This window comes from Prionailurus bengalensis, chromosome A1 (assembly GCF_016509475.1).
Source record: "Prionailurus bengalensis isolate Pbe53 chromosome A1, Fcat_Pben_1.1_paternal_pri, whole genome shotgun sequence".
NCBI lineage: Eukaryota > Metazoa > Chordata > Mammalia > Carnivora > Felidae > Prionailurus > Prionailurus bengalensis.
This window is the reverse complement of record NC_057343.1, coordinates 40,388-112,476: the sequence shown is the minus strand read 5'-3', so window position 1 is coordinate 112,476 and position 72,089 is coordinate 40,388. Positions and strand designations below refer to the sequence as shown.

At 44.2% G+C, this 72,089-nt stretch overlaps 1 protein-coding gene and 1 long non-coding RNA gene across 3 annotated transcripts; both read right to left on the bottom strand.

Moving 5' to 3' along the window:
- Positions 1 to 23,856: 23,856 nt before the first annotated feature.
- Positions 23,857 to 35,514, bottom strand: PGLYRP4 (peptidoglycan recognition protein 4). Its single transcript, XM_043574315.1, has 7 exons — positions 34,928 to 35,514; positions 33,921 to 34,135; positions 32,143 to 32,261; positions 30,747 to 30,899; positions 29,017 to 29,215; positions 25,694 to 25,812; positions 23,857 to 24,646 (listed from the first exon to the last, which is right to left on the bottom strand). The coding sequence occupies exons 1-7, from the start codon at positions 35,033 to 35,035 to the stop codon at positions 24,468 to 24,470; spliced, it is 1,092 nt and encodes a 363-aa protein (XP_043430250.1). The 5' UTR covers positions 35,036 to 35,514; the 3' UTR covers positions 23,857 to 24,467.
- Positions 35,515 to 41,675: 6,161 nt separating this feature from the next.
- LOC122480195 lies at positions 41,676 to 47,134 on the bottom strand. Of its 2 annotated transcripts, none has more exons than XR_006296524.1 (2): positions 46,410 to 47,134; positions 41,676 to 44,029 (listed from the first exon to the last, which is right to left on the bottom strand). It is a non-coding gene; the product is annotated as an uncharacterized LOC122480195 (long non-coding RNA). The 2 variants fall into 2 exon arrangements; XR_006296525.1 differs by lacking the exon at positions 46,410 to 47,134 and adding an exon at positions 45,844 to 46,218.
- Between the last annotated feature and the right edge of the window lie 24,955 nt (positions 47,135 to 72,089).

Genomic DNA, 72,089 nt, shown 5'->3' with positions numbered 1-72,089 from the left:
GATATCTCTGGGGTTAGGAAGATGGAATAACATATCAGAGTCCAGTTGGCCTCTAAGCATCGTTAGGCCAAATGAGAACATAGATAGAACACCCCAGGGGTTGAACATGGGTTGTATTCCTCTTTAAGGTTATATTTCTTCCATATAGAGAGGTACCATTCATACCTTCAGGGACCATACAGGTTAGATTGTCGGCATTTGTGAGATGGATCCCAGTGGCCAGGGATCCAATTAAGACAGAAGTGTTGGTTTTGAGAATTTCAGGAGATTCCCAGGTCAAAGGGAGAGGAGTGGCTAAGTAAGCCCTCCAGCTGAGGGGCAAGCACATCCAACAGGTTTGGGTGTGATTATCTATTTTATGGAGGACTTGTAGTGTTGACCCAACACTGGAGTGGGGAATTGGTAAGCATCTGATTTAGGGCTGAAAGGTTCAAACCCTGGTAGGCTGCTGGGGGAGTGGTCACCTTTATGGCTTGTATTACCTTGTCCTGGGTATGCTTAATAAGGAGTATGCCCTTTTGAAGGGCCCTGTCTTTCCTCCCTCCCCTGTCTGATATCCCTCGAGATCCCCCATTGAGGAAGGTAAGTGTAGAAAGCACTCTGGAAGCCCTTGTTGTGACATGGGTTCCTGACATTTTGGGTTATCTTTACAGTCCAATACTTAGTCCTTGGGGCACCAGGTGACTGACAGAGAGTGGCTGTTTTTCCCTTGTAGCACTCTTTGTGGAGGGAGGTGAAGGCACTGAATGCCCTTGACCCCCCTTATTGTCGTATAACAATCCTGGGGGCAAAGTGGGTAAGTGGCAGTTGTGAGGGTGAGAGAGGTTATAATATACAGGCAATACTTAATAATCCTCCCATCCAGAGGAGGTATGTGAGACCCGGCATGCATCTTTTGTCCCATGCCCAGCTTGTTGGTGCAGTCTCTATCAATCCAAAAGCAAGAAGATCAGGGCTATGACACCAGTAAGGGACAAGGGCTGGCAGAGTTGCATCCAAGCCCCTGGGCTCTGTCCATATGTTGATTCCTCAAGCTTCTGCCATGCGCAGGCCAGCCAGCTTCTGGGGTGTGACTGGAGCAGGGCTGGAGATCTCAGGAGCCAGTGTCTTTTTGAGGGTCAGTTTAAGCGGGTTGACTGGATCTGGACCACTTTGCCAGGTTGAGGGTTCCTCTGAGTTGGCCTTCTTAGCTCTGGAGTGATGGACCCATGGGGTGTTACCTGAAACTGAATCCTCTATTTGGTTGTATATCTGTAAAGTCCACTTCCAAGTCTTCGAAAGGGGCGGGTTTCTGGTAACTGTCAGATCAGGTTTAGGGAAGATATGGTTTGCATATTTAGAGATCCATCCTGTTTTCCAGTTGTTTAAATAATAATATGCTCATGGGGTCTTATTATTATCCCCATAGAATAACAAGCATAGAAGATTGCCTATACATGAAATACTGTGACAATTTTCTGAAGTTTACCTCAAGTTGTCTAGTTTAGGCAAACAACAAACATTTAAATGCAATCATAACTAGAATTTAACATCCATAATGGTGCATTGTTGAAACATAGTTGTTCTCTCTAAACACCCCCCCCCCCTTTCCAGAGATAGCCAAATTGGGACCAATGCATTTGTAGAGCAAATGCAGTCTTAACAAATCTGGCCTAATTATTTACATAAGCTCAGCAAGAATAGCGATTGATCATGAGGATCTCTTAAAGTTTACTTTGTTGGAACCTTTTATAAGGAATATCCAGGTTGAACTTTTAGTAGCCTCTCCAGGCCAGAAGCCACGCCAAATACTTCTCATCAGACAGGCCTGCAATACCTGTAGAATTGGGCGAATTCCTCTTCATGAGGTCCCCAAGATATCCTGAAGTTCCTGCACCTGCCAGGAAGTGACTTTCTTTACCTATCTGGTGAGGCTGCTGGGAACTCTGTAAGCAAGGCACCAGGCCCACATTTCCAAGGGGCTTTATGGCTCCATGTTTTATAAAGCCAACCCTAATTCCTTAAATCTGTCTGGTCATATCTGAGTCTATGAATGTCATCCTCAAATATGACATTCCAGTCAAAGCTTTGGTAAAATAACTAGTATTTCCAGTGGTGACCTGTTACAAGATGAACAGATTCTTACTGAACTTATATGCAAACAATTGTAACTGCCATGAAAGAAAGAATACTCATTGAGAGTTTTGAATTTCAGGGGAGTTATATAGAGAGAAAAGATAAATGCTTCAGTTTACAAATGCATACTTTATGACATTTTTGTATGTCATAGATATCTTAAGAGAAAGTTTTCTTAATCTGGAAGATGAAACATTAGAGAACCAGCAATATTTTCAACAAGAATCACAAAACTATAATCTTCCTCAGTTTATTTAATCCCATGTTCCTAATTCTTGTTCAATTTGAATGCAGCTTTTTAGTTCTGGAAATTTTTACCCATTTTAGTATTAATCTTAAAGATGTCAAATACCTGTATTTATCCCCAAAGTCCTTTTTATAAACACGATGTGTGAGAGAATAAGAACAATTATAAATGGCAAAATCTCGGAAATAGACATCATTAAAGATCTGAGAGTTCATTATGATGCAATTGACAAAGAAATTCGGTTATTTCTGTAGCACACAACATCTCAAGTAATCAGAATATTAATTGATGACCTCATATCAAAACATTAAAATTTTAGGAATTGCATATATTCGGGCAGTTACAGAATTTACCTGTGCGATCTAAGGTTTACTATTGTATGACAGCTTTTCTAAATAACTTAACATCCCAAATAAAAAGACCTAATTGGCCAAGAAGACTTCATTTACCATTTAAATCCTGAGAAGTTTGTTAAAGCCCCAGAAGTCATAAGTGCATCCTAAATAGGATTACAGATCATTACAAATCTTACCATTTTATATATTCAACCAAAGTGGCAATAAAAGATCCCAAAGGTGAATGTATAGCATTATACAGTTGTTATCAAAACCTAGCTCCTTTAACATTCAGAAGTTTTAACTAAGTAATCAAAGACCTGATAGAGATGAGACCTAAAACTTTGATTTTCCAGGAGGATAAATCTTTGTTTGCATTGTCTTAACAAGAGCAGATCAACAGGTCAAGAAAACTTTGTCATTTGAGCAGAGAGAAAAGCAGGATTTCAACCTTATACTAGTGTACTTTTAAAATTCCATTCATCTCAACCTTCTATAACTTTCTTTTGCTTCTAAATTTTGTCCCAAAGCTATTTCTTTCCAAATAACCAGTCCCATTTAGGACAAAATTACTTTCTTCTACCCTCAATGAAACTGTATTTCCATTCCTTATATTTTTCTTATATATGTCCTATTTTCCTACATACAGAGTTGCTTTATTTTCATCAGTCTTAAGTACATTTAGCAGAATTTTAACTCTTAGGAACCCTTAGTCTCCAATTGAGGACTTAGTAACCAGTTGAGAGGTGTTTACATCAGAATTTTTTTAGATGGTAAATTCATGAACCAATTAAGTACAAAGCATGTTTTCCAATAGGTCCAAACAGCCTTAATTTCTCAGCAATAAGAAGTTAAAAACGCAAACCTATGTTCAATAATCAAAGCTGTAGCATTCCATCCTATTTGGAAAGTTTCAGGTTACCAAGGACCTTGAAAATTATCTTAACAATTACCCATGAAAACTTTGAGACAAAATTAAGTATCATTAGCAAATTGCAACAGAGATAACATGAGCTTATTTGACCTTTGCTGATAACTTTAAAGACAGGTCCCATAAACTTAAATTAGTTTAAACATCGAATATGTTTCACCTGCATCCACCTAAAAGTCAATCAATTTTTCCCCATTGTCAATTTTCATTTGGGCACCAGTGGAGATATCTTAAATGGGTGGTCCAAGGGGGAGGTACACTTTGCTCCTTGACTTGGAGGGTGGGAGGAGGAACCAATGGTACCTGAGACACTGAGGATGGTACAGGACCACACCCAAGTTGGTGCAGAAACATGAGGGGGAGGGGAACCAGAAGCAGCAACTGCTTGGGAATATTCCTTAAAGTCCCTGTCCCAAGGTAGACTAACCACAGTTGGCTCCAATTATAGCTGTTAACCTGGGAAATGAGGGAGAATCCCTCACATCTATTTAGCAGAGGAACAGGGAGAGTCAGTGTCCCCTTTTAGTCTGGTTCTATCTCAGCTAGGCCAATAAGGTCCCCTTCTTGAGGTTCCTCCTGATCTCCGCTGGCTTTTTGGGATTTCCCCTGGTTGGGACATTTATTCTTTTTAATGTCCTTTCCCCTTGCAGCTGGGCATATTTATGGCCTTCTCAGCCACCTGCTCTGATCCTCCTGATAACCTCTTGATATCAGCGGATGTGGACCAGCATCTGGAGAGTGCCTGCGCCTGGCCTTGTGGGGGAGGGTCTTCTGGCCTGGAAGGGGAGGAGAAATGGGCAGCTGCCCTGGCAGCGCCCTGGCAGCAGCAGCGAGTCCACCGGGGGAGTATTTTCAAGCTCAGGGGAGAGGGGAGGGGTCCTAAAGAGTCATGAAGTGGGGAACATTAGGGGAGCTGTGAGTCGCTTCTTTGGCTCCCCCGGGTGAGTCTCTGGATAAAGCAGTTAAAACCTTTGCCTGGCTCTTGTGTCTCCATCCTGACCCCACAATGCTCCTGTGAGGCAGAGTCACAAAGACAGAGGGACAGGGGCGCCCCCTCCAGTGAGGAGACCAGCCAGATGCCCACCTGGCAGTGTCCTGAAGGAACCCAGGCGATGCTCAACTCCACAGGTCCCAGCCCTGCGACCCATGATCAGAAACATTCTGATATCGCCACAGACCTAGCTCCATCCATCATGGAATCGCAGATGGGCCCACTCAGACTCTGTAGCCCCCTGGGGACCCCAAGGGCGTCTGCCTGTGGAGCCACAGAATCGGACTTAGCAGGCAAGCCAAACCAAGTCTCATATTCACATTCACATACACACCAGAGGTTATTATATTTCCTACCATAGATTCCCTACCTGTGAGACTTCTGAAGTCTCAGGGAGTGATCAGATCCCCCTTCCACCCTTGGGAGTGGGCCTGACTAGATTGGGCCCCAGCCTTACCGGTTCCAACGTCAGGTCCAGGTCCTTATCTGCCAAGTCTCCTCAAGTCCAGCAGGAACAGCGGAGCAAGGCCGGCCTGAAGGGGACAGAGAAGGTGACTGCTGAAATTTAGGCAGGGTGCGTGCTCTCCCTTGTGATCCCTCATTCCATCACCACCTCGCTGTTCTCCCAAACCAGTGGCAACAATGGGCCAGCGCGGTTGGGTTTCCCAGTCAGGGAACCAAGTACGTTAGGGAACCAGGCTGGAATGCTGGTGGAAAAACCAAGCGGCACTCGGAGATCTTGGTGGATTGGAGATTTATTTTACACCGGCGGGCTCAGAGGAGACTGTTTCTCCAAAGGTCTGAGCCCTGAATGGGGAGGGTAATTTATAGCTGACAGCCTCCATATCTGTGGGGGTTTTCACGCACACAGCAAACAAAGGAAGAAGAACCCGGAGGAGGGGTCTCTAAGCTAGTGACCAGAGTTTGTTTTAGTCCAATCAGCCATCTTTGGTGTACTTTATCCACTTCTCCAACAATGTCAAAGGTCCCAGCTCCATTCCATTTTCACCTGAGGTGAACAACTTTGGTCCTCAGGGTGTTTTTTCAGATTTATTATTATTATTATCATTGCTATTGTTATTGTTATTAATAGTGTGAAGACCAGTTATATAATATGGGTTTGGGGAAGGTAAAGTCAAAAGGCAAGTTTACAAGAGGACTCTCATATGCTAAGGACTCACAGATTAGTGGAGGCCTAGCTATGTTGTCAAGCTAAGTTTGTTTTGTTTTTCCCTCTGGCAAAACATTAACATTAAGACAGCAGAGAGTTCCTGGAGAAGCATTTTACTCTGACAGCCTCAAGTATTTGTCAATGGGCTGCAGGTGACAAGGAAATTACATTTTAATTTTTTTAAATTTTTATTTCTTGAGAGAGAGGGGGAGAGAGTGAGAGAGAGAGAGAGAAAGAAAGGGAGAATATGCACCAGGAGAGCAGCAGCAGAGAGAGAGAGGTAGATTATGAAGCAGGCTCCAGACTCTGAGTTGTCAGTGAAGAGCCCCACATGGGGTTGGAACGCAAGAACTGTGAGATCATGACCTGAGCCAAAGTCGGAGGCTTAAGGGATTCAGCCACCCAGACACCCCAGGAAATTCAGTTTTATATGCCATTTCCTTCTTGCCTTTGTTCCTCCCATCACTATGGAGGACAGGGTGCTGTTGGGGCTGTAGAAAATTGAGTCTATAGGTTTCTGGATATTAGCCCTGCATTTTTCTTGTAATTTACTAAGATACTTGTAAATTAATGGAGGCTCTATCAGTTTACCCATTTGTTTTCTGCCCTTTCCTTTGTCCTTCCGCAGCCAGGAGTGCCTGAGGAATGTCACACATATCCCTCCTGGGGTTGGGGCAGGTAAGCTAGCTTGTGTTTGGTCCTCAGATTTCCTTCTGCTCCCTCATGAAGCAGATGGATGCTTCCCATTTACCCAGGCCACGTGTGTTTTTTCCTTCAGAAAACAGTGAGCTTGCCAGGAGATTGTGCTATTCTCTTTATTCCCAGAAGTAGCCCATTCTCACCTGATAAGATCTTTAGCTTTCTGTGTATTCATTCCCATCCCCTTGCTCTTTTTAAAAATAAGTCCCCATGGTGGGGAATTCAAGGACAGACCTAAGAGCAATGTCCCTTCATTTTAATTGGGGAGCTTGGCCAAGTCATCCTGACTCTGGCATAGATTGGACAAAAAGCCCCTTGTAACTTTCCTCTTAGAAATATTTTGACAATAAAAAGATGGCACTTGAAGCTTGCCAGACAAAATGTTGGTGTATAGGCAAAGCCAGAGAATTGGGAGGAAGCGTCCTTACTTACGGGGAGAAGAGCAGCAGAGCTAGTCACTTTCTTCTCAGTTTTGTCCCATTCTCTGGTGAAATGAAGGCCTTTGACCCATCATGTATCCATTTTGATCCCCTAGCTGTTTTTCTAAGGAGGACTTGAGTCACACTGAGACGTGATAGGGCTTTCACTCACATAGCGTATGCCCAGGAATTGGTGGGTAGCTCCCACTCCATTCATATGCTAGCCTAGAGCAATCAGTTTCTGATTTTGGGGATCCAAATAAAGATTAACTACCTGTTCCTGAGAATGTGGGGCTTGGCACTGATGGTTACCCAGTGTGCCTCCATCCCCTGGCTGCTTGAGAAAAGCAAAAGATTCCCAGATGGTCATTTAGCTCCCAGAACTGGCCAGTGCATTGCCTATTCCAGGAATACTTCCACAGAGCCTGATTCCAAACACATAGGTATCAAAACCCATTACATCAAAACCATTGGTGACTATCCAATGTAGAGCAGAATAAGAAATCCACTCAGTGTCAGAAGCTTCTCAACCCTTTCTGAAGTCTCAATGAACAATTCTTGCAAAACTGGTTGCCAGGGTAGCCAATGATGGTGTCCTTTGCCCCAGCCAAGAGGTTTTTCTTATTCTCAAGACCTCCAGCTTGCCAAAAGAATGTTCTGGTCACTTCATTCTCATATTTATCCCATTTGCATTTGATAAGGAGAACTTTGGCACTCCATGTATCCATTTCCATCATTTTGCCCTTTATCAAACCAGGTCTTCCCAGTGAAATGTTCACAGACAGCATCCACAAGATATCTCCTTGGCTTTTAACTGGAAGTCTCATTGAGATTACCTTACTCAGCCATAGGTTGAGCAACGGGGCCCCTTGAGACTTGCCTTTCCTAACTATGTTGACAAGGGGAGGCTTAAGGGTTTGGAAGGTGCCCATAGGCAGAATTTCTGCCCATAGGCCAAGTCCAGAGGAGCTGGGAGGGAGCTGGCCTCCCTTATGGGGCCAGAAGAATCTTACCTACTCATTTCATTCTCAGCTTTATGCTGTCCTCATCTGCAGTGAAGAACCTGGGCCATTGATGTCTCCATTCCTATCCCCTTGCATTTTTTCTACCTAGGCATTCACTGTGGGGATTTAGGGCCAGGATGTAAGAGCAATGTTCTCTCATGTCACGTAGGGAGTTGGGCCACATTCTCCCAACTTTAAGAAAAGTTGGACAACATGGGCCCACCCACAGGGCTTGTCTTTCAGCCTTACCGTTGGCCACAAAAGACATAAGGTATCTGAAGGAGCCCAGCACAGAATGTTTGCATGTAGGCAGGAACAGAGGGGTGGGATGGAGCTGGCCTCAGTTCTGCAGAAAGGGGAAATGAAGCTAGGCACACAAAGTTATATCCTATATCTCTCCAAAATAAAGAACTCTGGCCCTCCATATATTACCATCCTCTTGAAGATTTTCTAACAAGGTCTTGGGTCACACTTAGGAGAAATGGGGTTTTCACTCACATAAAAGCACTCAGGGATTAATGGAGACCTTCCCCTCACTGTCTGTGCTAGCCAAGAGCAATCAGTTTCTGACATCCAAAGAGAAAATTGCTCTCCTTTGACTGAAAGTGTGATGCTTGACAGGCTGCAGGTGGCACGGTAATGTTTACCCTGATTGTGTCCCTCACTTGGCTCACTGAGCTGCCTTCATTCTGAAAAGCAGAAGGCTCTCAGATGGGCAGTTTGCTCCCAGATATGAGTCAGTGCAGAAAGAGCACAGTCAAGGACTCCTGCACCAGAGACTGGTTCTAAACACTTGAAGGTCAGCAGGGAGACCATGAATCACTGAATGAATGTTGCATCTATAATTGATGGCAAGGGCAGGAGAAAAGGTAATGGCCAGAAGAATTCCTGGCTTACCAAATTTCTGCATGAACATTTTTTGCAGTAGGGGCATCATGTGTAGTCAATATACATTTCCCTAGGCCCAAACCATTGGTGTGTCTTACACTTGAGATTGTGCCAGTCACTTTTTTCTTTGCTTTATCCTATTCTCCTCTGTAAGAAAGAACTTTGGGCCTCTGTATATCTATGTCCATTTTGGATTTTTTTTTTAAAACTAGGTTTTCTCTGATAGGCATTTGGGGCCAGATTTTAGGAAGAATTCCCTCTCATTTAACTGAGGACTTGGGTCAAGTTCTCTGGACTCTGGAATACTTTGGGCTAAAACTTGTGTTTTAGAACTATGCATACATGAGGAAACCTAGGGCATTTGAAGGTGCCCAGCATGGAATGTTTGCATGTAGGCAGGCCCAGAGGAGTTGGGAGAAAGCCAGTCCTGCTTATGGAACAACGAAACACTGAGCCATACAGTACATTTTCAGTTGTATCCCATTCTCATTTGAATTTCAGATGGTTTCCTTTGGAATGGGCTTCCAGGTAAAACCAATAGTATTTTCTCTTCCCCCAGTGCAGAGGTGCTTCCTATTCTGAAGACAGCCAGCTTCAAATAGATTATACTAGTCACTTTATTCTCAGCTTGATCCCAGTCTCAAAGGAAGAACTTTGGCTCTCCATGTGTCCATTTACATTCCATCACTGGTTTTCTTTCTTTTTTTAACTTTTAAAAAAACATTCATTCTTTTCTTGAGTGAGAGAGAGAGAGAGAGAGAGTGAGCATGAGCTGGGTATGGGCAGAAAGAGGGAGGCAGAGGATCCGAAGCAGTTTCCACACTGTAAGCACAAAGCCTGATGCAGGGCTTGACTTCACAAGTGTGAGATCATGACCTGAGCAGAAATCAAGAGTTGGCTGCTTAACCAACTGAGCCACCCAGGTGCCTCATCCCTTGCTGTTTGTCTAATTATTTCTTGGTTCCCACCAGGCACAGTGGGCCTGTCAAGAATTCAGTGAAAAACCAGGGATTGGTGGAAAGCTCCCACGTTGCTCCCATGCTAACTGAGAGCATTCAGTTTCTGATACATAAAAGGATTCATTGACCCCCTGTCACTGATAAATTGATACTTGAAAGCCTGGAGTTGGCATTGTAACAGTTAGACAGCAGAACTCCAACCACTGGCTGCTATCGATGTCTTCATCTGAAGAGCAGACAGTTCACCCATTTGCAGTATTCTTCAGGACCTGCAGAATGTGCAGAAACAGCCCATTCAAGGATCAGTGCTCTAGAGCCACTTTCCAAATACCTGAGGGTCAGCCACAAGACAGAAACTGCTAACTATGTATTACGACTGCCTCAAAGAACAGGGCAACAGAAAAAAATCCAATGCCAGAAACTTTCCCCCTCCTTCTGAAGGAGCAATGCAGGAGGTTTCCCTTGGTCCTAACCCACACAGTGTTCTTATTCCTGAGACAACCATCTTGCCAGGAGATTGTGCTAGTCGCTTCATTTTTTTTGCTATATCCAATTCTCTTCTGTTAATAAAGCACTTTGGCCTTCTGTGTATTCTCCTCCATCCTGTTGCTGTTTTTAAAGCTAAGTTCTCCCTGTTGTCCATTCAGGCACAGTGTCCCAGAGCCATTTTCTCTACTTTTAACTAGAAAGTCTGGCCAAGTTCTTGTCGCTCAGAGGTATGCTGGTACACAGGGTCCCTCAAAAATTGCCTTTCAGTACTATGTTGACAAAGAAAAACCCAGGGAATTTCATGGTGCCCAGCAGGAATGCTCGTGTGTAGTCAGGGTCAGAGGTTTCAGGAAGGAACTATCCTCACTTCTGGGACAAGAGGAACATGGAGCTAGACAATTCATTCTCAGCTTTATCCCATTCTCAGCTGAAATGAAAACCTTTGGCCCTGTGTGTAGCCATTCCAATTCCCTGGCTGTATTGATAACTATGTCTTGGGTCCCAGGCAAGGCGAATGAGGCTGTCCCCCACATAGCGAGTGCCCAGCCATTCCTAATGAGCTCTGACTCTGGTCTGTCCTAACCAAGAGCAATCAGTTTCTGATACCCAAAGGAAAGATTGCCTTCCTGGGAGTACTTAGTGTTTGCATGGCTGATAAAAGAAATGATGGTTAGCCAACTTGCCTCCCTCTCTGGCTGTTAAAGATGCTTTCACTCTGAAGAGCAGTTTATTCACCCATGTGCAGTATTCTCGGTGACCTGTTTACACAGAAAGAAACCATTCAAGAACTATTGCACCACAGCCCAGTTCTTTTTTTTTTTTTTTTGACTTTTGATTTTACTTTTTTATTTCTGTTTTCATTCCTTTCTTAAAACTTTTTTTTCAGTTTTACTGAGACCACAGCCCAGTTCTAAACACTTGTGCACAAACCCACTACTCTTTTTTAAAAATATAATTTATTGTCATATTGGTTTCCATACAACACCCAGTGCTCATCCCAACAAGTATCGTCCTCAATGCCCACTACTCTTGAATCACTGCTGCCTCTATCCACTGATAGGATGGGAAGGGAAAACAATGAACTCCAAAAGCTTTCCCTCTCTTCTTTCTCAAGTAGGCATACAGGCATCATGCCATGAGGGCTCCCACTGTAAATGATGGCATTTTCCCTTTGCCCTAGCCCATATGTTTCTTATTCCTGAGACAGTTAGTTTAGCAGGAGATTTTACTAGTCATTTCATCCTCAGACTTATTCCCATTCTAATATCTCATAGGAACACTGTCCCTCTGGGTATCTTTCCATCCTTTTACTGTTTTTTAAAGTTTATTTTTATTTTTGAGAGATAGAAAGAGAGTGAGAGAAAGAGTGCAGGCAGCGGAGGGTAAGAGAGAGAGGGACAGATGACGCGAAGAAGGCTCCGTGCTGACGGCAGAGAACCTGATGTGGGTCTTGAGCTTGCAAATGAGATCATGACCTCAGCCATAATTGGATGCTTAACCGACTGAGCCACCCAGGAGCCCCTTCCTTTTTCTCTTTTTATTTTTTTCTTTTTTAAATATTTATTTAATTTTGAGAGAGAGAGAGAGACAGAGTGCGAGTGGGGGAATTGCTGAGAGAAAGGGAGACGCAGAATCCAAAGCAGGCTCTAGGCTCCGAGCTGTCCCCACAAAGCCTGAATTCCTCTACCACAAAAGTGTGAGCTATTAGATATTTGTAGGTTTGTTTCAAGGTGTGTGGATAATGCTGTCAGAGAAATGGATAACTAGCAGTCTACTAGGTCCCAGCATCTGTTCTATGCTCTGCTTCCTCCCTGCCTCTCCTCTCCCAGGATCCCACAGCCACATTTTCCACTTTCCTAAACAAAATCAGCATCTTTATGTGGCTGATATGAAGGCAGTGGCCCTTTAATGTTCCAGGATAAATCTCAGGAGCTACAGGCTCCAGGGCTGTGCAAGGGATCTCAGGCTTCTGCCATTTCCCTTTCTCTGTTCATCCCTGGTTCATTCTCTGGTTCATCCTCTTTACTCATGAGGCATCCTAATGTCAGTTGGGACAATGACCCTCTATTTCCAAATGAAGACCCTGTGGGTCCAACAAGGAGTGGCATTCTACTTGGACTCTAGACTCAGTGTACAGTGCTCTGACATGTCCTTCCCTATCCCAGGTCCTCACCAACCCAAGTCCCCAAGCTTCTAGGGTCTCAAAGATTTCTAGCAAGTATAAAGCATTTCTCTGGTATCTCAGAACACAGTGAGTCACTGATGGAGAACCAAGGCCAACTGACGTTTGTGATTATATGGAACTCTGGAGAAACCTACGTGTAACATAACACTCTATGGGAGAACACTGAGGCCTTTTCTTCTGTAGCTATTGTTTAACCTAATAGGAGTTACTCATCCTAATTCCAGGTGCCCAAAGAGTTGGACTGCAGGACCCTAGTCCTTTCCTCTGGGGGATGGACCAAGGATGGCCCTGAGTCCAGCAGAAACCTATGAACATTAGGAAATCCTTGCCCATCTTTGGGTCTTTGTGCATGCAGCTAAGAAAATGCATGCTGCTGTCCCATGGCAGAGCGTTCTCTAACTTCTTTCTTCTTTCTCTCTTGTCACTTCCCCTGTGTCTGCTCTTTCTTGAACACAACTTCAGTATGTGTGTGCCAGTGCACATGGGGATTTGGATAGTAAAATGACCCCAAACGGAGAGCAAGTGGGCACGATTCCTCCCTCCCAGAATATTAGAGTCTCTCATTTCTAAAGCAAAGTAGATGGTGTGGGGGAAGGGGGTTGAGCCAGGGCCTAAAAAAAGGCAGAGCCCAGCCTTATCCTCTGGACTCTTCCCACCTCTTGTGATCTGGGCCAGTCCTAGTCCCTTATCATTTCAGTCACCCCACTGATTCTAAGAGGGTGCACCTTTTACCAAAAGAATAGATTTGGACCACATGATGGCCACTGAAATATCCATCGAGGATCCCTGGAATTGACCATGAGATTTCTAAATCCTGAAAGGAATTTAAGAAGGGGATTTGGGGCCAAGTGCTAAGCATGGAACACATACTGGATTGTCCACTGCACCCCAATCCTATGTCTGTCCAGCACACTAACAGTGGCACCCAAATATGCCCTGCTGGGAGATCACTGGACTGGTGAAATTCACATGACCTAACTATAATCCTAGTCAATGCTCTTTCCTGATGGGGGTACAATTCCTTGGTCTGAGAGCAGAATGGTTTTGGGGCCCATAACTGGTGCAGGAATATTCATCATGGGATTTGGAAAATCACTATGCAATTTCCAAAGCAGAGAAGGAACTGCTAACAGGGGATCATGAGGTCAAGTCTAAACTCTGACACACACAATGCCAGACTTTGAACTGAAAGATTAAGCCTGACCTGCACCCTACCATGCACACTCAACTCAGCCCTCTGGGGAGGGTCTCAAATCAAGGACCTCTGTCTTAGAGGATGGAGGAAGGATAAATAGAAGATGTGATGTTTGTGCTGGGTTTTTTAGGGCCATCAGGTTATCAGGTAGAGGAGCAAGGGAAGGAACACCCAAGGAGTTGGAACAGCATGTTCAAAGGCAGACCTGAGAATGGGTCTGGTATATTCAGGGAACAGGTGTGTTGGCTTAGTCAAGAGAGAATCAAGGGGATGAGGAAGGAAGGGAGGGAGGTCTGAGAGCAGAGAATGAAATGCCTGGTATCCCAAGATAAGAAGTTTTCATATCATCCTATGGGTAACAAGAATCCAACAAGGGCCTGACAGGTCAGACTTTGTTTCTTGTTTGATTGCTTTCTTTGTTTTAAGAAAGGTTGCACCATCAGCACTATGAAAAATGAGGAGGTAATAACGTGCCTAATGAGGTACTCCTGTCTCAGGAGCTAGGGATACACTGGGGAGGTCCCTGGCCTTGTAAAACTAATGTCTAGTGAGGAAAACAGTATAAAATGAAGATCGCAGAATTAAAAATATAGTCCCAAATCATGCAGTGTTGGAAAGTAGCAAGTTCTGAAATAGTATGTGGTTAGTGGATGGTAGGGAGAGAGTTCCTCTCTGAAGACATGATGTTTAGACAAGGAACTAAAGAATGTATAGAAATTGGCCAGGCCAAAAAAAAAAAAAAAAAAAATGGAGGGGGGTGTGGGAGAACATTTCAGGCAGAGAAGGCCCAGAGAACCACAGCCCATGACGAGTAGGATCCTGTCTCAACTCATGTCATTTCCTTAGTGTATCCCCCGCTCCTCCTATCTCCAGATGGAAACCTCCGTAAGTGAGGTTACTCAAGTGTGAGAATATGTGTTTTATATTTCCACTTAGTTGTAACATTGCAAGTTCTTCCTCTTTTCTCTTTTAAATACCAACCCAGAGAATTTCATTACCTAAATTTGACAGAATATTTGTTTTTCAGGTGTGGACTTTGGTGAGTTCTTATAGATTTTGGATACTAGCCCTTTGTCTGATATGTCATTTGCAAATATCTTTTCCCATTCTGTTGGTTTACTTTTAGTTTTGTTTACTGTTTCTTTTGCAGTGCAGAACCTTTTTCTCTTCATGAGGTCCCAATAGTTCATTTTTGCTTTTAATTCCCTTGCCTTTGGGGATGTGTCAAGTAAGAAATTGCTGTGGCTGAGGTCAGAGGGTTTTTTCCTGCTTTCTCCTCTAGGGTTTTGATAGTTTCCTGTCTCACATTCAGGTTCTTTATCCATTTTGAGTTTATATTTATGGATGCTGTAAGAAAGTGGTCTAGTTTCATTCTTCTGCATGCTGCTGTCCAGTTCTCCCAGCACCATTTGTTAAAGAAACTGTCTTTTTTCCACTAGATATTCTTTCCTGCTTTGTCAAAGATTAGTTGGCCATACTTTTGTGGGTATAATTCTGGAATCCCTTTTCTATTCCATTGGTTTATGTGTCTGTTTTTGTGCCAATACCATGCTGTCTTGATGATTACAGCTTTGTAGTAGAGGCTAAAGTCTGGGATTGTGATGCCTCCCACTTTGGTCTTCTTCAATATTACTTTGGCTATTTGGGGTCTTTTGTGGTTCCATACAAATTCTTGGATTGCTTGTTCTAGCTTCGAGATGAATGCTGCTGCAATTTTGATTGGGATTGCATTCAATATGTAGATTGCTTTGGGTAGTATTGACATTTTAACAATATTTATTCTTCCAATCCATGAGCACAGAATGTTTTTCCATTTCCTTATATCTTCTTCAATTTCCTTCATAAGCTTTCTATAGTTTTCAGCATACAGATCTTTTACATCTTTGGTTAGGTTTATTCCTAGGTATTTTATGCTTCTTGGTGCAATTGTGAATGGGATCAGTTTCTTTATTTGTCTTTCTGTTGCTTCATTATTAGTGTATAAGAATGCAACTGATTTTTGTACATTTACTTTGTATCCTGCTACTTTGTTGAATTCATGTATCAGTTCTAGCAGACTTTTGGTGAAGTCTATCGGGTTTTCCATGTATAATATAATGTCATCTGCAAAAAGTGAAAGCTTGACTTCATCTTTGCCAATTTGGATGCCTTTTATTTCATTTTGTTGTCTGATTGCTGATGCTAGAACTTCTAACACTATGTTAAACAACAGCAGTGAGAGTGGACATCCCTGTCGTGCTCCTGATCTTAGGGGGAAAGCTCTTAGTTTTTCCCCACTGAGGATGATATTAGCTGTGGGCTTTTCATAAATGGCTTTTGTGATGTTTAAGTATGTTCCTTCTATCCTGACTTTCTCGAGGGTTTTTACTAAGAAAAGATGCTGAATTTTGTCAAATGCTTTTTCTGCATCAATTGACAGGAAATAATCCAGTGAAGAATGGACAGAAAACATGAATAGACACTTCTCTAAAGAAGACATCCAGATGGCCAACAGGCACATGAAAAGATGCTCAATGTCACTCCTCATCAGGGAAATACAAATGAAAATCACACTCAGATACCAGTCATGCCAGTCAGAGTGGCTAAAATGAACAAATCAGGAGACTATATATGCTGGCGAGGATGTGGAGAAACGGGAACCCTCTTGCACTGTTGGTGGGAATGCAAACTGGTGCAGCCGCTCTGGAAAACAGTGTGGAGGTTCCTCAAAAAATTAAAAATAGATCTACTCTATGACCCAGCGATAGCCCTGCTAGGAATTTACCCAAGGGATACAGGAGTGCTGATGCATAGAGACACTTGTACCCCAATGTTTATAGCAGTATTTTCAACAATAGCTAAATTATGGAAAGAGCCTAAATGTCCATGAACTGATGAATGGATAAGGAAATTGTGGTTTATGTACACAATGGAATACTACTTGGCAATGAGAAAGAATGAAATATGGCATTTTGTAGCAACGTGGATGGAACTGGAGAGAGTTACACTAAGTGAAATAAATCATACAGAGAAAGACAGATACCATATGTTTTCATTCTTATGTGGATTCTGAGAAACTTAACAGAAGACCATGGGGGAAGGGAAGGAAAAAAAAAGTTAGAGAGGGAGAGAGCCAAACCATAAGAGACTCTTCAAAACTGAGAATAAACTTAGGGTTGATGGGGGGGGGGGAGGGAGGAGTGGGTGGGTGATGGGCATTGAGGAGGGCACTTGTTGGGATGAGCACTGGGTCGTTGTATGGAACACAATCTGACAATAAATTTCATATAAAAATAAATATAAACAAACAAAACAAACAAACAAATAAATCTGACAGAATAACAAACTGAAAGAGTTCAACAAAGTATCCTTGGCTTCACTGGGCTAGAATCCAAACCAGGAGTCTCTGATTTTAAGTAGCAACATACCTTTAATTTCCTCAAACACCAGAAGTCTACAGATCATGAAGCTCTATCCACCCTCCACAAACCACACATCACTCAGAAAAGTCCTTGGACTTGTCATTTCTGGCTTACTATATACATACACTATTCCCTGTGTGCCTGGGTCAGTAACATGCTGGGGTACCCAAAGATAACTTGAAGAGTTAAGGGGCCACATCCAGATCCATGGCCACCAGACCAGAAGATGCACACCTAAAATGTGAATCTCATGACATGTATGTAAAAAGAATAAGAAGGGAGAATAGTTAAGAATGGAGTTTAATTTAGTAAAAAACAAGAATAAAAATTCCATATTGGGGTTCATAAGAATGCTGACATAAAATGAAATAATGTCTATGGGTGCTCCATAATGAAATGGACTAATTGATAGGAATGAACAATGACATTGTCACACCACACACAGACACACATACACACACACACCCCATACCACACACACCACACACATCTTCCACACACACGCTAGACATACCCACATATACCACATACTACACACACATATACACCACACATACACCACACACACATACCACACACACACGTATATACCACACACATACCACACACACACCCCCCCACACCCCATGAAGCACACACAGCACACCACACACACACACACACACACACACACACTTTAGCCACAATTTGTGTCTCCCTTTAGCATTTGCAGAATTATAGGGAATGAATGATCAATAGCACTTGCTATCTATCATATTTGTAGTTTCTGCAACAAACAGCAGAAATTTGTGGCTAGAAGATGACTGCTAGATGACTTAATCGTCTTTAAGGTAGATTTCTGGAAAAACTATACAAGGCAATGGTGGTGCAGGGGGAGGGGCCTCAATCTAGGTTCTTGACCACATCTCCTCACTTATTCATCTGGGAAATGGGAGCACAGTGTCCTCCTTGCACCTTTTTGCAAAGGTAAAATGGGGCAATGTATGTAGGAGTGCCTGGATCTGGTTGTACAATGCCTGTGGATGTCTGGGAGGTGACCATGAAGGATTTGAATAAAATGCTGAAGAAGAAGAAGGAGCTATGACTCATAGACAATGATGAAATAAAAATCCAAAAGACTTCAATAGATTTTAACTATGAGGAAATACTGCTATTATACTAAATCAGGACAAACTGGAGTCCCACATTTAGGTTGAAAAATGGGCCTGATGAGGGCATGAAGGGGTAAGAGGTGGGTTAGTAGCAGTTGTGATGGAAAGACCCACTGGGCCAGTGGAGCAGATGGTGTAACCAAAAGGCAGTCTTGGAATGCATTGCTAATATTATTTTTTTATTGAAGCATAATTGACATGCAATGCTATATTAGTTTCAGGTATACAGCATCGTGATTCAACAATTATGTACATTACTCAGGGCTCCCCACTTAACTGACTCCCCACTTAACTGACTATGTTAAGTATAGTCAGCATCTGTCACCACATGTTACTACAATATTAGTGACTATATTCCTTATGCTGTATTGGCATCTCTGTGACTTATTTACTTTAGAACAGGAAGATTGTACCTTTTAATCTCCTTTATATATTTCACCCATACCCCCCCACCAATCTCCCCTCTGCCAACTACCAGTTTGTTCTCTGTATAAGAGTCTGTTTGTTTCTTTGTTTGCTATTGCTATCACTATTACAACATGAATTCAATACTATACCACTTACACAGGATTTTTCAGGTATCACCTTATAAATTAAAGAATATTGTTGGATCAAGGGAAGTAATTGTTCCAATGAACTTTGTCTGAGTAAGGGACCCCTGGGTATTTTTTCCACCCATTGTAAAAGGAATGTGAGCAACCTAGAGAACAGCCTGGAGAACAGAGACTCACCTCAGTGCTGGCATGCACTAGCTATGTGACCTTAAGAAGGTGACATAATCTCTCCAAGCCCAGTCTCAATTTCCTCAGCTGTCAAAGAGCCCTATAGAGCTGTCTTGAAGATTAAATGAAATCATGTATATCATGTGGCCAACAGAGTCTGCATAAAGAAAAGACCACTGAGTATATTAGGCACTCAGCTACCTCAATTATCCACATATGGGTGTCCACTCTGTGGCTCTGCTGTGATCTGGTTTGACCCAGGTCAGTTTCCTTCTGATCCCCCCATCTTCACACCCTGGCTCCTTCTCCCTCTCCCATCCTCCATGTGATGAGCCAGTGGGAGAGACCCCATCCAGGACAGACCAGACAAACAAACTGCACTTGCCACTTGCTCCAAGACAAGTCATTAAACAATCACAGCACTTGTTCCCCCTTGGAATTCTCCATGTCTAAAATGTTTACCGAGCACCTACTATTCACCAGGAGGAGATAGAGACATGAATGGGGGAAACATGGTCCCCACTCTCATAACACTCAGAATCTAGTGGGTCAGACCATATAAAACATATATACACATGGGTACACACACAGATTTATAATTATGTAAAAAATAATTACAGATGAACAGAGTGCCAAAGAAGAACTGAATAGGAGAATCTTAATTCCGGGGCCTCAAGAGATGGATTCTGAGAAGAAGGAACTCACGAGCTGAGCCTGGAGGATGAGTTAAGAAATTTCCCAGCTTGCCGCACATGCAGACAGCTGCATCACTCTTGGGTACCAAAGTGCTCCCAGACACCCTGAGAAGGATCCTCCAGCTCCCTACCATGAAGAGGCACTTCTTACTCTAGCTTCTGCAGAAAGTCCCCCAGAAGTCCCTGCCACACCCCACAGGACCTCCCACCCCACCTACCACTCTTCCCAGATAATAACACCTTCCCTTCTCTCCCAGCCAGCATTTCTAATTAAGGCCTTGCCCTTAGTCAGACCTGCCAGGAAGAACCTGCTGGGCCAGAAACACCTGTCCCACCTCTGCTTCTATGTGGCTCTCAGCTCTGGAAAATGTGTGCATTCCCCAGAGCCACCTGGAAGCCCTGGGGCAATGTGGGGTGAAGTGGCAGGATCTACAGTCTCAGACCCCTTTTGGCTGTTTCTTTCATGCTGCCGTATTCTGCATGCTGGAGAAAGCAAAAGAGAAAGGGCAAAATCAGGGCAGACACAGAAGTAGAAGCGCAGCAAGAGACAGAAAATGAGAAGCACTGAGGAGAGAGGGGAGGCAGCATGAGAGAAGGAGAAAAAGAGAGACAGGCACTGGTGGGAGGAAGACATACAAAAGAGAGAGAGGAAAACACAGCCAAAGTGAGGAAGAAAGAAGCCAAAGAGAGGAAGACCCAGGGAGCACAGGTAGAGGTTAGGCAGGGGAGTGGTGCCCCCAACCCTGGCTGTGGCCTCCACAGTGAGAAGGGCACAAAAGCCTCCAAGAGTGGCAAGGGAACTTTGATGGTGAAGAATGTCTTTCCCCAACTCTCACTGATGGGGATGGGGCACTGGAAGGTGGGAGCAATGAATGGCCTGGAAAGAAGATGGAACCAGCCTGTGAGAAATCACAGGGCTGCACCAGTGGGTAGTTTCAGTCAGTGTGAAGACATGGGGATTTTCCAGTCTGAGAAATATCTCAAGCCCAGCTGAGGGAAGAGCAGCCGCCCTCCCAGGCTGGGAATGCTGTCTGTGTTCACTCAGCCCTGCCCTGGTGTGGCTCCTGCCCTTCCTTTCTTGCGCAGACAAAAAGGTGCCCTCAGTGTGCTCCTGGATATCCTGAGCCCTGACAGGTGAGGCACAGCCTGGAGAGTCAGGGTTGGGAGGGAGATTGCGGGGGGGGGGGGGGGGGGTGGGGTGGGGGGTGGGCGGAGCAGTGACGAGCCACCAAGAGGCCCAGGTAAAGTTCCTGGGCACTTGGGGGAGGAAAATGTGATTTCTGGTCTGAAGAAGCAAGAAGCCTTCTGGAAGAACTAGCCTGGATAAGTGTCTTAAAAGCTAGTGGAATTGCAGTAGTCAAGAGCAGGGAAGGGAAAGCGTGGGCAAAGGCTCCAAGATGGGCAAACCCAAGAAGCAAGCCCATACCTTGACCACTTGGGCTCATTCTATGGGAAAAGGTAACTTGGAGTGAGATTGTAGAAAGCCCTGGTTGCTGTGCTTGCTGAGTTGTTTACATTACCCTGTCAGAAAGGAGGGACCATACAATGATTTTGACCAGAGGTATGAAAGAAATGGTGCCATGCTCCTTCCTTTCTTTAACTCACAGAGTGAACTTGAACAGGTCATCTGGCCCTCTTGGGTTCAGTTTTTAATAACATGTGGGGCATTAGCCAGATTAGTATTTTGTTCTGGAATCAAAGAAAACTTCATTTGGCTTTTTTTCCCCCAAGTTTACAGTTGTTGAAAACAACCGACAAGATGACCTTTAGAGTCCCTCACAACCTGACAGCCAGGGACTGTGAAAAAGGTGTCCCTCCTTCATCATGGACTCCTTCAGACCTGCCAAGACCTGTGCTCAGCAAACTTCAGGCCAGCCTGCTCTCCTAGGGAGTGCCAGACTCCCAGGGGCTGCCTCAGCTGGTGCCTGCAAAGGCACATCCTTCCTGTTGCAAATAGGACTAATAGATACTGAAGGAAAGAGAAAGTTCTTCTCTACCCTGAAGGTCTTCGCTGGACGAGCAATTAAATTTACAGGACACAGATTAACAGTAGGAAAAAAACCAAAGTTTTATTAAATGTGCACAGAGGCCCAGGAATGAAATTAAGACCAAAGAAGTGACCAGACAGGCAGTTTTTATACTTTTCAGACAAATAGACAATAAGTCTGTGAGGTATTGACAGGACAAAGAAAACTTAACACTGGGAGGCTTCAATTCATAAGGGATTTTAAACAGATTTTGGGCTGGGGTAGTAAATTAGTAAAAAGTAACAAGGGTTGTTATACAGCCTCCTCTTTTCTAAATTTCCCACCTCTGGTGATAAGGGTGTGTCCCTCCTGCATCCCTTTTAACATGGGATATGTATTCCTTCTCTCAGGGGGGCGGAGGAGGGTTTGAGTGTCCTTCTTGCACAGACTGTCTCTGAAGTGACTTTTTTAATGTTTATTTATTTTTGAGAGAGAGAGAGAGAGAGAGCGAGCGCACAAGCAGGGGAAGGGCAGGTAAACAGGGAAACAGAGGATCCCAAGCAGGCTCCATGCTGACAGCAGAGAGCCCAATGCAGGACGTCAAACAGGCGAACCTGGAGATCATGACCTGAGCAGAAATCGGCCGCTTAAGGGACTAAGCCACCCAGGCACCCTGACGGGACTTTCAGTTAAAATAATCGGTATGCCCAAGAGGCACACTTTGGGGCAGCCTGCTCTTGACCCCTACACAAGCTATTGCCTGGTGCAAAATCACAGCAATAACAAGAATAACCATAGCTCCACAAACTTTAATGGAAACATTATCACATGCCAACCATGAGGTCTAAGACATTAACACATTTTAATTCACTTAATCCTCACAGCAATCTTCTGATGTGGCAAGGGGCACTATGAACCCCACTTTACATGATTGAGGGGAATTAGGAAGAATTTTTCTATACTGAGGACTCAGAAGTGCCAACTGCACAGAATGGGCTGCCTCAGAATTTGCCTTTAAAAAAGCATTTGACAGTTGAGTGCTCTGCCTTTACTCAGATTGTGTGGGTGAGGCCAATAAAAGTCAATAATATGGAGGAGACAGTAATCCAGACCACACAGTTTTGTTGATTTGAGGAGACCTTGATGAGTGCTGGGGGAGATGGGGAAGTCAACAGCCCTGTTCACAGCCTGCCTGGGGTAGGGTGTAGGGGAGGCCAATGAGACTCTGAGGCCTGGGGATCAGGTTTGAATCAAAGGCACAAGACCCTTCCTCAGTCAAAGGGAGGATTGTAAGAAAAGTCAAGAAATTTGAAGGATAATTTTTATTGTGAGACTATTTCTTAGCATCTTATATCCACCTTATTGGGTCCTCCCTGTGTGAAGGCTGGGAAACTCATCCTCAATGTTTTAAGAGATAGAGAAACATTATGTTCCTCTGGGAAGTTGTGCCCCCAAGGAAGGAGCCTCTAGAAGAGAGAGCCCAGGGGGTTCTCCTGGAGCTACCTCTGATGGCTGGGTAAGTCAGGAAGGGGCACTGGGCCTACTTGACACTTCAGATAAATAATTCCTTCCTCTGCTTACATGCCAGGTAGCCTGAGGACAAATGACAAAAGGACAGCAAATCCAGTAAGATCACAGACAGTCTCTGAAAAGAAAAAAGACTGTAAAAAATGAGAGGTTGTTAAAACCTGCCTTGTTGAAGAGATGTAAAACACTCTAAGGGCAAGGACACAGTACAAAGGTGAGGGGTGTGGAAGTCCCTATTTCTGGCTACTTCTATTTATCCCTCCCCTTCTTCTTCCTGTCCGCCCTCCCCCTCCCCCCCCCCCCCCCCGCCTTGTTTCCAGATCAGGAGAAACAAGATTCAGCTGATATACTTCCAGTGAACAGCAAAATACTGTCTCCCCCAACTGAAAGTATCTGGCTTTCCTCTGGACAGCAGGAGACCGGGCCAGAAGGGCTGCAGAGTGCCATGCTCTGGGTCCCCTTTGAGCCCCAAGGCCAGTGGGCACAGCTGGGCAAGGGAAGGCTGCAGGCACTGGTGGCTTGTGTGGACACAGCCCAGCTGGACCTGGAAGAGTACTGTCTCTGCCCTCAGGGAACTTGGGGAGGACAGGACACAGGAGCCTAGAAGCACATCAACCATTACAGACAAGTGACCAGAGCTGGCTCTGAGCCTCAGACTGGGAAGGGCAAGAACAGAGAGAAAATGGCAGGATGGGGGACAGTCCCAGAAGGTGTCCCCAAAGAGAGGGGGTGGTGGAACAGACTGGAAAGGGAAGCAGGGACTCAACCCACATATTTGTTTATTCATCCATATCTCCAACAAATATCTGTAGCACACACAAGACTCCAGCTTCTGCTGAGGAATCAAGGACATGGGGGCAAATAAACCTGGAAACCCTCACAATCCAGTGGAGAGAACAACCACACCTGTAAGCAATGAGCCCTGAAATAAGGGCTGCATCCACATGGGGACAAGTGGCTGTGTGAGCAGAGAGGGGTTTTGGGCCTTGACCTGGGTCCTGTGTGAGGCTTGGGGGCTGCTGGGCAGAAGGCAGGGGAAGTACATGGGGCAGAGGGGCAGCCAGAGAGGGAATGAGAAGTCAAACAAGAATCAGCCCATCTTCCCACCTGGCTTAGGAGCTGGGTGCCCAGGGGAGGGGAAGATGAGGAGTGAGGAAGGTGGGGCTCACTCAAAGGGCTGGTAATGCCCAGCTTCAGGGTTTGGGGCTGCTGGGGGGTGGTGCTAGCAGGAGAGAATCATCCTAACCTGAGAAAGGAGGGGCAGGATGGGGCTGACATGGAGGGGACACAAGGTGTTGAGTCAGGATGGAGGGTGAGAACAGGGGAGGCCCAGCAGCCAGGCGGGACAAGCAGTCTCAGAAGGAGCAGAGGTTCCTTCAGTGTTTGAAATGAGGCCAAGTCTTAATGATGTTGTACAAAGCTTCCCCAGGAGACAGGGTATTGACAATATCACTGTGTCCCACCAGCAGGTAGTTGGGAGTTAAATACCCCTTGTCCACTGCACACTGGATCAGGTTCTGGGCTGCCTCCAGGGCTGCAGCATTGGGTGGGGTACCTGCAAAACAGAGTTATCCATCTGTTCTAGGATTCCAGGGCACCCTGCCTAAGGAAGGACCCATTCCAGAATCACCCCTAACCCACCCCTACCAGCAAGCTAATATATTCCGCTATTGCCATCCTGTAGACAGAAAACCAAGTCAAGACTCAGATTTCTCAGCACCAAAGTTCTTCCCAAATGAAAATAGCAGAGTCTGGGATAAAACATACAATTATTTGGGGATGTAAAGAGCCTTTGTCTGCTGTAAATATGCCTGCCTGATAGTTCCCTACTGGGGGAATTTAGCCTCCCATAGGATATTTGGCACTGTGTAGAGACATTTTTTGGTTGTCACAGCTAGGCAAGGGGTGATACAAGCATCTGGTGGCAGAAGCCAGGGATGCTGCTAAACGTCCTACAATGTACAGGGCAGCCCCTATACAAAGAATTACCTGATCCAAGATGTCAATAGTGCTGAAGCTCAGAAACCTTGCTTTGGCCACAGATATGCTTCCTGCACCTTCATATGCTCAGCCCCATCTGCAGGTACCTTCCTGGGTTACCCCTCGCCCCACTCAATGTCCATTTTAGTATCAGCCTGAACCAGCCCCAAGTGTCAAAGTCTCCTCTTCCCAGAGGTTCAGCAAAAGGCCTCGGAGTCTAAACAAACCCTGGTCAAGAGCTGGGAGCAATGACAATTCTCAGTGTACACTTTGGATGCAGAGACAGGGGCTCATTCAGGGCTGTGGCAAATAAGGCAAGGGTCCCTACATTGGTGCTGTCATAAAAAACTTAGCAAAACATATGCACAAAGATATTTTCCTCTTGTCTTGTCAGAAGAGAGAGGCATTTGGTTGGATGTGTGTGGGCATTATGCCTGGGGGATGGGGGTCATTCCTGGTCACACTTAGCTTCGTCAAACATCAAATCAGAAGCTCAGTAAGTGCAAGATATGCAGGCTCTCAGTGATGCCTGAGTTTGATGCTGTTGTTGTCCACATGAGACACACTCTTTCAGACACCATACCATGAAAGGTCATTGTCACTGCCCAAAGCATCCACTTACCCAAGAAGGTCCCCATGAAGGCAATGCCCAGGGCAATGTCATTGTAGCCAGGAGCACGGGAGCCTTGGACATTCCAGCCCACTCCTTCATAAATGACACCATCCTGCCCCACAAGGAAGCTAAAGGACCATGACAGGAGAAGGAAATCAGCATGATAGGCACTCTGCAATTGTTTCATTTATTCATCCATTCACTCATTCATTCAATCACTCATGCCTTTACTTAGCAGACACTGATTAGTCATTAAATTCTAAGCACTGAGTTACAAAAAAGACAGTCTTTGCCAGAGGTGTGCTGGTAAACCAGCTGTCATCAGAAAAGGGGAAGGGCAGGAAGCCCTGGTTTATGCCCTTTATTGATTTCTGTGGTGTAAAACTCCCACCATGGCTGATTTCAATCCACCAGTGATTTAACAAAGGTTCACAAAATTCCTGGATCTCCCAGGGATCCCCTCTCATGAGCCCATCCAGGTCTAGCACACTGCTGCTTCCCCAAGGAGCTCACAGACTAGGGAGAAAAGAGTGACAGCTGCCATCCCTGCAACCTGGCTTTCCTCATACCTTGCCAGTGTTTCCCCGGTGATCTGTGGCCACCTTACCACTAAAGACAAAATACACTTCTCCAGCCCTACCTTGCTGATCCCTCTGTATCCTCAAACATTCTCTCCCCTTTACTTCCATCGCACCCCACTCTCCCAGTTGTCTCCTGTGGCTGTCCCTCATTCCTCTGCACTTTGTCTCCCTGTGTCCTTTCCTTAAATGTGGGGTACCTCAAGATGCTGTCCAGGACAAACCCATCTACCTCCTTGAAGATAACTTCAACTGCCATTGAGCAAAATTCATGTGTCCACACCTGTGCCACCTTCTTCCCCACCAGGTCCCCTTTCCAGGCTCCCCATCTTAGTGAAAGGCACCACCTCCTGTCCTTCCATTGGTCCCAGCCAGGAATATGAGTATGAGCCCACCGCTTCATCCCTCAGTAACCATGGATTGTCCACCGCATCTTGCAACCACTGTCCCTGATCAACCCTGGCATCCTCATCACCAACATTACACTAATCTCCACTGACCTCTTAGATCTGTCTGCTTCTCCCCATGACAGCCTCATCACCACCCTGGTCTTGCTTGAATTGATCTCACCACCTGCAGATTTGTCCTTTTCTGTTCCATTCCTGAAGCTGTGAATGATCTTCCTGATACAAATCTTATCTCAAACCTGCTTTTATGCCCTTGGCACACAGTGGGCACACACTCCCCAGCTTAAGTGAGAAGATCCCTCATAATATGCCCCCTTGTTTGCCTCCTTACCTTCCACCATCCCTCTCTTTGGCATCTGTTTTTATCATTATTATTATTTAAAAATTTTTAAATGTTTACTTATTTTTGAGAGAGTGAGAACGCAAGCTGGGGAGGGGCAGAGAAAGGGGGAAAGAGGATGGAAGTAGGCTGTGCACTGACAGCAGCAAGCCTGATGCAGGGCTCTAACTCACAAACTGCAAGATCGGGACCTGAGCCAAAGTTGGACACTCAACTGATTGAACCACCGAGGCATCCCAGCATCTATTTTTATTATGATAAACTTCCCTCAGCTTCTCAAAGACACCATTATCAGGCTGGCATCCAGGACTTTCCACAGAGGTCCTTTCTCTCTGCCCAAAACACTCTTCCCCCTCCTCCGATGAGCTCACTCATTTCTTAGATCCCAGTTGATATGTCATCTCTTGAGTAGTGCTTTCTTCACACCCAATTCCCCCGTAAGCTACCAAGAGGTAAAAATGTCTCCTGTTTACACTCTGCACCCTCTATAATAACACTTAATGTACTCTATTAGGCTTTATTCATTTAATTATCTTTCTCCTTCAGCAGTTTTAGCTACATCAAGGCAAGAACCATATCTGTGCTACATCTGCTAGTGTCCCCAGAGTGTAGCCTCATGCCACAAAGAGTAGGCACTCAGTGTTCTCAGTGAATTAATTTATAGCAAGTGGGTATTTACTCCTGACTACAGATCACCGGTGATCTTTCTCACCTCAGGGTGAGAAAATGGCAGGGTCATGAAAGTTATGGCACAAGGTATACAATAAAGGTCAAAGTCAAGGGACAGGAAACTGGCTACTGAAACCTGAATGGGAAAAGGGAAAGGTCCTCTCTCAGCACCCATCACTTTCCAGGTTAGGTTCAAAACATAGAGTCAATATTCAGGTATCTATTATGATCAAAGAGAACAACCCTGTGAATAATCCTGCATTGCAGGATCTATAAAAGCACTTGACAAGTCTTAACAGATGAAAGGTGTTGGAGGAAGCTTTCTCCTATTTTGAAAGGGTTGTAACTATAACAGGATGGAGAGAGGAGAGGCCGTCACCCCCAAATCACATACTAAGTAATGGTAAATCCAGCTAAGGAAGGGCCATTGCACACAGCTATGCTTCTTGCACCCTGCACAGAGTGCCTGGCTAGGAGGCAAGGAAGGACTAAAATCCAGCTCCACTAGCTAATCCATAAAGTCTCTAGAGGAAGGGCCTCCTTGATTAATGTGTACAAATATGCTATCTAGGCTAGTGCTATCTATGCTAGTCCATCCTGAGACTTCACATTCAGTGTGATTGTTTCTGATGGATATGAGATAGTATCTAACCTACCTGTGAACTTGGAAAGCACGCTGCAAGAAGTTTCTATTCTCCCATTAGGTCAGTGTGCTTTTTATTAAAGGATTACAGATCTTGGCATTAGAGCAATCAGAGGATATTATTTGGTGCCTCCCCCTGCCTTCAGACAGGAAGATATTCTCTATAGGCTTCACAATCTTGCATATGTATGACTTCTAATATCTTGCCAGCAGTCTTGACCTCCATCATATCTATATACAATCGTTAAAAATGACACATTTTGAGGGGCACCTGGGTGACTCAGTTGGTAAGGCATCTGACTTTATTTCAGCTCAGGTCATGATCTCATGGTTCGTGGGATACAGCCCCTTGACGGGCACTGCTGACAGTGGAAAGCCTGCATGGGATTCTCTCTCCCTCTCTCTCTGCCCTTCCTGCACTTGCACTCATGCTCTCTCACTCTCTCTAAAAACATATAAATAAACTTTAAAAAAATAGATACATTTTGAGAACATATTCAAGGAGAATGACCACCCCATTAGCTATATCCTAAGTAAGGTTCACCTAGGGTTGTGTGAAAAATCAACATGGTCATAGATGGAGCACCTTTCATATGGCAGGCACTCAGTAAACATTACTTTCCTTTGTCTCCCATTCGAAGGTTCAGAGTCTGCTCCGAGGTAAAAGAAGCCTATATATCCTCAGGTCCACTTACTTATACCCAATGTCACATGAATTCAATCTGTCTATGAAGAAGGACTGGATATCTTGGACCAGCAGGTGGCACTCATCAGACATGATGCAGGTTCTCCCAGCGGTGTGGAAAATGACAACATACTTAGCTGGGAGGTTCATCTTGGGACAGTGCGTCTTCCTGGCCTCCCATGCAGATCGAGGGACAATGTTGGAGCAAGCTGGGGAGGGGAGCCAGAAAACATCAACGTGTGGACTCGTGCCCACTCATGCCAACCACCTCAATACTGAACACCCCCATGCCATCTGGGCATCCTGACCTAACCCTGACTGTGGAACTCAGGAAAGCCCACCTGGTAGTGGGGTATATCTGCATGGTAGGATTGGATTCAAAAGGCAGGAATCATAGACATGGGATCTAACCTTAAAATAGAACCCAGAGGAGTGTGTGAATGTTGATCCTAAGGGTACATGGATACTCATTCCCAAGAGCAAAGGGTACTTATTTATCTGTATGATTGTCTTGTGTATATGTGGATGTACATGCATAACAGGGTCTTTTGGACAAATCAGTTGAATTTTCATCTGAAAGCATGTCTTTGAGACTCACTTGTAATCCCTAAAACTCTGTCAGTGTAAGCAATTATTAATATTAGCAGATGGCTAATCCAAAGACAGAGATCAGATTTACTCAGAGCTTTCACATAATAGAGCTAATTATCTTTAAAACTTTATTAAGTCCAGGAAAAGGCCAAAAGTGGTTATTAACTACACTGTCAGTTTTGGGTTTCTTTGAAAGAGAGAGTGAGAGAGAGAGGGCTAGAGCACACCCTTGCACAGCATGAGCAGGGAAGGGACAGAGGGAGGGAGACGGAGGGAGGGAAAGAGAATCTTAAGCAGGGTCCATGCCCAGCGCAGAGCCTGATGGGGACTCAATCTCATGACCATGAGATCATGACCTCAGCCTAAATCAAGAGTCAGATGCTTAACCAAATGAGCCACATAGATGCCCCTATTTTTTTTTTTTGAAGTAAACTCTACTACCAACATGGTGCTGGAACTCATGACCCCAAGATCCAGAGTCACGTGCTCTACCAGCCAGTTGCCCCTTAACTATACTGGTTTTGGTGTTGTAATTTGTTAAACCCCAAATATACCTTTTATCTAGTGTTTATTACCTGAATTACACTAACCCCTTCCTCTGAAGTCAGTATAGGTGGTGACTTAAGCACTTCAATCAATCAGTGTTGTTCAGGTTCTTATATTCAGAAAGATGCGCATTTGTGCTTTTGTGCTTGTCTGTGTTAGATGCCTATCCCTCTCCATGTTTTCTTCCTCCACAGTACTTTTCACTTTATAACATATCAAATATTTTACTTGCTTATTTGCTTATTGTCTTTTTCTACTCTCTAGGTTGAAACTTTATAAGGCTACTGCTTATGTGTTTTATTCCATGATATCTCTTCAGTGACTAATTGTTGACTGACTCAAGAAATTAGTACACATATATTATACCAGGCTAATGCCATAGCTCTATCATTCTTGGAGTCTGAGGTATAAAGGGGTGACCTGGAGAGTCCGTCTCAAATTGTACCAGCCCCAAAGTTTCAGAGTTGGATGACCAGTTGCCTATCAGAAGGGATCCAATGAGAGCTTGGCTAAAAAAGTCACTCTCAATGGCATTTGGAAGTTATAAGGGCATGGGGTGGGGAGTAGGTTTAAAGGGAGGCCCAGTAGGGTTGAAAGTCTTACCTTTCTTAGGACTTGCCTTCTGCAGAGGGGCCAGGCAGTTTTCACCTTTCACAAGAAGTGGCTGAACATACATGGAGGACAGGTGGCCCTTCTGGATTGCATAGGAGATCAGACCTTCCATGGCTGACAGGGCAGCAGGGTTAGGACTGTGGCCTGAAAGAGAGCTATCTGTGGTAACCTGGGTCTGGCCTGAGTTTCAGGGTATTGTGGGAGAAGGATGAGAGGCCCTGCCAGCCCCTACATAGCTGTTGGAGGGGAACTGGCTCATCCCCCAGGTTGGAAAGCCTAAAAGTCAAGGATCCACCTGGTCTAGGATGAAGACCTTTCCCAGTGACCTGATAAGACTTCATTTATTGCTCTTTCTCCGTGGAAGAGCTGGAAGGCAGCACTATGCTCTGGAGTGCTCAGCTGGCCGGGCCAGGGTTTCCCATTGGCAGGCACCCTTCCAGGCATGTGCCAACCTCTTTACCTGTATTAACTTCTTTGATCCTCACCACAAACCTCTGAAGTGGATGCTATTATTAGCCCCATATTTATAGAGAGGAACTTGAGGCTTCAAAATGTAATGTGCTCAAGACCCCAGAGGAAACAGGGTGACACCGAGATAGCAATGAGTGGTCACAAAAACAAACCAAGCTGAACACACAGTCCTCTGGCATGCTGGAAACCACCCTGAAATTAGAAAAGAAAAGTGTGGCCTTTGCCTTCTGATTCTTCTCCTTGGGTCACTTCCTCTCTGGAGCTCAGGCTGTACTCTGTATAACAGCAACCAGGAAACTTGTCTGGATTTTCTCACAGAGTATTGTGAGGGGACAGTGAGAAACTAGCTGAGCAAGAATTTTAATAGTAAGAGTGCACAAACTCAGTGGAATGGTCCTGGAGCATGTATGCTAGGACATGGGCTGGGGGAATGGGCAGCAGTAAGAATAAAAGAAAGTGGAAAGGACTCAAGGATTGGAGGCCTCAGAGTGGTTTTAAAAATTATACAGAAAATCTTGGGGTAAGAGAGATGGGAGGAGGAGGTTCCTGGCAAGAAATGGGAAACAGGGCCTGGCACTGAAGAAGGGTGAGAGCCAGAGAGGAAGATGTGAGTCACTGATAGAAGAGAGAAGAAGCCCACATTCCTCCATGATGAGTGCATAATGGTGACAAGGCTGCAGAGAGAACTCTGGACAGCACCTCCACTGTGAGACTGTCAGAGGGAAAGGAGCCAACTCAGAGACTGAGAAGGAAACCAGAGCAGGAGGAAGAGAACTAATACCATTCATTCATGGAAGCCAAAGGAGAGGGGAACTCCAGGAGAGTGGATCACTGGGGAAGTAGGAGGTCGAAGAGTCAGTTCGGAAACAAAGAAGTGGGTAACTCTTTGGAGAAGGGCAGCTGGAATGACCATTACCTTCCTTGGTGCCAAAGAAAGCAAAGCCCAGGGAGATGTGGTTGTAGCCCTGGGTGTGCATGCCTTGGATGTTCCAGCCAACACCTTCATATACCCTGCCATCGTCTCCAACCAGGAAGCTGTGAAGCAGGGAGATACAGGGTGAGTGGCTGGCACCGTGGTGTATCCCACAAGAGGAACCACTTACCAACCTCCAAAGGGAGAAGTGCTCAAGCTGTGCTCACTACAGGGAATTTGCATGGACTTGTCCCAGACAATGGATAGTCCCAGTCATTTATATTCCCTTAGAATTCAGAAGCTACCCCCACACTGCCTACCTTCTTTGCTCAAATGCCTAGGTTTTTTGTTTTTTGTTTTTTGTTTTTTTTTTTTTTTCAACGTTTATTTATTTTTGGGACAGAGAGAGACAGAGCATGAACGGGGGAGGGGCACAGAGAGAGGGAGACACAGAATTGGAAACAGGCTCCAGGCTCTGAGCCATCAGCCCACAGCCTGACGTGGGGCTCGAACTCACGGACCGCGAGATCGTGACCTGGCTGAAGTCGGACGCTTAACCGACTGCGCCACCCAGGCGCCCCAATCAAATGCCTAGGTTTTATGTAAATCATTCTACACACTCAGGAGGAGGAGAAGTCCTGGTGCTATCACAGTAACTAACACAGACTCAATTACACTGTGAGATTCTTCTCAGCCTCAAACATGGCTTTCCTTCCTCTAAAATGCATGCTACCTGTGTCATCTCCACGTAAGCTGCTCATGTGATTTCTCTTACATAGATCTATCTTACATAAATTTCTCAGGAAGTAGCTCCTCAGAAAAGCACATGGACACAGGCAGTTTATTTGATAAGGGGTCCCAGAAGCCAGAGTGAGGGAGCAAGGAGAGCAAGTCAGAAGCAAGAAACCCAACAAAGCATGTGCAATGCAATTGGGCTGGCTTCACAATGGCCACCTGGGGCTTAGAATCATTACCCACTCCCCACCACCCACCACTCACCACCAGACAGGGTGAACTTCCAAGGAACTGAGTACATGGACCTAAGATTGTCCCTGAGAAGGGCCAGGGGCTGAGGAAGTTATCTACAACCCCTGCCTGCCAGGGGGGTATTAACTCCCCTTCACCATCAGAGATGATGAAAGTCTGAAGTGGAAAAGCAGAGAGATGCAGAGGGTACTGGAAGTGAGAAGCCATTACCATGCATAGGGACTGTCCATAACTGGGTGAGGTCAGAGATAAGCCAAGGGCACGTGGTCCTGGACACTAAAAGGGTCCATTGGAGTGGCCACTAGGGTAAGAGATGTCTCACAAAGTGGGAGCCCCCTGAATGTGGTGAAGTGGGACATGCAGCAGGCAAAGAGCCAGTTTTGAGCCAGTCTGGGCTCCACAACTTTGCAGTTGTGTGACTCTGAGCAAATCAAACAACGTCCTTGCCTCAGTCCCCTCACCTGGACCATGGGGATAGTAATGCATGCCTGACCAACCTTGGTGGAGCAAATGAATTCATGCACACAGTAGTCATTTGTAACTGTCAATGTGTTATATGAACTAGGTTTGGGGGGGCATATATGTATAGTTATTACTTAACCTTCCTTGCTTTCTTTTAGATCTCACAGAAAATTCAAAAGGATTTGGAATTTTGTAGGGGTTTAATATTTTACTCATTATCAACCCAATATAACCTCAACCTGGTAAGTGGAGAGCAGAGATGAGTAAGGCCAAGAGAAGTGTCACAAGCAGTATCATTGATCACGTACTCTCACATATCCCTTGTCCCTTACTTGTAGGCCACATCACACCAGCTGTTGTTGTGCACATGATGGTCCCAGAGTTCCCACAGCCTCTGACTACATGCAGTCCGGTTGTGACACTCCAGTCCAGGGACATGGTGCGTGACAAAGAAATCCACAGGCCTGGTCAGTGGAGTGCTGCAGCCAACAGCTTCTGCCCCCCACTCCTTGTGAGAGACCACTGTGGAGACATCAGTGGGGTAACCACAAGGGTGAGGAAGTTATCACTCGGCGCATCCTTCTCCATCACTGCTTCACTAACCCCCTGGGCCATGGGTGCCATTCTGGGCTGAGTCTGCTTCTTGAGGGTAGAAGAGTCCTGGGAGGAGGCCTTCAGCAGGCAGGCACACCCTCTGCTTCTTACCTCCACATCCCTTCCGCTGTTCCCATTGCAGAGTATGCACCTGTCCAGAGAAGCCTGGATGCTCTGCTCCCTCATACGGGGCATCCCTACCTGGGACAGACTCCATCCTGCAGCTCCTGCCCTGCTCTGCTCTAGGACCCCTGCTTTCAGGAAGCAGCTCCTTCCCACTGCTTCCCCGGGGAAAGCCTGAGAGGCCCATCTGGGCAGCACTAATGCCCCCAGTGCACACTATGTTCACTGACAGTTTGCTCTGGGGCTCTGTGTCCTTTGTCCTGTTCTGAGTGCTTCCTGAAGGGACTATATCTCCTCCTCAGCCTAGGGACTCTCTCAAGGTATGGCCTGACTCTCCCTTTCAGTTGGACGACTCCCTGAGGGCAGGGTGTAGGTCTCCACCCTCAGGCGAGGGGGCCCTTAGTGAAGAGGATGAATCTCTCTGTCCTGGTTTCTGCCCTCTCCCAATAACACCTGGACCCCCAAGGCCTGTGGCATCCTAGCAGGTGGTTTGCTCTGTCCACTGTCTCAGCCCCATGCATTCTCATACCAGCCACAAGGGGCAGTGCAGACCTCAGAAGCACTGGTCACAGCAGATACCCAGCTATCCTTAAGCCTCCTCACCATTGAGACCAAGTCTTCCTTTATCAATAAGCTGAGAGATGTTGCCAAACAGGTCCTGAAGGCCCTCTGATATGCGTTTGGCTTGTGTTTCATTCCAGGAGAAAGCACCTGCAGAGAAACATTCCATTTTGCATCAGTCCTCAGAGAACCCCAGTACTAGCCATCTCAGTGACAGACTCAGGCCAGATCACTGAGGCCCTTCCAGGAGACCCCATTAGGCTGGCAGAAGGACTACCTCCAGTAGCAACATGTGTATGCTTTTCTCCAACACCAACTCCAGGGAATATCCCAGAACATAGTTAAATAGCCAAGAGCAGGAAGTTGGAAATATATCCGTTTCTCATGAGCTACATCTATACACACAATTGGGGGAAAAATGCAACCTGGAAATAAATGTGTCCAAGCATCTCAAAAGGACAAGGTCCTCTTTTGTATGGATTTTACTGAATAGAAACAATGGGAAGATGATATGGAGAAGGGATTAGAATTACTTGCACAAATCAAGTCTGTTCCTCCAGGGCTGATTTGGGGGCATGTGCTGTGCCCAAGCTCCTGTGTATGGAACTGACATCCCTATCTCCAAGGACTTTCTCTTATTGAAAAAAACATAAACCCCTGATTGACTCTGATTGACATAGAAATCATACAGACAGAACCATCGCTCCCGTTGTGCAAGTGCAAAGTCCTTCATGTGCATTATCTCATTTAATCCTCAAAAACTTTGGGAAATCATAACATTATCTCATTTTCAGCTGGGAAAATTAAGGTTTAAAGGACCGAGTAGTTTGCTTAAAATCATTGCTGGAGGCAGGTCAAGGATTTGAAATAGGTTTACAGAGTCCAAATTCTGTGTTCTAAATGCAAAGTTATTCTTTCTCCCTAAGGAGAAAGCACATTCTCTGCTGTGAGATTAGATGATCCTTCTTAGTTACCCACTGTTCCAGTAAAAGAAAACTCACTCCAGCTCCCAAGACCCAGCAAGACAGGAAGCCACAGTAGCATCCTCATGTGGTCCCAGGACACGGATGAGAAAGTGTGGACCTTGGCCCTGGGAGAGACACTGACAGTTAACCCAACTGTGCTTTACTCCTCAAACAGGGCACCCATCCCAATGCATGGAACCCCTGTCTGCTTCCCTGCCAAACTATGGGCTTCCTGTGGGCCAGTGCCTGAGTGGGACTCTCAGGGTCCCCGGCACATATCAGATGCTCCTTGGATGGGTAAACACCCTCATCCTGTTTTCCTGGGCAACTAGATTTCATTGAGTGGCTACTATGTACAAAGCCAGTATGGACACTCACACAAGCAACCTTATTTAATCCTTATACTAACTGTGCAATGTAGGATTGTTAACCCCCATTCTTATAGAAAAGAGTTGCAAGCTCCAGCAATAACAGAACTCAGAAATCCAAACACACATGGATGGGTCTTGTGCAGAGAATTCCTTCCCAGTTGGGAATGGTGTGAGGGTGAGGGAGGGCACAAGTGGGTACTGACAAGAGTCAGCAGGGGGTCCCCTGTTCTGGGGCAGAGGAGATATGGTCTTAACACTCCATGTGGTACAGTCCTCTTCCAAGGGAGAGGCTTCTCAACAAGAAACACACTCACACCCACACTCAGAAATACCTGTGGGTCCCGTGCTGTCCCAGTTCCACAGATCAGGGTGCAGGCAGTTCCCCTTTCATTGGCTGGCAGTTCCTTCCTTCAGACTGGCTTCTGGCCCTGCCCTCCTTCTCCAGCTGCCACCTCCCAGGCCTTTAGGATGCCTTTAACCAGAAGGCACTCCCTCCCTGGTAAGGGAGCACCTGGGCTCTGGCTCTCTGGAGAGAAGAAGAACACCTGGATTCCTAACAGAAAGTAGAGAGGAGGCAGAGTTCTGAGGCTCCCCACAGGTTCTGTCCACCCAGAGTAACTGGAAGAGACCAGACTCAGGCTGAAAGCAAGGCCTCACCCTGTGAATAAGCCCAGGTACCGCCTCCCTGGGAAAGGGCATGATTGCCCAAGTCTCCCTGAGCTGCTTCCTCATCCCCAGGCTTTGGGAAGCCCAGTCAACCCAATATCTGGGAATTCTTGGAATGCCCCAAATCCAGGGGTCAAACTTCGCCAACCCAAGATATGCCTCTTTGGCATATTGGCTATTCCGAGCTGGTTATTTTTTAAGGAAATACACAAGAACCACGAGAAGTTCTGAAAACCAAGAAGTCACCCTTTTGTAAGAGACACATGAATAGGGGAAATCTCCACTTGTAAGGGTGTCTCCTTCAGCACCAGGATGCAGGTATGACTGTCAATCTCCAGAAGCTGCTATCACTGGAGAAAGCAATAATTTATATATGCTTAACTTTGCCCTTGTTTGCTGTGCTTTTCCTGGGGACCTCCCACAACTGACTTCCTGTCCCCAACATCTTTTGTCTTTAGCTAATGATGGTATTTAAGGTGATGGCTTTGGCTATTTAAGGGAGTTACTCAGTTTTCCTGGGGCTCTGGGGCTCTGCCATATATCTATATCTATATCTATCTATCTATCTATCTATCTATATCTATATCTATATACATATCTATCTCTCTCTATATATATGAAGTATACAATTTCTTTCTTTTTTTTATGTTTATTCACTTTTTGAGAGACAGAGTGTGAGCAGGGCAGGGGGCAGAGAGAGAGGGAGACACAGAATCTGAAGCAGGCTCCAGGCTCTGAGCTGTCAGCACAGAGCCTGACGCAGGGGTTGAACTCACAGACTATGAGATCACGACCTGAGCTGAAGTCGGACACTCAACCGATTGAGCCACCCAGGCGCCCTGGAAGTATACAATTTCTTAAGATCTCCTTGATTTTCTCCTGTTAATCTGTCTCATGTCAATTTAATTTTTAGTCCATCTAAAGAACTTTGAAAGGCAGAAGAAAACTGTTTTCATCCCCAACAAGACAAGACCTGCTCCAGGAGTGTCAAGGCTGTGGATGGGGGCCACTGACCAATACCCCACCCTGCCCTACCCTCCTTCCACCAGGGCCACATGCGCAGATGGGATGGAGGCAGAGGAACAGAAAGGTACATTCCAGAAGGCAGCACATAATGCACTATCATCACTAGTACTTATTTTGGCTCGTGCACCCACTACCCCCACCAAGAACGCCTGGCCCCTAACCCACTCCAAGCTCACTTCCCACGAGGTGAGTATCTCCACAAAGACCTGCACAGCTCTCACCTCCCAAGGGGTAGCCTCCTGAGACTGCATAAAGGACCCTTCTGAGGGAATGCCCCAAATCCAGACAGGTGGCTCTTAGTGGGGCTGCAGTCTTACCCTCAGGCCTGTGGGATCCAGAAAAGCCCCCTCAAGGGGGGGGGCACAAATGAGCCACTTCCAAATTCTGTTCTCCTCATTTAACCAACAAGATCCAGGGCCGGGGAGAAAGTCCCCAGGAGCAGTGTGAAGGAGAGCAGGGGGCTGCTTTAGCTATAGGGACCCGATCAGTTTCCCAAACTTTGCTGACTTCTGTTTCTCCTTGCCTCTCCAATCCCCACCTTGACTAGTAATAAAGTTCTTGCAACAAGAAGCTCACCTCTGGCTCATCTAGTTTCACAGTTGAGGAGACTGGTCCCCTTCTACAGGTGGGCCCTGCGAACTTCAGGGATGGGATTGGAATCCTGGGTGGTGAAGGAGGGATGGGAATACTAGGCGGTGGCTGCCCAGAGGTAGCAAATAGCACTCAGGCAGCAAATTCTTAAGGCTAAGGGGCCCATTCTATATGATGGCATCAGGAGGGAGGAAGAATGTGGGCTGTCCCTCTCTGGTTCTGTGCACTTAGGACTAAATGCTAAGGTTCTGAATGACCCAGGTCCAGTCATCCTCCACAGCCACACTCACCTCTCTTGGCCAGAGCAGCTCCTTTTCCTGAATGTTCTCTCAACATGGTTGTCTCAGGGAAAAGTGCTTGTGTGACTGCATGGTGGGCTGAACGAGCCACACCACTTTTTTTCATGTAGCACCATTTCAAGTATATTAAAAGAACAATTAACAGCCAAACCATGGAGGAGTATCTCAAATGAAGAGTGTACCTTTTACTTCAAGGAAAACAACCAATGAGATTTGTTAGCAATAATGAAATTGGAGCTTTCAAACAAAATTAGAATTTTGGAAAATTTGTGTTGGCTACCATGAGCTTGAAAATCTCCTAATACTTTAAGACTTTTCTGATAAGATCAGTGATTACATTAATTTATCTGATTTATATATGTACATATTAAATATTGAAATGTGTCAGCATTTGGAAGGTGTGGATAACTCAGTGAATCAATATTTTTCAATGACCAATATTTGAACTTACAAAATGATGCCTTTTATTCAAAAGACCCATTCAAATTTCACAATAGACAATGGATTTTAATGTAACAGAATACAAAGGACTCATTGATAAGGTTTCAGATTCTACATTGCAACTAACCTTAAGAAACCTCTACTTGTTAAGTTTTGGTGTCTTATCAAAGAAGAATATCCGCACTGATTTTTAAAGACTATTAGTATATTCTTCCCTTCCTAAGTACTCATCTGTGTGAGGCTGGATTTTCTTCATATCTTCAACCAAAATAACGTAGAAAACACATCGAATGCAGAAATGGATATGAGAATCCAGGGGTCTTCTTTCACCTATGCATTAAAGAGGTATACAAAAATGTAAAAAATGATATCACCCATTTGTTTTAAAAAATAGTATTTTTCAGAGTCGCCTGGGTGGCTCAGTCGGTTAGGCATCCGACTTTGGCTCAGGTCATGACCTCACAGTCTGTGAGTTTGAGCCCTGTGTCCGGCTCTGTGCTGACAGCTTGGATCCTGGAGCCTGCTTCAGATTCTGTGTCTGCCTCTCTCTCTCTGACTCTACCCTGTTCAAGCTCTGTCTCTCTCTGTCTCAAAAATAAATAAACGTTAAAAAATTTTTTAAAAAATAGTATTTTTCATTTAAAAATGTGTTAATATGGGTTTATTACTACTTTAAGTGAATCAGTATTTTAACTTTAAAATTTCTAATATTATACATATTAATACACATAACCCGCATAAACAAAAGCTCTGTGGTGTCAATTTTTTTTTAGTGTAAAAGGGTCTTGAGAGCCAAAAGTATAAGAATTGGGATCCAAGGAATGTCATGGGCTGTCCTGTAGCTGGTAGGCCACAAGGGGGCAGCATGCTGCCCAGTAATAATCCACAGGGGTCTCTCCACATCCCTGTCCACTGCACCTCCCACTTTTCTTTCCTTCTCTTCACTCTCCTGGGAGGCACAACCTCTCAATTACAGGAAGTAATCTCCTAAGCGTGGGTTCCATCAAAAGCAAGGCAGGCACATGTAATTCTGCAAATGTTTATCAGATGTCTCAAATGTAAAGCTTATCATCCAGGACTGGGTAAACATGAGAACCCCTTCTCTGGAGGAGTTAATAATCTAGTGAGGGAGGCTGAGTCATAGGATCACTGCCTAGGGTGATAAGGGATACGCCTAATCTCAAGGGATAATCTGCATAAACAAGCATATCTTTCCGGAAGGCAAAGCTGGAAGATACTGGACTGTATTTCTAGAGCAGTACAGGTCAGCTAGGCAGTGATTTTTCCAATAAGAGTCTCTTGGTTCTCTAATTCAGAAGAGTACTTGACCTGATCAGGCAACAAATCCAAATAGCTGACTGTCATCAATTTGCAGCTGCTGCCTCAGGGTGATTTTTCAGGGAGTGACTTGGGGACTGTGAACTGAAATCCAGGGCCCAAGGCACTCCCTACCTTGCAAGCCCTCTGAGATGTCTTGCAAGCAGATGAGCTCCGGATGAAGCCCGTAGGCTGAGGCTGAAATCACACATTTCCCACTCTTGGTTGGCTTTCATCCATTTTTTGTTCACAGCAAGTCTCCCCCAGTTGGGGTGCATGGGCCCCCTAGTGGGAAGGAACTAACCAGCTGTGCCCCCACTGCAGCACCCTCAGGCCTCCAGTGGAGGCTTCATGGTGCGAGGACCTAGGGTTTGCTCATCATGTGGCCAGAGCAGGGCCTGTCACCAGGTAGGCACCCACAAATGCTCCATGAAGGATACAGTCTGCCATGGGGCCTGGGGTAGAGTACTAAGAGCTCTACTGCAGACTCTTAAGTCCTAAAGGAACCCTGGAATGGGGTCGGTGAAAAGTCTTTCAAATTGGCTGTTCTTAACAACTGTTCTAGCAGCTGTTTAGAACCAGGTAAAATTCTATGGATATCTAGAGGGCCTCACCTGGAAAGACAGTGGGTTTCCTACTCCACCCATGGCAGTGCAGCAGCCTCAGTCTGAGTGTGCTGGTGGCAAGGAGAGGAGTAAATGGGAAAGTTGAAAAGGAGAAAGAAGGTGAGGGTAGGCAACCATGAGTAGGAGGGAGAGGGAGAGAGCAAGGGAGGGAAAGAAAGGGACAGAGAAAAGGCAGAGTGAAGGAGGGAGGGAAGGAGGAGAGAAAGAGGGAGGAAGGAAGGTAGAGAGGGAGAGATTGGTTCAATTCCAGCTGCTACTAATCTCAAGTGCTGAGACTCAATTATAGCACTGAAGATCATGGAGGGATGCAGTGGTCATGGAAGAGCTGGTGTGGGGTTTGGAACTTTGGTAGCTTGGATTTGAATTCAAATTATAACAGAGAAAGAGCTCCCTATGCAAGTGTGTGTGGTGCTGCCTTTTGGGCTTGGTGGCTTCCCCTTCCTGCCTGAGGAGCAGGAGGGTGAGGTAGTATCATGAGCACACTAATAAGGCACACACAGAGAACTGTGTCTTTCCACAATGTCAGCTTTATTCAATCATAAAGCAAAGTTAATCACAATTATAAAGCACTTTCAGGGTTCCAAATTCAGTTTCACCATGTGATTAAACTTGGCTTCTTACCCAGCACACAGAGCAGAACATAAGACAAAGCACACAACAAACAAGGTAATAGAAGTTGTAGAAGTCAGTCTGTGGGCACGCAGTCCTTCTGGCCTTGGTCCGGTCCAGGACAGCTCGTGGCACTTACTGCTTATTATGTTCAAGCAGTGAAGGATCTCAGTTCTGTTTGAGGATCAATTGGGCAGAGCCTTTGGAGGCAGCTAGCTGCCTTTTAGAAGTGGTCCAACATAGAGAGGTCATGTCTGAAGAGTTTGACAGTTTGCTGCAAAAATCCACCCCTTTTTAAAGGGATTTAATCGGTCTTGGCCCCCTCCTAAGTATTGTCAGTTCTGAGGTGTCAGCTGATGCTAGTCCTGGCAGTACCTCCCAGCTGCATTATTTTTAACTGCTTGCTTTATTGCTTGACCCAGGCCCCTGCTTGAATGAGCTCTCTACAGGTGGAATGAGGCACAGCTTTCAGAGGCACCCATGGCCTGGAGTCAGCAGCCACCCCAGTCCCCTTCCCTTTTCTGACGTCTCACTTCTGGGCCATTCCCAGGTTGGGGGGAGGGCAGAAACCCTCCCTGTAGGGGCCTCAAGGGGTCTTTTGGTCCTTGCCTTTTGAGGTGGTTGCAAAGAACAAGGACTCCTGCTGGTCTCTAATTCCCTGGCCAGGCTCTGTGTGATTATCCAAGACCCCGGGCTGAGGTGACCCAAAATAGGCAACCTCCTGTCACTGTTCATCTCTGACCCAAAAATCCACGGGTGGCCTGTGGCAGGTGTAGGCTTCCACACCCAGCCCAAATATATTTTAGAATTGAAGTTGAGCAAAAGTAGTGTGGAAAGGAATAAATAAAATTATCTCTATTTGTGGAAGGCATCCTCCTATCTAGAGAAAAATCCCAAGTACTTCACAAACAAAAATACTAGAGTCAATAAACTAATTCTGTAAAGTTGCAGAGGACAAGATAGACAAAATTCAGTTGTGTTTTTCTACACTAACAAAGACCAATCTGAAAAGGAAATTAAGAAAACAACTGCACTTATAATAGCACCCAAAACAATAAAATATCTAGAAATGAACTGATTCAAGGAGGCAAAGACCTTTACAGTGAAAACTATAGAACACTGCTGTAAGAGATTAGAGAAAACTAAAGAAACAGTAAGACATCCTGTGTTTATGGATTAGATTTTACAGAGTGAGGGGGGCAGTACTAACCAAAGGGGTCTGCAGATTCAAAACAAGTCCTATGAAATGTTCTTCTTCTGCATTTTCTGTTGCTGTCAGCCCCTTGCAGTACATTTCTCTTCAGGCATTGTGGTTTTCATCACTTAACAGGAGATTGGGTCTTTTTCACATTTTCCATTTACCTGTTGAACATTCTGAACTGATGGAATGCAGTTATAAGAAACACCTTAATGTCTTCCTCTGGTGATTCTCCCATCTGTGTCAGCTTTGGGTCATTTTCAGATGACTGAACTGTCTCCTCATTAAGGGTCATTTCTCCTGCTGCTTTGCATACCTCAAAATCTTGGATGGAATGGCCAGTGTGAATATTACCTTGTTTGGTTGCTGGATATTTTTTTGTGTTTTCTTTAATTTTGAGCTTTGCTCAGGGATGCATTTATTTACTTGGAAAGTTTGATCATTTCTGGTATTGCTTTAATGATTTGTTCAGTGGTCCTGAGCAGTGCTCAGCAGAGGGCTAATTAGGAGTTCCCAACATTGTGGCAAGACCTCCTTGAGTTCCGCTTGCTGAATTAGGAGGGTTACTTTTTTCAGTCTATCTGTTGGCAACAGGCTGTATTTCCAGTGCTGAGGTACAGGCTCTGTTCCCTCTAACCCTTTCACAAGATTGCCCCCTGACTTGCTGGAGTTACCTCCCATGGAGGCACAGAGCAGGACTGTGCTGCATACTTAGGGCCCCCCAACAGCTTTTGCTAATTGATTTTCCACAGCTCTGCCCTCCCCATCACATTGTCCTGTGGACTCTCAGCTCAGTGTCCTCAACTCTACATAGTCCACTGGCCTCTTCAGTTTCCCCTCCCTGTACCTTGCTTGGAAACTGTCTCGAGGCAGCACATATGTTGTGTAGGGCTTGGCTCACCTGTGTGTTTCCAAGTGTGGAATTGCTGTCCTCTTTTGCCTGATGCCCAGTATCTTGGAAATCTGCATTTTGTATATCTTGTGTGGTTTTGTTTTATTGTTTCAGACAAGAGAGTAAATCCAGTTCCTGTGAGTCCATAATGGTGTGGCTCCCCTAAGTGAAAACCAAAGTTGGAAAACATCAATGTAAATTCTCAATAGAGACTTTTACAGAGTGAAAGCCAGAGCCCCGGTGAAAACAAAGCCAGAAAACCCTTAAAACATATATTTACAAATCAAGGCAGCATTGTAAGGACAGGTTTTGCTTAAGCCCTAGAGCAAGCACAGGGCCCACCACCTTCTGTCCCAGAGCTGATGGTGAAAACCCATCCTGTGTGCGCGTGGCCATGCCTCTTTAGAGGTGTGTCAATCTCATTGAATCGTATTCTCCTGAAAGTCTTTTAAGGAAGGCCCAACACGAATGCAGTGGCCTGATAGGAAGTCCGGGTTTTGTCTTGAGATTTTTGGGGGGATTGTTGTACAGGTAACACCGAACCCCAACTAACTTCTCTTCCCTGGGAAGAGGAAGACACACAACAACTTCACCAAAGTTACACTTTCTTTCCTCTTAAAGGTGGATCTGTTTTCTTTGCTGTCAAAAAATAATAAAGCACAAAACAAATTCAACAACTTTACAGCACAAAATTTGATCTCCAACTCTTTGACAACCAAAGAACAGCACAAACTCAGCACACTTCTGTCACAAAACACACAACCAAGTGAGGAAATAACTAGCACAACAAAACGCAATGGAAAAGCCCAGCCCTGGAAAAACTAACTACTACTTTCGGTCTTAATATTTTTCCTGACTGGCTAGCATAACCTTAATTTCCTCCCACCACCATAGCTTCACATGCCTGACACTGTGCACACACGGTCACTTGCGTCCCCGCACCCCAAAACCCACTCCTGTCTCAACCATCCTTACCCCACACACACGTCTTCCTAAAACAATCCATGCAACAGCTCTGGGACTTCCACTGCCCCGCCCAGAACCGCCTGATTTACATAAGGCCAGGCCCCTATCAGGACTCAACAGGCCTCTCCTCCTCCTCCCCGCCCCCCCCCCCCCCCCATCGTCCGTCTCCTATCTTTTTCCCCCCAAAACTAGCGCGGGATGATTCCGCGTGGAATTGGGAAGATCTCCAGGCCATTTCCAAAGCAGCGTCGTCGACTGCGCCAGGAGGAAAATGAGGCCCGACCTGTGCGTGACCCACACTCTAGATGGGCCCTTGAGCGTGGAGACAAAGCCTGACCAGCAACCTCCCATGCGTCCTGCACTCAGCACTCCGGGGAGACCACTGCACTGTGGGGATTCGGCGCCTGGAGCCCCCTGGGACCTAACCCTAACCCTGGCCAGGGCTCTGGCCCTAAGGGGGCCCACCATGGATGTCCGAAAGAAAGAACGGATGGGGGCCAATGATCAAGGAAGATCTCCCCGTGGAAGCCACATTTTTACCATGACATTTCCACCCCGGGATGGAGCTGTAGGAGGGGATCCTGAGACGTGCTTCAGCCTGCCCACCCGCCAAACGTTTGGCTCCTTTCTTTCAAACCTACAACTGACTCGCACATGCGCATGGGCCAGCCAACCAGCTAGCGCCCCCCTCCCCAGAAATAAATACGCAAAAACGCAAAATCTCCTTTACCAAGACCAGGGAAAAACTAACTCGAATCATTTAAATACACTCCAAACTCCATCAGGAACGTTACTCTAAGTTATCTTGCACATAAACCACAAGAAAAACTAAGAATGAACCACACACTACAAATAAAAGAGGAACAAGTAAACGAAATATACAAAATAAGGGCCATTTTGGTGATTATTCACAAGTATCTCTGAGATGCTGGGGCAAAACTCTTAAACTAAAAGGACAAGCAAAACAAAGATACAGCAAAACACCAAAACGCGTTTGATGTTTTAAACACCTCGAGAGAGCACAAGCGCAGCCGAACTGCGCATACTTGAGGAAAATCACAGAGGGTCAGTAGGTCCTCGGCGGAACACACATGCCTCACTCTGGAAGAAAGTACGTTCCCGACCATGATCTCTCTCGCCAGATTAGCGTGACTTGCTTTCACGCCGCCCCAATGCAGCCTCACACTGTACACACACGGTCACTTGCCTCCCCGCACCCCAGAACCCTCTGCACCCACTCCTGTCTCAACCATCCTAACCCGACACACACGTCTTCTTCAGGCAATCCAAGCAACAGCTCTGGAATTTCCACAGCCCGTGGAATTCTACCGCCGAGAACCGCGCCCACCGCTGCCTCATTTCAGAAGGCCTCCCGGGTTCATGCCGCAAACGGCCTCCTCTCACTCACCCCCGCCCCGCCACCCGCCCCGCACACCCGGTCTCCCTGCCCCCAGCTCCCCTCCCACCTCGGATTTCAGGTCTGATGCTTCTCCTCCTCTTCCCGCCTCCCCCCTCCGCTTCCTTCCTCTCCTTGCGGGTCTCCTCCGTCTTCTCCCCTCCACACTGATTTGCTTACCGCTCGTCTTCCCTCTCCCTCCGCCCGTCGGGGCGCCCACGCGGCGGTCAACACCCGGCCGGCTGCGCCCGCCTGAGAGTGACACGCAGGAGGACGTCCCCCAGCCGGAGAAGCGCCCACACATCTCTGTGTCTCTCTCTGCTCAGAGCCTGGTTTCAAGGAGACACAGTGCGATGGCTCCACCTGAGGGGCTCAGCCCCCAAGCCAGTCCCCTCACCCCCCGGGCCTGGACACCTGCGCTGGGGGACCGAAAGTCAGGAAGCTCTGCGCGCTCGAACCCACACCTGCCCGCTGGATCCCGCCGTCTGAGAACAGCCGCGTGCCTGCTTCTGCACAGGTGAGTTCGCAGGCGCGGCCGCGGCGCCCCCTCGTGGCCGCCTTGGAGGAGGCGCACCGGGATCCCCGGGTTGAGGCGAGGGCCTGTCCCATGGAAACCTTCCTTCTGCTCTCTTAGACCCTCCTCCCCCCGCCCCCAGAGTTCACAGCAGGGGTTAGCCAGGTCTCAGGCGCCCCACTCTGCCTCCGCCTTCCCTTCCTCCATCACTGCGCGCTTCCCCTTGGAGGAGATATCCGCCAGCAAAGTCTGGAAAAAGCCAGGTCTGGTAACAAAGCAGCACCTACTCGGAAGAGACTAGTCCTTGGGCAATTTTATGGCCCTGTCCCGCGAGCTCTGGTTTCTGATTTGCCTTTGTCTCGATTGTGCTTTCAGGTGTGTTTGACTTTTACTAAACGGCTGAAATTAGAAAAGGGCGCCTGGCTGGCTCAGTTAGTTAAGTGTTGGGCTCTTGTTTTCAGCTCAGGTCATGATCTCACGGTTTTGTGAGTTCGAGTCCTGCATATGGCTCTATACTGACAGTGTGGAGCCTGCTTGGGATTCTCTGTCTCCGTCTCTCTCTGCCCCTTCTCCACTCGTGCTGTCTCTGTTTCTCTCAAAAATAAATAAGAAATTTTAAACTTAAAATTAAAAACGAAAAGATTTGGGGGTAGGGGGCATCCAACATTAGTTGTCGCCTGAGTTGATAGTGTGGTGGTTGGCAGAATGATGCCCCTTGTCTAGGAGGTCCCCAGTCTAATCCCAGGACCTGTGAATATGTTACATCATACAGCAAAAGGGACTCGGCAGAGGTGCTTGTGTGAAGGACCTTGAGATAGGGAGATCATCCTGGATTATCTGGGCGGCCCCCTGGGGGGGGTGCTTAAAACTGGAGGAGGCAGTAAAGGAGGTCTCTACCTGCTGTTGCTACTGCTGAAAATGGAGGAAGGGGCCCCCAGCCAGGAATGTAAAGGGCCTGTAAAAGCTGGAAAAGGCAAAGACACAGATTGTCCCTTAGAAGCTCCAGAAGGGAGGCAGCCTGGTTGACACCTTGATTTTAGTCTCATAAAATTCTTGTTGGACTCCTACCCATAGAACTGTAAGATAATAAATGTGTGTTCTTTTTGTTTAATTTTAATTAGTTAACATTAGATAATACTAGAATCTGGCATACAGTATAGTGATTCAACACTTCCATGCAACACCTGATGCTCATTATGACAGGTGCACTCCTTCATCCCCATCACCTATTTAACACATCCCCCCACCAACCATCCCTCTGGTAACCATCAGTGTGTGCTCTATAGTTAACAGTCTGGCGTTTTTTTTTTTTCACTTTACTTATTTTGAGAAAGAGCAGGAGTGGGGAAGGGGCAGAGAGAGAGGGAGAGAGAGAATCCTAATCATGCTCTGCACTGTCAACACGGAGCCAGACTCGGGGCTTGATGCCAAGAACTGTGACATGACCTGAGTGGAAATCAAGAGTCAGACACTTAAGCAACTGAGCCACCCAGGCATCCCAAGAGTCTGTTTTTTTTTTTTTTTTGTTTGCCTGTTTGTTTGTTGGTTTCTTTTTTTTTTTTTTTTTTTACCATTTCCTCCCTTATTTTGTTTCTTAAATTCCACATATGAGCAAAATCATGTGGTATTTGTCTTTCTCTGACTCACTTATTTTGCACAGAATAATAACTCTAGTTCCATCTATCTATCTACCAAATTTTTTTTCCCTTCAGAACTAAGATTAGGGTTCAGATTAGGGCTAGAATAAGGGTTAGGATTAGTGATTAGTGGTTAGGGGTTGGGTTAGGATTAAATTTAGAGCTAGGAGTAGGGTTAGGGTGAGGGTATGTGCCTCCTATTCTTCAGTTAAGAGAACTCTCCAGAAGTTAGGTTTAGGGTTAGATTTAGGATTAGGGATAGAGTTTAGGAGTTACCAGTTAAGGGTAGATTTAGGCTTAGTGTCAGGGTTAAGTTTAAGGTTAGGATTAGGGTTAGGGTTTGCCCTTGTGCAGTTCAGAGACATCTACAGAGAATAAAACCTTAGACTTCCGTTGGAGTAAGAATACACATGACAATCATTCACTGATCTGAGGTAAAGGGGTTTTTATGCTCTAAAATCTATTTTAATTTAAATTTTATGTAACATACATTGCAGTATTTGTTTCAGGAGTAGAATTCAGTGATTCATCACTTACATAGAACTCCCAGTGTTCATCACAAGTACCCTCCCTTATATCTATCATCCCTCTATCCCATCTCCCACACACCTCCCTCCATCAACCCTGTTTGTTCTCTATTATTAAGAGTCTCTTGTGGCTTCTTTTTCTTCTCTTTCCTCACTTCCCATATGTTTCCCTGTTTTGTTTCTTAAAGTCTTTCTCTTATTGATTTATTTTACTTATTTCCATCCATGTTGTTATAATTGGCAAAATTTCATTCTTTTTGATGGCTGACTAATATTTCATTGTGTATATATATATGTGTGTGTGTGTGTGTGTGTGTATATATGTATGTGTATATATATATATATATATATATATATATATATGCCACATCTTCTTTAGCCATTCATCAGTTGATGGATATTTGGGCTCCTTCCATAGTTTGGCTATTGTTAATAATGCTGCCATAAACATTAGGGTGCATGTACCCCTTCAAATCTGTAATTTTGTATCCTTTGGGTAAATTCCTAAGAGTGCAATTGCTGGATCACAGGGTAGCTCTATTTTTAACTTTTTGAGGAACCTCCATACTGTTTTCCAGAGCAGCTGCACCAGTTTGTATTTCCACCAACAGTGCAAGAGGATTCCACTTTCTCCACATCCTCACCAACACCTGTTGTTTCTTGTGTTGTTAATTTTAGCCGTTCTGAATGGTGTGAAGTGATATCTCATTGTGGTTTTGATTTGTATTTCCCTGATGATGAGTGATGTTGAGCATGTTTCATGTGTCTGTTAGCCTTCTGGATGTTTTCTTTGGAAAAGTGTCTATTCATATGCATGTTTTGCTATGACTGGACCAAGTGCACCCTGGCTGATGGTGTTCCTTAACTGTAGGAGAGGCCCTCTGCCTTTTGCCCTCCTGCACCAGGCCACGCCTCTGACTCCTGGATCCTCCAGCAGGTGTGGAGGAGTGGGGCCCAGGTCTCCTCAGCGGGTGGGATCTACACAACAGGGGGGTCGGCCCATCCTTCCTGATGCTTGAGGGTCCTCTTGAGGCTCCTCCTCTTGAGTGACTCCTGGAAGGCAAGGGTCACAAGACTGGGGTGCCTGGCAGAGCCCTGAGGGACTTCACCTGGAGACAAAAATGCAATAAGGTGAGTCCATTGTTAGGCCCTGCTGGTGGCTCCCTGAGCTGCAGTGAGCGCTGGGTGGTCGCAGGGCCAGCGGGTCAGTGACAGCCCCTCAGGAGGATGAGCTGAGGGGAGGGGCTGCCATCCTGAGGAGCCTCTGGTGCCACTGGGTTAGAGGGAGAGCTTCCCCATCACCTTGGGTGATGATGGTCCTGCTCAGAGCCGCTGTCCAGATCCCACACTTCTGCTTTGGGAGCCAGTTCACTCCCCCGTTCACTTGGAGCAAAACAATGGCTTCTGTGACATCTCAGAAACAGAAGCACCGAGCATGAAACATGCACATGTAGAAACAGCCTGTTGTAGGACGGAGAGGTCACGGTGCAGGGAAGTCCCTGTGAAGTTCATGTCCAGCTCACTTAATGAGGAGAGGGAGGGGCAAGGCAGCTGGGAGCTCAGAGATCCCTTGAGTCTAGTGCCACCTCCTACAGATGAGGGGTGGTGGGCTCATAGAGACTGAGGGGCTAGCCAAAGCCACGGGGCCAGTTACTGACAAGCCTGGGATGAGCACTCAAGCCTTGGGCCCTTTTGCGTGGCCTGGGAGAAGACAGACATAGCCATGGACATCACTGGGGCTGCGAGATGACATTTTTTTTGTGACCACAGGGCTCAAACTTTGTATGTGAATGAGGCACAGACATAGGCCTGCTTGACCTGTGAAAGCCTTTTCTAACCTGGAAGCCCAGCATCTCTCACCTTAGCAGTGACTATTCGGATCAGGACTGGGTGGCTGGCTGGTATTTCCTTTAATAACTGACACCCGGGAGCCCGGGTACAGGGACACCTGGGACCAGATCAGGCTGCAGGTCCAAATGGGGACTGACTGTGGCCAATTTGCAGTTTTACTGCCTCAGAAAAATTTTGGGGAGGTGAGCTCCCACTACACCACTGTGCAGGTGTTTGGATTCAGGCCCTGGATGCACAGGAGTGGAGCACCTTATGTAACCAAGACCTCCTGAAGGAGTGTGAACAGAGCATGGTGGTTTATGCAGGTCTGGGTTGCCAGGGAGTTGGAACAGGGCAATAGTCTGCAGATTGCAGGTCATAGGAGATAGCTTTGGGGGAATAAGTGGTACGCCTATTCACAAGCCCTAGCATGGACAAATGTGCACATTTCCTCTGTAGGCAGAGCTGGAGGATAGTGGACTTCTTAATGTGAGGCAGGAGTCCTCTTATTGGTGAATCCTCCAGTAAGAGACACCTGGAACCTTAACAGGACTGACTGTCACCAATTTACAGCTGCTGCCTGAGTGATTTGGGTGGCTGGGCTTCCACCACCCTATAGACTATGCAGTCATTTGGGGCCAGGCATCAACTCCCCAGTGTCCAAGACCTGCTTAAGGAGTGTATACTGGGAATCAGGGATGGCAGGGATCTGGAACAGGCAAGGGTCTATAGATGCCAGGGCACAGGATCCAGCTCTTGCAAGGCCAGGAGTGTGCCTAACTGCAAGCTCTACTCTCCACACATGTGCATGTTACCCGTGAAGGCTGGGATAGAAGAAATTGTATTGCCTTGTCAGCATCAGCCCAGCCAGTTAGCTGGGTCATCCTTTATTAAGGCACACCAGGGAGACTTGATTACTGGTAAGCCCAGGACACCATCAGACAGCCAGTCCAAATGGGTACTGACAGTCTCCAGTTTAAAGCTGCCATCTCCGGAAGATTTTTGGGGAATGAGCACTGTCCACCCTGAATGATATGCAAGTTTTGGGGACCAGCCTCAGTCCAACAGACCTGGAGGGCCCCAAGAGCTAAAGGACAGCTGACAGAATACATGCTACACATGCATTGGTGGCACAGGTCAGGGGAGTCTGGGATCTGAACCAGGGCATCTGTAGGGAGAGGCTGGGTTCCGTTAGTGGGTTACTTGGGGGACCTGACCACTGCCTAATTCTAAGTGCTAATCTGAACAAATGTGCATATTCCCCCTGATGACACAACTGGAGGAATATGGGCTGCCTTCTCAGGTCAGGGCAGTGTGAGATGGATTGAGATACCTTCTGGTAACAGATACCTGACAACCTTGATTACTGGTAAGCCTGGGACCCCATCAGGCAGCCAGTCCAAGTTGGGGGTAACTGTGTCAGTTTAAAGCTGCCATTTCGGAAAGATTTTCAGGGAGTGGGCACTGCCCACTGTGGGGACTCTACAGGTTTGGGAGACTGGCCTGAGCCCAACAGGCCTGGAGGGCACAGCAGCCAAACTCTGCTGGCTGACACAGTGCAGACACTCTTGGAGCACACTACTTGTCTCTCCTGGTTTAGTGTCTGAGAGGGCTTACTGAACTCCTATATCTTCTCATATCTTTACTAGCTAGACCTAACTGGCCCCGTCTGCATGTCTCCATACTTACTATCTGTATCATTTCACATATGTTTCTTGGATTTAAGGGTCTTCTTTCTCACCTCCTTCTGCTTTTTCTGCCTCCTCACCTGCTTACTTGATTCTGTCCATTCATCATCTGCTCTCTGTCAGCCTGCCCACACCTGTCTACTCAGTGCTTGCTGTGTGCCAGTCAGTACGATGGGCAATAAGTATACTGAGGTCTTCAGGAACACTTATTTACCATTATTTTTTATTTTTATTGATTCATTTTTCTTTAGGTGAGTCACTTTGCACAGGAATAATCTTTTTTTTAAAAATTTATTTATTGTTTAATTTACATCCAAGTTAGCGTGTGGTGCAACAATGATTTCAGGAGTAGATTCCTTAATGCCCCTTACCCATTTAGACCATCCCCCCTCCCACGACCCCTCCAGCAACTGTCTGTTTGTTCTCTGTATTTAAGAGTCTCTTATGTTTTGTCACCCTCCCTGTTTTTATATTACTTTTGCTTCTCTTCCCTTATGTTCATCTGTTTTGTATCTTAAATTCCTCATATGAGTGAAGTCATATATTTGTCTTTCTCTGACTAATTTTGCTTAGAATAATACCCTCCAGTTCCAAGTCATATGATATTTGTCTTTTTCTAACTAATTTTGCTTAGAATAATACCCTCCAGTTCCAAGTCATATGATATTTGTCTTTTTCTAACTAATTTCCCTTAGCATAATGCCCTCCAATTCCATCCATGTAGTTGCAAATGGCAAGATTTCATTCTTTTTTTTTAAAATTTTTTTAACATTTATTTATTTTTGAGACAGGGAGAGACAGAGAATGAATGGGGGAGGGTCAGAGAGAGAGGGAGACACAGAATCTGAAACAGGCTCCAGGCTCTGAGCTGTCAGCACAGAGCCCGACGTGGGGCTGAAACTCACGGATGGTGAGATCATGACCTGAGCCGAAGTCGGACGCTTAACGACTGAGCCACCCAGCCACCCCAGATTTCGTTCTTTTTGATTGCCAAGTAATACTCCATTGTATATATATACCACATCTTCTTTATCCATTCACCCATCCATGGATATTTGGGCTCTTTCTGTACTTTGGCTATTGTTGCTAGCGCTGCTAGCGTAGGGTAGTTCTGTTTTTAATTTTTGAAGGAACATCCTTTCTGTTTTCCGGAGTGGCTGTACCAGTTTGCATTCCCACCAGCAGTGCAAAAGAGATTCTATTTTTCCGCATCTTCGCCAACATGTGTTGTTGCCTGAGGTGTTAATGTTAGCCATTCTGACGGGTGTGAGGTGGTATCTCATTGTGGTTTTGATTTGTATTTCCCTGATGATGAGTGATGTTGAGAATGTTTTCATGTGTCGGTTAGCCATCTTGTTTACCATTATTTTAAACAGCCAACTTGGGTGTCTAGGCTTTCTACTGGTAACTAATACTAGTTGAATGTAAAGTAGAAAATTACTAACAGTTTTGATTAGTTGAAATTAGTTATTTTGATTGAAGTGTGATTGAATCAATGGTGAAGATAGAATGATACTTTGATAGAACTTGTGTTGAGAGTATATCTATTTCTATTTTTGTCAACTGATTTAGTAACTGAGTTTCTAAATACAAATTTATTGGCAATAAAATAAGAGATAAAGGAAATAGAAAATCATACTTCTCTGTTCATCCCTACTTTTGCATTATAAGTAATAATCTAATGTGAATAAAATTTAGCATTAAGGGACCAGTAGGAAGAAACAAGTATTGCCTGTGACATGATAGCTATAGGATACAATTTTAGTGACTGAAGACATTCTAAGTCTTGGGGCATCTGGGTGGCTCAGTCAGTTAAGCGTCTGACTCTTGGTTTTGGCTCAGGTCATGATCTCTCAGTTCATGAGCTCGAGCCCAGTGTCAGGCTCTATGCTGACAGTGTGGACCCTGCTTGGGATTCGCTCTCTCTATCCTTCTCTCTCCACCTTTCCTGTGCTTTTTCTCTCTCAGAATAAGGAAACTTTAAAAATTGTTTAATAAAAATATCCTGTCTTTTTTATATTAAAAGTATAAATATGTGGCAAATATGACTTCTAATCATTTGAAATGTGTGAAAGGTGAAACAAAATGGAGTGATTTATGTCAAGGGATTTTAAAATGGAGCCAGGAATCCATTAAGGAGGTGGGCCTTATGAATGTCCTCAGTGGGTGGGCCATGAACCTTTGAACAGAACCAAACTATGACTACTCCAGGGATTCTTCAGGAACACCCGCAACTTGCAAAAGTAATGGACTTTTGCTCAGTGATGGTCTTAATTCTGTTTAGCTGAGATTAGTTTTCTGCCAGCAACACCAATCACAATTATTTGTAAACAATGTATACAAGCATTTCCTTTTGTCTTTGAGAGCCCTTAACTTTGTTCCCTAATGTGACACAATTTGGGTTGCTATTTGAATCTGTGCTTCGAATTGCAATCGTAAGACCCTAAATAAATGCTTCTGTTTTACTTCACTTCTGCCTCTTTTCTCAGTTGATAAATGGTAGTTAGTAAAGCAAGATATTATTACATCCAAATTATAAGAATAAATAATGATAGTTATTGGATACTGTAAGAGGATGCTGATCATGCTGGAGAATTGTTACCCTTCGACATCTCCACTATGGGTGGGGGCAAGGGAAAATGTATGTCTTCCCCCTTTCCAAGGGACACCATCATTGGAGGTGTTGATTAGATAGGAAAGTAGCTGCCATTCTTCTGTGATCCAGTCAGTGTCCACATACCCAGGACCCACTGGAAGTTTTATTATCTGTTATGCCAGAGCTGCATAAAAGTAGTCCTTTTATTTTTAGGAGGATGGAATATTTTTTTAAGAAAAGTAAACGTTTATTGTGTTTTTTTAAATTTTTTTAACGTTTATTTATTTTTATGACAGAGAGAGACAGAGCATGAACAGGGGAGGGGCAGAGAGAGAGGGAGACACAGAATCTGAAACAGGCTCCAGGCTCTGAGCTGTCAGCACAGAGCCCGACGCAGGGCTCGAACCCACGGACTATGAGATCATGACCTGAGCCGAAGTCATATGCTTAACCGACCGAGCCACCCAGGTGCCCCAACATTTATTGTGTTTTAAAGTTATGCTTAAAAATGCTTAAACACTTCTCAGGTGGGTCATATTTTATGCTTTAAGAGAAGGGTCCTTTATTGTAGTACACAGTGAGATAAGTGGGCATGTATGGAAAACAATTTTGTGTCTTTACAGAGAATTACATACACAAAGGGGAAAGAATGATGCTTATTAGTAAGTCTGTAGCAGTACTATGACAATAGTGTAGGCTGACAGTTCTTCAATCTGCCTCCCTTTTATTTATTATTATTTAATTTTTAAATGTTTATTTATTTATGTTGAGAGAGAGACAGCAGGGGTGGGGCAGAGAGATAGGGAGAGAGAGAACTCCAAGCAGGCTCTGCCCCAAAGAGGGGCTCAATCCCAGGACCCTGGGACCATGACCTGAGGTGAGATCCAGAGTCATGCTTAATCAACTGAGCCACCCAGGTGCCCTTAACCTTGATAGTTCTGATCAATGGTTAACTGATGCTAAAGGAGATTTGGATTGGTTGGCCTGCCATCACCTGATGTGAACACTAAGTGTGAACTTGTGTGTTTGAACACTAAGGTAGTGATTGTGTCTGGTGGGTAGTGACTGGGATTGTGAAAATATAGGAAAAGCAAAGCTGTGTTGTACAATGTGTGACCCAAAGATTAGAGTATATTGAGTCTTTCTAATGTTGGCACCAAATACTTCAAGCAAGTTGTGTTAGATTCATTATCTACTATATAAATTGTAGATATTGGATGGATTCTTGTATGGATTATAGGATTTGCATTTTTCCCTTCAGTTTAAACTCCACAATAAAAGTAGTACTATTCATATTCTTATTTTAATATACTTTATTGGTTATATTGGTTTTTGTTATTTTTTAAAAATTTTCCCTGCTAGTATATATGCTTAGTCACATAATTTTTATGAGTTGATGGTATTCCATTTAGAGGTTTGCATTGATGTTAAACATTTCTTAGGGACCAGAATGCTAAATGGTTTGGAGAACTAGTAGTTTTTGTTTGTTTGTTTGTTTTACTTTTTAATGTTTTATTGGCTTTAAAGAAGTGCAGCTTGTTTAAACCCATTAATAAGCAAATGGACTAAAATAGAATTGTTTCAGGACCCTAAATGAATGAATTTGAATACTCTGTGGAAAGTTTTGTAAGCAATGAGTCTCTTCATTATTTGAAGAAAAATTTTTAATGTTTATTTATTTTTGAGAGAGAGAGAAAGAGACAGAGTGAGAGTGGGGGAGGGTCAGAGAGAGAGAGAGGGAGACACAGAATCTGAAATAGGCTCCAGGCTCTGAGCTGTCAGCACAGAGCCTGACACAGGGCTCAAACCCATGGACCATGAGATCATGACCTAAGCCAAAGTCAGATGCTTAACTGACTGAACCACCCAGGTACCCCATGAGTCTCTTCATCATTAACAATAAGTCTCATCCTTTCAAAGAGTAATAGATGTAGGAGTTAAGATGGTGAAGCAGCTCAGGGACCCTGAGTTTGTCTTGTCACTGAAACACAGCTAGATCAGCATCAAACCATTTGATGCACCTAGGAAACTGATCTGAGGATTAATGAAACAAAATGCATAATTTGAGCCACAGAAGTTGGCAGGTATGTGGTGTGGAGAGGTGAATTGGGGGAGAGAAAAGCCACGGAGCTATGGAGGGAAAAGCAGTTTCCCCAAAAGTAGCTGGAGAAAAAGAGAGAGAAAGAGTGAAAACATTCGCAGGGGACTGGACAAGAAATCTGTTTCCCAAAACCACTGTGGGGGAGAAAGGAGAGGGTTTCAATACCATCAGTATATAAACAGTGGAGTGCAGAATCTGAAGGTTCAGAGCTCAGGTGCTTTGGTGAGGAAGTAGGGTGAAACCCCAGGAGCAGGCATCATGGTCTCAGGAGTCCATGTGCCACATTGGAATAAGTGGTTCCCCTGCTTGGAGTGCATTTGGTAGAGGCCATATGGCTTCCCTGTGGGCCAAGGTCTCAGTGGACCCTGGAGAGTAGCCATGTTTGCTGGTATTGGGACAAAGATGCAAGAGTCCAGTGAGACCTGGCACCAGGTATGTGTTGTGATCGCCATAAACTCTGAACCTTTGCCACTGCACAATTGTGCAAACATTTCTGGGGCAAGCTGGCACCTGGCCATTGCTCAGCAAGACTCTCCCCCAGGGAATCAGCACAGGACCAAGCTGTGGGGGTCTCAGAAGTGTGGGGTTTTGAAGACACCCCTGTCTGAGATAAAACTCTGGAGAGAGGCACCATCTGGCAGGTGGACAGCTTGGAGTGGATGGAGGCCTGAGACAGAGGAGAGGTGCTTGATCACAGGTCTATGATAGTGCAAAGTTCCTATGCCAGAGACTAGGGAGCTGGGTGAGGGCATTTTCATCCCTGCACACACCCTGCCTGCACATCCACTCACACTCAAACACATGAATCCACTCCAGTAAGCTAAGAGCACCACCAAGTGGAGAACAGAGCCAAAATTAAAAATGCTATAACTGAGAAGCAATCTCAAATCAATGCCTTGACAGCAAGGATGGATGAAGCAGAGCAGTGAATCAGTGAGATAGAAGATAAAATTATGGGGGCGCCTGGGTGGCGCAGTCGGTTAAGCGTCCGACTTCAGCCAGGTCACGATCTCGCGGTCCGTGAGTTCGAGCCCTGCATCGGGCTCTGGGCTGATGGCTCAGAGCCTGGAGCCTGTTTCCGATTCTGTGTCTCCCTCTCTCTCTGCCCCTCCCCCATTCATGCTCTGTCTCTCTCTGTCCCAAAAAAATAAATAAAACGTTGAAAAAAAAATTAAAAAAAAAAAAGAAGATAAAATTATGGAAAATAATGAAGCAGAAAAAAGATGGAAACAAAGGCAAAAGATCATGATACAAGACAGAGAACTCAGTGACTTATTAAAAAGGAATAACATTAGAATCATAGGATGATGCAGAAAGAGAAAATGGGGCAGAAGTTTTATGTGAGCAAATTATAGTAGAAAACTTTCCTAATCTAGGGAAGTACACAGATATCAAAATCCAAGAAGCATAGAGAAGACCTATTAAATTCAACAAAAACCTACCTCACCAAGACATATCATAGTCAAATTTACAAATTACACTGACAAGGAATGAATTAAGAAAGCAGCAAGGTTGGGGGGGGGAGTCCTTAACCTACAAGGGAAGCAATAAAGACTAGAAAGGACCAGAGGCCATCATCAGAAACACCAACTCTACAGATAACACAATTGCACTAAATTCATATCTTTAAATAATCACTCTGAATGTAAATAGACTAAATTCTCCAATCAAAAGACATGGGGTATCAGAATGGATAAGAAAACAAGATCCATCTATATGCTGCCTACAAGAGACTCATTTCAGACCTAAAGACACCTGCAGATGGAAAGTACGGGTATGGAGAACCACCTACCATGCTAATGGACACCAAAGAAAGCTAGAATACCCATACTTATATCAGACAAACTAGATTTTAACACAAAGACTGTAACAAGAGGTGAAGAAGGGCATTATAACTAAGGAGTCTATCCACCAAGAAGATCTAACTTGTAAATATTTATGCTCCCAACTTGAAAGCACCCAAATATATAAATCAATTAATGGCAAACATAGGGAAACTCATTGATAATAATACCATAATAGTAGGGGACTTCGACACCCCACTTACAACAATGGGCAGATCATCTAAGCAGAAAATCAACAAGGAAACAATGGCTTTAAATGACACACTGGACAGATACGTTCAGAATGTTTCATCCTAAAATAACAGACTACCCATTCTTCTCAAGTGCACATGGAACATTCACCAGAGTAGATCACAAACTGGGTCACAAGTCAGTCCTCAACAAGTACAAAAAGATTGAGACAATACCATGTATATTTTCAGACCATAACACTATGAAACTGTAAATAAACCACAAGAAAAAACTTGGAAAGACCATGAATACTTGGAGATTAAAGAACATCCTACTAGGGGCGCCTGGGTGGCTCAGTCGGTTAAGCGGCCGACTTCGGCTCAGGTCATGATCTCACGGTCCGTGAGTTCGAGCCCCGCGTTGGGCTCTGTGCTGACAGCTCAGAGCCTGGAGCCTGTTTCAGATTCTGTGTCTCCCTCTCTCTGACCCTCCCCCGTTCATGCTCTGTCTCTCTCTGTCTCAAAAATAAATAAACGTTAAAAAAAAAAAAGAACATCCTACTAAAGAATGAATGGATTAACCAAGAAATTAAAGAGGAAATTAAAATAACATGGAAGCAAATGAAAATGAAAACACAACAGTCCAAAACTTCTGGGATGCAGCAAAGATGGTCATTAGAGGGAAGTATATAGCAATCCAGGCCTTCCTAAAGAAGAAAGGTCTCAAATACACAACCTAACCTTTCACCTAAAGGGGCAAGGAAAAGAACAGCAAATAAAGCCAAAAATCAGCAGATGAAGGGAAATAATGAAGATTAGAACAGAAACCAATGATTAAAAAAAAAAAACAGATCTACAAAACCGGGAGCTGGCTCTTCGAAAGAATTAACAAAATTGATAAACTCCTAGCCAGATTTATCAAAAAGAAAAACAAAAGGACCCAAATAAAATAAAATCATGAATGAAAGAGGAGAGATCACAACCAACACCACAGAAATACAAACAATAAGAGAATATTATGAGCAATTATATATTCTACACACATACGCACCACTCATATACACACATATACCACACCTACACACCACCATACACAACACAAATACCACAGATATACACCACACCCACACCAATTTATACCACACGTACACCACCCACACACCCCACATCTGCCACACACACACAAATAGCACACACATTCCACACACACAATTCACATATACCACACAGAAAAATATTACATGCACAGGCCAAACACACACTACACATACACAGCATATAAATCTCACATAACCTCCCCCACACACAATGCACAGTACCAGTCACATATTAGAGATATACCTCCCACATCCCACAAATATATGACAGAAACACTACACATATACCACAAATACACTATATACACACCACACATACAAGATGTATATTACACAAACATGCATAACATACACAGAAGAGATACACAACACAGACACCACACACTAACCACACACACAACACAAATAACATACACAAACACACATACCACACATGTCACAAAACATGCACACATATACCACAAACACAAACCATGCATACACTACACACATGACACACAAACTAAACACAACACAAATAGCACACATACACTGGACAGCATACACATCACACACAATAACCAGACATAAAATACACACATACCACACAATCACCACATATAATGCATAGACATCTCACATACACCATACATATGACAAGTATATATTACATATACCACTCCCTCAATACACGCAAACACATAAGCTACACACTCACCTACACTACACATAATATATATACCACACATACACATCACACACACACACACTTCAATAAAACCACATATACACCACACAAAAAACACTTTCAACAAACACCAACCACACATACCAAACACATACCATACATATCACATACACACCACATATACCCCCAAAACACCACATATATACCACACACCAAAGATGCATCATATATACCACACACCAAAGATGCATCATATATACCACACACCAAAGATGCATCATAAACACACCACACAATACCAAACACACAATACACAAAGAACACACTTGTAACAGACTTATACCACACATACAACTCATGTATGTTACATACAACAAATGTACACCACACACACCTATGTATACACAATTTCACCACACTCACACATGTCACACACTGCACATAAATCACACCTACTCCACACATGCACAACACATATACTACACATCACACACATTAGCACACATATACCACACACACACACACAAACTTCACAGGCATCGAAAAAATCTACAGATACAGCACACGTTTTTCCCATAAACACCACAAACATACCAAACACAGATACTCCACATTCACACCACAAGCACACCATACATACACAACATTACACCACACGTTAACCATGCATATACCACACACACCACTTATACATCAAACACACATCATACATACCACATATAACACATACACCACACATACACTACAAAATGTGCACATATATGCCAAAAACACAAACCACACATATACATCAGAAGACACACAAACCAAACATGCTACTCACAGCACACATATGCCACATGCACAATTCATATGACACATACCACACAGGTACCACACACAAACTACAGAAAAAATGCACATACAACAATAAGCCACACGTGCATCATAATTACACCACGAACACACCACACATATATAAAACCACATGCCAAAATATACTACACATCCTACATATACAACACACTTCAACCACAATTAAACACACCACACACATCACACATATACCACACATATACCTCACACACACCACATACACACCACATATGTCACATACACAAACCACACAAACACAAACACCATAAACTAGAGATGCAGCACACATTTCACACATACACCACACACAAAGCAGACAGAAAAACACTCTACACATGCCATACACACACTACATATACACAACACCTATACTACATGAGACACACATATGCCACACATGTACAAAACACATCACACACACCTCATATACCATATAAGCCCACTACACATAAGCTATAAAACTTACAGATATATACCACCATCACATTCAGATACATGACACATATACCACACACACCACACAGATACCATAGACAGAAACTCCTCACACACATCATACACACTGTACACATACCACAACACACACCACACATACACTGCACACATCACAGACACACCACACACATACACACATATACATATACACAGAGAGATAACCCAAATTAACCATACACACAGAACATTTATACCACATAAAACACACTACCTGTATACCACTCATACCACAAAGACACTACACAACCCACACATACACAACTTAAAGACCATAAATATGCTGCACAACTCAACACACATATTATACACACATCACACATAAAACACAGAAACACAACATGCAGATCACACATATACAACACACACCGCACATACACTACACATACACCACATATACACAACATATATACTCTTACAGTGCATTTAAACCATATATGAATGTCACTTATACTACACAGACACTATATACATGCCAAACACACACAACACATTATACAAACCAAAAATACATCCCACACATACAACACACATGTACCACTCAAATCCTGCACATATAAAACACAAAACCCATACATGTATATCACTAACAGCACACATTCATGACACATACCACGCTCACTTCACACAACATAACACATACACCGTGCATATATTACCTACATATACACCACACAAACAAAACTCATCCGCCACATGGTAACCACACATTCACAACACACTACCAACATACTATGCACACCACACATGCACAAGCACTAACCACACGTATAACACATATGCATCAAACTCCACACCCACACATCACATAAACAACACACATACTTTACATACACCACACAGAAACACACATACACCTTACATACACACTGAACATACAGCACACACAAAAAACATACACAACACACACGTAATAAATATACCACCAAAACACACAACATGGATACCTTGCAGACACCACACATATAACACTTGTCCAAACACCACATGTATACCAAAGGAAAGCAACACACATACACACCATACATAAACCCTATACATCCCACACATACTGCACACACATACATACAAAACATTCAACACACACTGCACACATACAACACAGAGAAAACCCACAAACCCCACACAGGCAGCACACTCAGAGCACACATTCACCAGACATATCACACACTCACCATATACACACTATATGTAACAAACTATGCCACACAAATGCACACTAACCTCAGATATACCAACACAAACTAAACATACAACACATAGACATCAAACATACACTGTACACACACCACACATATGCCCAAACACAGCACAGATACAAAACACAAAACTACCACGCACAACATGCAACTACCACAAACACACACCACAGATAACACAAACTAACACAACTATCAAACATGCAGCACATACAACATACTCATCACACATTTAACACATGCACCCCACACACAACTCACACATCACAAGCCACAGTTGCCACACAAGTGCCACATACACACTCGTACCACACATACACCATATACATCATACATACATTACACACATACCACATATACGATACTCATTCACCTTGTTTATACCACAAAAATATCCAACATAGATCACACATGTACCACACACTCATACTTCCTCACACAAAATGACCACATACAACACATACAACACACATATACCAAAAAACCAACATATTCATACCACAGACACTCCACAAAAGTACCAGAGGCACCAAACATACACCACACATACAACACATATACACAATACACACACCAACATACTCTACAAACATGCCACACATATACCACACACAAACACATCACATACACCGTGCACACACATAGTACACACACTATACATATATACATGAACATCACACATATTTGCACCAAATCACCACACATATACCACACAGGACAGATACACCACACACACACCATACATCACACAAATACCACACCAACACAACACACACACCACATGCACCACATACACATTTATTATTATTATTATCATTATTCTGCACACACACATCACTTTTACACCACGTACACACCACACATTTATTCCACACACAAACAACACACATACAACACATGTATACTAACCATACACACCACACATATACAATACACATGCACTGAATATACATCATGTACACACAATACGTGTACCACACATACACTACATATGCAACAAACACAATGATAATTCACACATATACCACATACATACATGTCACACAAACACCACACATACACTGTTGCGACCAGCACAACAAACACCGAGATCAGGGTCCTGAGGGTAGGGGAATGTAAGAAAAAAAGAGAGAAGAGAAAGTTTGGGAACAGGAGGATCCCCTGGGCTGATGGCCCAAGTGACGACTTTATTGTTGCTGTACACAATCTTTTATAATATAAGACTCTTATGGATCAGATCATTCTAAGAATAAACAGGTTTCACATGATCACTGCCAGCCAAAACATTTAGTTCTGTGTACCTTGTGAACTTTCTGAATGGGTCACAAGACCTTGTTGATAGATTGCTAGCAAAACACAGTTCCCATGTTTGTTTCTATCTGACTCGGGGTAGAAAAAGGGAGGTAGCATTACTGCCAACACCTGCAGACCACAGGCTTCAGGAATTAACTTTCTCAGCCTTGACAAGGCTTTCGTATGCCCTTGAAAGTGGGGGAATGGGAGGGGGAACCACCGGGTTGGCTAAGTCAACAGGGAACGTTGCTCGACCAGGTCTCAGCCTGGCGCTGGGGACCGGCCTCCCACATGAATGGGAGGGGGAACCGCCGGGTTGGCTGAGTCAACAGGGAACATTTCTCGACCCGGTCTCAGCCTGGCACCGGGGCCTGGCCCCCCACAATACACCACACAACACATGCCACACAAATGCCACACAAATGCAGTATACAAGGAGCAGACACACACCACACACATACCACAAACAACACATACACTATACATACAGCATGTATATACATGCTGTATACATACAACATAACAACCTATATATATATACTTATGCCACACAATAATCACACAATACACAATAATTATACCACATACACACCATTTACACCACATAGACATCACACATATACTTCACACACCAAACACATCGCATATGCATCACATAGAAAACACATACATTATTACATGCATACACACTCCACATACACTCAAAGACCACACATATACCAAACATACATGCTGCTCATACACTACACATACATCACATACACGACACACATCATACACTCACCACATGTATCCATGCATATGCCACACATACATTTCACACACCCTAAATACAGCACACTTATACACCATACACATATATACCACAAACACACACCACACATATACCACACAATAACCACATATTTATAATATTCATACCCACAACACATGTAACATACTCATGCACATCACATCTACGTCACACACACAGACAAACCACAAATACACCACAAACATGACAAACCTACTCCACACACTCCACAGATATACCACACACTCAACATACCTACAATACACACCCCATACATATACCACACATACACACATACCACACATACCACATATACCACACACACATCATATATATATAAATACATATATATATATATATATATATATATGGGTGTATACATCCATATCCATATATATATATATCACAGATTACCACTCATTCCAAACACAAACTCACACGCCACATACACATTAAACACAGACCACACATATATTACAAACACTCCAAACATACACCATGCTTCACAAACATATACCACAAACACACACCCACCCCACACAAGAACCATACATATACCACAACACACAAATACACAACATACATACAACATACATACAACACACAAAATCGTACATACCACACACCCAGGAGATAAGTACACCACACGTTCCATACATATACCACACATACCTACCACACACAACATAAGCAGACAACACATACATTTCACCCACACAACTCATACACCATCCAAACCAAACATATAACATTCATAGACTACACATATACTACACACACACAGCACGTATCTATGACACATACACCACACAACCACCACACATGTAATAGCAACCCACAGCACACATCACAACCCATACTCAAGACACACACCACACACACACATCATAAACACAACACATACACCACATACACCACAGAGAATCCACACACACAGAACAAAAATATCACATACAAACACACATATCACAGATACAGGAAACATCATCACACATACACCATGCTCATGTACACAAGCCCTACACACAATATACATACACTAAACATAGATCATAGGTATACCACACACAACAGATATATACCACACACTACACATACACTTCACAATAACCACACATATACACACACACACAAACTACACATATACTACAAAACAGACTGCCATAAAAATAGCCCCCCCCCCCCACACATATGTGGGGAATAAGCTTAGGAATTCCCTGAACTGATGGGTTAACAAGGCATAAAGAAATAAAAAGCCATAGGATGTACACACCCAAGTTTGGATAGACAAGATTAGGTAAATAAGATTGGGTAAATGAGGCAAAGGCTCCCAGAATAGGTAAAGTGGGGCAAAGGTCCTAGTATAAGACAAAGGTATAGGAATAGGGAATCTCAGGATGAAAACATCCAAGATGAGGTAAACAAGATTAGATATTCAGGTTGGAAATACCCCCCAACTTAGTACAATAGCAGAAAGCTGCTTTCACAGGAAGGAAGCACCAAATTAGGTAAACCAGTAAGTAGGGCTATAGACCGCTATAGGACGTCCCAGAGCAGAGCTAATTAGCAAAAGAAAGGTGTCTTATTGTGAGAGGTAGCATGCTCTGTCTTTCTTGTCCCCTAGACCAGTTTAGGTAAACAGGGTTGGTGCCTCACATCTGCTGTAAACAGCCTTCTGCCCAGCGCCAGGATTTTGTTTTGCATTGATCCAAACCCCTAACAACGCATATCTTTAAAACCCCCTTTCCCTCACACCCTGAGTTATGTTCACAATTTCATTGTCTCTTTGTGCATGCCCATCACCACATTTGTGAGCCTTCTGATCCTAATAAAAATGGAACAAGGACCCTTACTCAGGGCTCTTGTCTTCTCCTGGACCTTAGCCTCTCTTGCGTTTTTAATCCTGCATCCTGCTTTCTTTCTGAACAAGAGAGAGCTCCAGACCCAGAGTCTACTATATGCATGCACGCATGCGTGCACACACACACACACACACACACACTACCTATTTCACAGACACATACACCACAGAAACCACTCAAACACTACACATATACCACATTCACACACATGATACATTTACCAAATACACTACTCATACATGACACATGCAACACACACACACTGCATATGTACCACACACACATGCCATAAACAAAATACATATAACATGCACACCCAAGCAAACTATACACCACACACAAACCATATACAAACACACTTTCACCACACAGACACCATACAACATCACACATAAAATACATATTTCAGACACACACCACATACACAAAGGCATGAAACACATACACCATACATACCACATGTACTACAATGTCACTAAACACACATTACACATATACCACACACATAACTCAAAGTCACCAATCCTTACCACGCATTTATGACACACTACATATAACTTGTACACACCACACGTATGCCATACACAGAACATACAAACCACACATAGCACACATATACCACACAAACATAGACACACTTTCACCACACACAAACTACACATATACCAAATACCATACATACATCACATATATACCACATATGTTACTAACATGCACCACACACAACACACAAAAAATACATAAACCACACACTCACCACACACCATACATGCAAGACACACAAGACTTAAAAAACACACAAACATCACACATGCATCACACACACAACATATATACCTTACACAAAACACACATATCACTTCCAAAGAGTTAAGCATATAGCAATTTTTATTTTCTTCTACACACAGGTTTGCAAATACATATAACTTTTTAAAATAGAAGTGAAACATTTATCGAGTACATATTTATTTGGCATCAGCAATTCAAGTTCTCAAGAAAAGGATGAATTGTACTCTCACAAAACAGAATAAAATGATTTTCCATTTCCAGGTCTCCAAACACTTGTAACTTAATGAAAACTTATGTCTATTAAAGGATGCATTATACATAGTGTAGTTTCAAAGATTAAGTATATGGACTTTCCCATATGCTTCTCAACATTACTAACACTTACAACTTAATGAAAGGAATGGTACTTGAACAATGGTTTATACACAGTGTAGTGTCAATGAGTGAAGCATATGTTTGCAAACATTTATGACTTAATAAAAGATGTTACATGAAAGAAGGTATATACACAGTGTAGTTTCAGAGACTTAAGCATAGATTTATTCCCATATAATTCTACACATACATTTACAAACGCTTGTATCTTAATGAAAGGATATGTTACTTTAAGGATGGTTACAGAGTCTAGTTTCAATGAGTGAAGGATATGACTATTCCCAAATGCTTCTATATATAATGTTACAAACACGTAATTCAATAAAAGTAAATATTACTTGAAGGAAGTATTATATGCAGTGTAGTTTCAATGAATTAAGCATACAGCTATTCCCATATACTTGTACCCATATATTGCTTATATCTTAATTAAAGAAGATGTTACCTGGAAAACTGTTCATACACCATTTAGTTTCAACGAGTTAAGAATGCAGCTTTTGGGATGCCTGGGTAGCTCAGTCGGTTGAGCATCTGACTTTGGCCCAGGTCATGATCCTGGGCTTTGTGGGGTCAAGCCCCATGTTGGACTCTGGGCTGACAGAGCCTGGAGCTTACTTCAGATTCTGTGTCTCCCTCTCTCTTTGCCCCTCCTCCACTCTGTCTCGCTGTTTCCCAAAAATAAATAAACATTAAAAAAAAATGCAGCTTTTGCCATAGGCTGCTACACATAAGTTTCCAAACACTTGTCTCTTAAGGAAAGATGTTAATTTTAAGAAGGTTAATGCATAGTGTATATTCAGTGAGTTAAGCATACAGTTAATTCCATTTGGTTTACACAGAAGTTTACAAACACTTTTAATAAAAGTGGGTATTACTTGAAAGATGGACTATACAAATATAATTTCAATGAGATAAACACAGGGCTATTCCCAAATAGCCTTTTCAAACATACCTTTGCAAACACAAATATCTTAATGAAAGAAAATGTTACTTGAAGGAAGGTTATAAACAGTGTAGGTTTAATAAGTTAAGCATACAGCTAGTCATATATACTTCCACACATTCTTTCACAAATACATATATTAATGAAATAACATGTTACTTAAAATAAGGATTATACACCATGTTCTCTCAATGAGTTAAGCATCAGGCTATTTTCATTTGCCTTTACACACAAGTTTACATATGCTTATATCATAAGGAAAGAAGATGTTACTTTTAAGAAAGTTTATACACAGTGTAAGTTCAAATGAGTTAAGCAGAGTACTATACCTAAATGCTTTTATACATACATACCTTAAACACTTATATCTTAAAAATTTTTTTTAATGTTTATTTATTTTTGAGAGTGAGAGAGAGACTGAGTGTGAGAGAGGGAGGGGCAGAGATAGGGGAGACACAGAATCCAAAGCAGACTCCAGGTTCTGAGCTGTCAGCACAGGGCCCAACACGAGGCTTGAATTCACGGACTGTGAGATCATGACCTGAGTTGAAGTCAGATGCTTAACTGACACTGAGCCACCCAGGCACCCCCATTTGTATCTTAATGAAAGAAAATTTTCTTGAACAACAGTTTACACACAGTGTAGTATAATTGAGCTAAGCATGTGGCTGTTCCCACATGCCCCTACACATATGTTTAAAAACATAATTTAATGGAAGATTTTAGTTGAAGGGCATATTATACACATTGCAATTTCAATGAGGCGAACATATGGGTATGCCCATAGCTTCTACCTATAGGTTTCCAGACACCTGTATCTTTATGAAAGCAGATGCTAGTTGAAGGATGAAATATATACAGTGTAGTTTTAAAAAGCATATGGCTATTCCCATACGCTTCTACATATGTTTGCAAACACTTCTAACAAAAAGATACTACTTGAATGGAGGTTTATACACAGTGTAGTTTCACTGAGATAAGCACAGGGCTACTCCCATATGCTTCTGCATATACATTTATAAACATTTGTATCTTAATAAATGGAGAAGTCAGTTGAAAGATGGTTTACATACAATGCAGTTTCAAAGAGTTAATCATAGAGCCAATCCCATATGCTTCTACACATACATACAAGCACATATATCTTTTATTTTAATATGAAATTTATTGTCAAATTGGTTTCCATAAAACACCCAGTGCTCATCCCAACAGGTGCCCTCCTCAATACCCATCACCCACCCTCCCCTCCCTCCCACCCCCCATCAACCCTCATTGTTCTCAGTTTTTAAGAGTCTTTATTGTTTGGCTCCCTCCCTCTCTAACCTCTTTTTTTTTTTCCTTCCCCTCCCCATGCTCTTCTGTTAAGTTTCTCAGGATCCACATAAGAGTGAAAACATACAGTATCTGCCTTTCTCTGTATGACTTATTTCGCTTAGCATAACACTCTCCAGTTCCATACACGTTGCTACATATTTCCTTCTTTCTCATTGCCAAGTAGTATTCCATTGTGTATATAAACCACAATTTCTTTATCCATTCACCAGTTGATTGACATTTAGGCTCTTTCCAGAATTTGGCTATTGTTGAAAGTGCTGCTATAAACATTGGGGTACAAGTGCCCCTATGTATCAGCACTCCTGTATCCCTTGGGTAAATTCCTAGCAGTGCTATTGCTGGGTTATAGGGTAGATCTATTTTTAATTTTGGGGGGAACCTCCACACTGTTTTCCAGAGCAGCTGCACCAGTTTGCATTCCCACCAACAGTGCAAGGGGGTTCCCATTTCTCCACATCCTCTCCAGCATCTATAGTCTCCTGAGTTGTTCATTTTAGCCACTCTGACTGGCGTGAGGTGATATCTGAGTGTGGTTTTCATTTGTATTTCCCTGATGAGGAGTGATGTGCCTGTTGGCCATCTAGATGTCTTCTTTAGAGAAGTGTCTGTTCATGTTTTCTGCCCATTTCTTCACTGGATTATTTGTTTTTTGGGTGTGCAGTTTGGTGAGCTCTTTATAGATTTTGGATACTAGCCCTTTGTCTGATATGTCATTTGCAAATATCTTTTCCCATTCCGTTGGTTGCCTTTTAGTTTTGTTGATTGTTTCCTTTGCTGTGCAGAAGCTTTTTATCTTCATGAGGTCCCAATAGTTCGTTTTGCTTTTAATTCCCTTGCCTTTGGGGATGTGTCAAGTAAGAAATTGCTGCGACTGAGGTCAGAGAGGTTTTTTCCTGCTTTCTCTTCTAGGGTTTTGATGGTTTCCTGTCTCACATTCAGGTCCTTTATCCATTTTGAGTTTATTTTTGTGAATGGTGTGAGAAAGTGGTCTAGTTTCATTCTTCTGGATGTTGCTGTCCAGTTCTCCCAGCACCATTTTTTTTTTCAACGTTTATTTATTTTTGGGACAGAGAGAGACAGAGCACGAACGGGGGAGGGGCAGAGAGAGAGGGAGACACAGAATCGGAAACAGGCTCCAGGCTCTGAGCCATCAGCCCAGAGCCCGACGCGGGGCTCGAACTCATGGACAGTGAGATCGTCACCTGGCTGAAGTCGGACGCTTAACCGACTGCGCCACCCAGGCGCCCCTCCCA

Coding starts and splice junctions, on each gene's coding strand:
- PGLYRP4 (XM_043574315.1), bottom strand. CDS start 35,035: ATGGAATGTTTCTCTGCAGGTGCTTTCTCCTGGAATGAAACACAAGCC. Junction 29,216..30,746: donor GAAGGCAAGTCCTAAGAAAG/GTAAGACTTTCA, acceptor TCCCCTCCCCAG/CTTGCTCCAACATTGTCCCT. Junction 24,647..25,693: donor CTTCATGGGGACCTTCTTGG/GTAAGTGGATGC, acceptor TCTGTTTTGCAG/GTACCCCACCCAATGCTGCA.